We start from the raw sequence: 60,948 nt of genomic DNA, 5'->3' as shown, positions 1-60,948 counted from the left end.
AATCTTGGTCCATTTGAGCTTGTTTCAGCTCACATCAGTCTTCCTTTTGCCTTCGGGTCAACCTGCAGTGTATATATTGTGAGATGTTTTTTTCTAAAGAGTCTCTTTACATTTGCCACTTTCTCTTAAAGCTGTGACTGTGGTGGTAGATTTACAGCTAAGCCACACTAATTCCATTTGTGAATGATAGATTGAACTGGACTCCAATGGAAGTTCATTTACTTGGAAATGTTCTTGTAGCCATACAAACTTTTGCTTTTCAATCTACTTTCCAGAGCTGAAGATTGTCCCACAAGTTGGACTATCTGGATACGGCTCTATTTTTTACTACAGCCAATGAAACCCATTGATGACACACAGGTGATGTCCATTCAGCTAATGATGTAACTCCTAAAATCACAGGCTACACTAGACAGGATTCAGGTGTGTAACATTAAACGGGGTGAATACTCCAACACTTCCATAAGAATTGGATGTCTTTAGTCAAAATTGAGCTCTGGGACACTTCACAGTTCACAGTCTAAATCTCCTAATTCAGTTGTTTTCTCCACTTGTGTGCTTGTATCAGGATATTGAGGCTTTACATCTATATTCTGTGACTGAGAATACCTGAGCTTCTTCTTTTCACTATTTCTGATGCACTTGCATTGTAATACTAAACCACACTCACACAGGCTTGACCCAGACACTGCGACAAAGTCACTGAAGCCGACAGAACGTACTGTAAATAGCATAGACTGTTGCTGACCCAACACTGTATCTCCTACAGCAAATCAGAGTGAGCTGATATAAATGCAACAAATTGTAATCCTATGCTCCATATTGAAATCCATCTTTTTTTTTTCAAATTTAATCCTCTGCGATCTAACTATACACTCTAATAAACAGCAGGTGTGTATAAGCCTACTATACATGAGTAGAAAAAGTTTTCTCCATGGCTTTAAAAAGTTGAATCCTTTTATTTGAGTGTATTTCCTGTTTAGCATTGAGGCCAGAAGGCTGTGGTGTTTCTTCCTCCAGATGCTATGAACCCACCCATGACTCAGTGTCCCAGCAGAGAATACTTTGACACAGGTGCAGAGTTATGTAATATCAAAATAATACACAGTCATTTGCCATCTGCTCCGTGCATTTGTTAGATTAAGCTTGTTGTGCTCTGCTGATTCTGACCAAGTAGTATCATTTTACATTCTTGTGTACTCTGGGCTGCAGGATTCAAGCAGGAAGTGTTTTCTACTAACAGGGCCCACTCTCTATTTTTCTTGGCTATAGCAAAATGATTACGTAGAGTATTAGATATGTTTCTTTGATGATGGTAAACTGCTGTCTTCTTGTTGCCCTTATAGGGATTTCCAGCAATGATTAGAGATTAAATCAAATAATTGATACTGCTAAATCTTCGTCTACAATCATTCTGACGTTGAGTTTATTTCTCCCGCTTATCATGTTTTGTTTTCATCTCATATAACAAAAAATGCCTCGTCAGTCATACCGGCTTTTCTGCTATTTTTAGTCTAGATTTCATAGCTATCTTCTCTGTTGAACTCATGACAAAGGCACGAGCGAATATGATGACAGGGTTCAAATTGCAATTGAGTGAGAGGAGGATTAGCGGGTGAAATCCTCAGCCAACCACAACATGACGGGAGCTGACAAAAGAATGGTATTTAGATAAGGGAGAAGAAAAAGCAGGAATGGATAAAGGTAGGATGAAATATTTGAAATCTTATACAGATCACAATTAAACAACCAAGGTAATTCCACAGCACGTCTAATCCAACCTCATTTGAATCCTTACAGCAGCGGTGCAGGTAACAGCTGTGTTTGTGGTGATGTGTGAGACTTCAATGACGACTGATTTCTCTTTAAATTTGATCAGGAAACAACCATAGTAAAAAAACAACTTGGGATAAATTGAGTTATGCTGTGATTTTAATCCACAACTAGCATTCTGACATTTTTACAAAGCATCAATCAGTGCCACAAGTTCATGATTACACCTTTAAGCCATTGTTAAACAGAATAAAGCTTCATATTTATGAAGGATGTAAAAACAGCTCCTTACTTACACTTCATTCCACCTGAAGACATTTGGAATACTTTAAACTTATTTATCAAAGTCTTTGACTTCTGGTAAACCATGCAAACTTATGACATCATCATGATAGAGTCAGTACAGTGCTAGATGTTATCCCCATGTGACACCTGACAAACATAACTCAGAGGGGTCAGATAAGTACACAACTCAAAACAGCGACATCTGCATAACTGGATCCAATTTTAAATAACAACGCTTCACAGGCAATTCCAAACAAGTAGTGTTCATTAATACTTTGTTGTTTTTACATTTACAGTATTACTGTAGATCTGGATTATCTTCGTATACAGTGACACATCTGGAGCAGCAATTCTGAATCTTGACCAACTGTTGCTTCACTTCAGAAAAATAACCATTTAATAAATCTGACTTTGTCTATACATCCGGGAGTACTGAAAACCTGCTACGGTGTTGTGTGATTGAGAGTAGAAAAATAGCCCTCTTTAAAATTTAAAAAACTACACCTGGATTAATTAATTACAATCCACAAGTTTCTTTCAAAATAAAGCACTCGGAGAAAAACAAACATTCCAACGTCATTCAGATGACAGTTCGTAGTGATCATCTGAAAACTGCCGAGTTGACATGCGAGTTACATTTTTTTTTTGACTCCTGTTGGTCGGGAGCTGCGGTACATGAAGGGTTGGATCTATTTGCCCACAGTGAAGGATTGCAACCCAGTGATGGCTCTGCCCAGGATCAGGGCGTGGATATCATGAGTACCTGGAGGATGACACAACAGCAAAAACAGAATCAACAGGTGCAATTGGTGTATATGTGTGTGTGTGTGTGTGTGTGTGTGGGTGGAACACAGATGGCTGCTGCTGTTGTTGTTGTGAGAGATTAACAACCACTCTCGCAAAAATATGCAGCAGTTGTGCAATTTAGTTAAAAATGAACTTTAAATGAGTATCTGTGTAACTACAATGCACTCAAACACACTGGTATATATTAAGAACTCCCTCCTCCTCCTCTTCCTCCTCACCTTCGTATGTGTTGACAGCTTCCAGGTTCATGACGTGGCGGATGATGTGGTATTCGTCTGCGATGCCGTTTCCTCCCAGCATGTCTCTGGCCTGCCTGGCGATGTCCAGAGCTTTACCGCAGCTGTTCCTCTTCAGCATGGATATCATTTCTGGGGCCGCTCTGTTCACATAAGTGTGAATTATTAACACGTTCATGTCTCCATCTGAATTCACTGTCATAACTTTGGCCCACTGACATTTCATCTATCGCCTTTAATATATGACCAGATACCTGCAAGACTAATTTTGTGTAGTATTAATTAGCAAATGTTAATCATGAAAAATCTCATCTGATATTTGTTCTGGCTGGATCTTCTTTGAATGTACAACTAGACCTGTCACGATAACTACTTTTGTTGGACGATATATTGTCTCAGAAATAATCGCGATAATCAATTTTATTGTTATTTGAAGATCATTTTATATCACTTATATAATGATAATATAATAGCTTAATAATGCAAAGGAGGTGGGATTGGAGAGTGGGTGCTACACAGACTGCCTCTTAGTTGCTAATATGAAGTGTGGCACTATTGAGGTAAAAAAAGATCAAGATCATGTCCACGTATCATATAATAAGTCCATATATAGACATGATGATGTTGATAATTACGTTATTGTACAATAAGTCGATAATGAAATTATTGTGACAGGCCTATGCACAAGATTTATGACACTTACTTCTCTAAAGTTGAGTCCAATCACGCAACTAAAACCAATCTTTTGGTTACACAACTCAGAACCAGATGCCTTTTTGACCACACAGAAGGAGGTCAGAGTGAAGTCAGCTTCAGAACAGTGACTCAGGACTTTAACATAACTGATACACAGGCTTGGACCCATACAGAAGTGTTAATAACATGTCAAACCCATAGACTGTATATAAGAAAGGTCAAACCCCATCTAAATGCACTTCAGTTAGAGGGTAAAGTTGTCTTTACTTTTTCTCATCGATAAGTCTCCCCAGCTGCAGACAGGACTGTAAGCCGATGGTGATATCTGTCAGCATGTCCGCCATTTTCTTCTGCATCAGCTGATTTCTTGCCAGTGGAACACCAAACTGGATTCTGTGTTTTTTTAAGAGAACACAGACCAACACAAATAAATAATTAAATACATGCTGTGACATAAAAACATCCTATGCCTGTGCAAAGAGATTCAAATCTCATACTGAACATAGAAATGATACATGTGACATTAAAGAAACGCTCCTATGTGTGATATCTGACCTGTCGAGTGTGTACTGACGAGCCGCATGGAAACAGAACTCTGCAGCACCCAGAGCGCCCCAAGCAATGCCGTAACGAGCATTGTTCAAGCAGCCAAACGGACCCTGGAAGCAAAGAAGGCAAAGAGTCCAATGAGCAATTTCTACTGTGTCTAAAGCAGAATTTTAAGTGTTCACACAAAGCTAAATACCTAAAAGAAACTGTACTATACCAAAATAATTTAACAAAGACTACAATGATGTCTGACTACTATGTTCCAGAATGTTCATGGTTTCGCTTCACTCACCCCCAGGCCCGAGACATTAGGCAACAGGTTCTCCTCAGGAACCTCCACCTCGTCCATGAGGATCATACCGGTGGCGGACGCTCTCAAGGAGAACTTTCCCTCGATTTTTGGAGTAGAGAGGCCCTTCATGCCACGCTCCAAGATGAAGCCGCGGACCTTCCCGTCCTCACATTTGGCCCAGACTACAGCGATGTCTGCCTCTGGGGAGTTGGTGATCCTGGAGTTGGAAGATTTAAACTGTGACTGTGCAGTACAGTGTGATGGTGGGTACTTATCTTCTGTTCATATGTGAATGAAATATCAATATATAGACTTGTAGTGTACATGATTCAGTTATTTTTATTTGGAAAACACAAAAAAAATACTTTAAAAAACACAATTATTATAAATATTATTATTATAAAGTATTTAAAAAAACAATAAAAAATTTACAATGGGTGCATCTTTGACCCTAGAAAAAAAGCAACATCTGTGTGAGTTTCATAGTGTTTTAACTGTGAAGAGCTCCACCTTGTGGACATTTAGTAACATTGACTACTGTGGCCGCAAAAAAAACCAAAACTTTATGTTGGAAATGAAAATGTTTCACATAAATTCTGAAACAATACATTAAATGAAACTAATGTCAATAAAAGAAAGAATCAGTCCATAGAGAACTACCTGATATTAACATCAGATTATTGGTTTATGCAAACATGTCATTATTATTATCATTATTATTATTATTAATTTATATCATCATTGTTATTTAAGTAATTACAGCCATGCTGGCACATGATTCAGCTATTATAGAGTATAATAAAAGTGTGCTTTCAAGTATAAGTTCTCAACTATCCTCTAAATACACAACTGAAAAAAATAAGTTTTATGTTGCTTCCTTCAATTAGAGAACATTTAGATGCTGAGTCTGAGATTGAGAGCTATTGATGTAATGCAGTAAGTAAATTCCCAACCGGCAATGACAATTAATTCTCCTGAAATGATCTTGAGAGAATACAATGACATTTGATTGAGATACTGTTTATCATCTTTATTATCATAGAAATATCTGCTACTCACCAGGTCTTTGAGCCAGTGAGAGAGTAGGTGCGGCTGGATGGGTTGTATTTGGCTCTGGTTTCCATGCCGCCGGGGTCGCTGCCATGGTTTGGCTCTGTCAAGCCGAAGCAGCCCAGGATCTCTCCACGAGCTGGGGGGGGCAACAGAGGAGGGTGATTACAGTCTATGAATAACTCACTGAAAAAGAAACCAAGAGCTCTGTCTCTTTATTATCGGGTTTTTAGGGTTAAAACAGCCCCCTATATTGTACATTTATTCTTCATTTCCAGATTATTATAGAATGGTCAATAAAAGAAAGTAAATTTGTTGACCTCAGCTCACAAAAACTGTTAATAGATAACATATTGTTGCCGTTCCCTCTTACCCAGTTTGGGGAGGTACTTCTCTTTCTGCTCCTTTGTGCCGTACGCGTTAATGGGATGCATGACCAGTGATGACTGCACACTCATGACTGAGCGATAGCCGCTGTCCACTCTTTCTACTTCTCTAGCAATCAAACCATAGGCCACGTAACTAGTCCCAGCACAGCCATAACCTGTCAAATCAAACACAACAAGATATATAACTGTCAGTGTTATTACATGAACAGTATGTAAAGCATTAAATTCATTTAAGTTAATAAAGTCAAATTCATGGATTTGTCATAGGCACACTTTAGAGATTTTTCAAAAACAAACAACAAACAACACACACACACCACAGGTCCAGTGTACAGATGAACAAAGTCCATACCAAATAACATTTGGCTCTCTTACAAAAGATGTTGAAACTTTATAGCTCACAATAAACACAGCTCTGTGGTTTGTTCTGTATAGGTCGACAAAATGAGATTTATGGGTTCATACTGTGTGTGTGTGTGTATGTATTCCACTGAAACACACACATACCTTTAATGGTTGGGCCCAGGACACCCAGCTCCCCCATCTCTGACACAATTTCTCTGTGGAACACTGAAAGAAAAAATGACATATGTGGTTAGAGCTGCGACTAAAAATTATTTTCACCCACAATTCAACTGCAGATTACATTTTTAAAAATATATTTATTCATTATTTAGCCTATAAAATAGTCAGAAAATGACATCTTTAAATGTCTTGTTTTGTCTGACCCCAAATCCAAAACCCAAATATATTCAGCTTCCTATCACATATAACAAAGAGAAGCAGCAAATAATAACATTTGAGAAGCTGAAAACAGGGAGAATTTGCTATTTTTGCTGTATTTAAAAAACAACAAAGATTAACAGAGTATTAAAATAGTCTATTATTTGCAGATGTTCTCGATGGATTAATCAAATGATTGCTTCAGATCCACATGAGGTTAAGTTACAACAAACTGACACACTGACACATTACTGCAATCATGCATAGAATGAGCACTTGGAAACATAAGTAAAATGAAAAATCAAGTCATAAATTAGGGGCTCTAGCTTGTGAATGTAGGAAAACAAACCTTCATTTCTGTTTGCCATGATGATGCGAGGCATGAGTTTCTCTTGGCAGTAGGTTCTGAAGGAGTCTCTGATCATGATCTCCTCCTCCGTCAGCAGGCCCTCCAGGTTCAGGGCGTCCCGCCAGTCGAACTGGACCTTAGCTGTCAAATATTTAGAACCACAGTTAAAAATATATTTCGGTGAGAGCTTCAGTTTCAAAATATCTTCTCGTACTCTGATTTCATAATAATAATAATAATAATCTGTCGACACCTACGTGCTTTGGCCTTCTGCTCGGTCTTCTCTGCATCTGTGGAGAGACAGAAAAGAAAAATTATTAATATTATGCTGAAAGATACAAATCTGTACTCTTTTTGAAATAAAAATACACACTTCTTTGTTATTGATATGAAAGTGTCAAATATAGCTTCATTCTTCTCCCTGTGAATGTCAAGTGTCTTCAAGTCAAAAACTGAGAAATGACAATGAAGAAAGAGATGATGAACTTCAAACTCGGCCATTTGCATTTAGATGTAGTCCAATCAGTGAAGTCTCTTTTCCATTTAAACCCAGCAATTACAACAGATCACAGAGTTGCAGCTTCATACAAGACTTCAGCAGAATATACTTCTCACATCTTCAGCACATGGACGGCTATCTTATCACAGCACGCACCAATGCCACTGATTATACTGAAATGCTGGGAGCTGCAGCTGAATGCTCCCATCTTCAAGACCATCTTGATGAAAATATTATCTGTGACTAGCACGCAGTCGTAGTACTCACCCCTTCTGGCAGGCGCTGCAGTTCCCTGCGCTCTGCAGACTGATATCATGGCACATCTCTGAGGATTGACCATGAGACGGCACGCAGCTGTTCTCAATGCCATGATGGAGATTAGTCTGTAAAACAAAAACAGGAAAACATTTGACAAATTGACATCAGGTAAAATTGATGTGAAAATGGTTAATGGATCAGTGTATGGTTCTGTGACTCTGTGATTGTATCTTCTCCTAATCCCTCTTTAAAAATCTCTGAAAATGCAAATATATTCCAATTTAGAAGTCTAATGCTGGATGCAGGATGTTAAATATTTAACTAGGATTGGCTCCCAAAGTACAGATGGGTGACAAATTAAAGGAAAAACCAACATAAATATCTTTGGATGAATAGCTTCAGTGCTCCTTGGTATTGATTCTACAGTCTGAACTCTACTGGAGGGATGAACATTATTCATCCAAAGATATTCCCTCATTTGGTGTTTTTATGATGATGCTGGTGATGGTGGTAGAGAGCGCTGTCTAACACGTTGGCCCAAAGTCTCCCAAAGCTATTCAGTTGGGTTGAGATGTAGTGACTGTGAAGGCTACAGCATATGATTCATATCAATTTCATACTCATCCAAACATTCAATGACCCCTTGTGTCCTATGAATGGGGGCATTGTCATCCTGGAAGAGACCACCCCCATCAGGATAGAAATATTTCATCACTCAGAACAGATTTGTATTGATTTGCAGTGACAGAGCCACCAGATCCCCTCACTGTAGGGGTCAAGTATTCAGACTGTACCGGTTTTTCCATTAATTTGTCGCCAGTCTATAGTAGTGATGTCACAAATCACGTACAATCACATCAGATGATCAGCTGAATGTGAAAACATTAATCTAGTGTCAAACTCTGCACAGTGAAGCTCAAACATCCAACTTGAGTAACAGATTTTTGAGCGGAAGAGGACTTTAAACTCTACCTGACTATTTAACCTATGATCGAAAGCATGTCACTATTATCTGCCGTAGCTGTCAGACATTACAGTGTGTTGTTATTCATTTCTGTATCATACTTTACACATGAATACCTAACCAAGCAACCTGTCACTGTGTCAGACAGTAAGGTATGTAGCCAGGCTAGGCTAGGCTACCTCAGCTAACCTGTGTGGCCTTAAATAACACCTAACAGCTAACAGCGCTAGCTCACTATAGCTAGTTGATAACAACAGATAATATCCAAACGACCATAGCGACATGTGTTGTGTGTATAAAAACCACGGCGACAACTGTGTATAAAGAGTACTTACCTGTCCTTGTCCTGGCTCTGTCTGACTCCTGTTGACGCTACAGCGACTCTGAACGTCAAAACACAACTGACGTCATCACGTTAAGCACTCCCAAGCGGCGTGCGGCGTCATGATTGACTGAGCCATGTGCCAGTTGATAAACAGTGGTCAACTCTTCATGTACAAAATCAAACCTTTAGTCTATATTGAGGCAATACATGTAAAATATGTGATTAAGTGAGGTCTTTGTTTGTGTCCACCCATCATCACTGAACATGGCTGCCTTTAGAGGATACTCCAACTATTGCCAACCCAAACCAAACATTCTGATTGGCTCATTAGCAGGGGCGTGAGTCATGGAGGCATGGCTATATTCATGTTTCATTTCCCAGAATAAAGACAACCGTTTTTTTCAGGGAAGGATGATAGTTGCTGCCAACAGCTTCACAATAGCCTTCAGACCATAGACTGAATATAAGAAAGCTTCAGACACAGTAGACACATTTTTGTAGTTCAGTAGTTCTCATACCAGTGCTCCTGTCAGCTGGATGATGTGCCCTCCAAATTATGTCAATTTATCATTAACAGAGCCATCCAAGATTTTATATAGAGTTGTTGCTGACAATATTGCTTGCAGGAGACTAATAAGTATTTCACAGTATTGACTTTTTTTTTTTTTTTTTTTTTTGAAAAAAGGCAATATGGCATATAGTACCAGCAGGGTGCAGCATTCAATAAAGTACAATTCAGTTGTGGTTTTATTGTTGGAAGAATAATATCAGTTTTACTGCAGCCAGTTGTACCAGTGTGTTTTCTGAAAATGCTTTTATAAGTTATAAAAAGGATATTAAATTTAAAAAATGGAAATAAGGGTGAGGCCATTAAAAAAAAGAGAACTGGAGATTTGTTCGAATTAGTGGTGGAAAGAAACATTTGCTACAGTTCTACACAGCAGAATTCAATTGTATTTCCATTTTGTGCGACTTCTTTATTAGATTTCAGAGGGAAGAACTGCACTGTTCTGTCTCAAAGCTCAGTTAGGCTACTGTTCAATTTGCAGATTAAGATTCTGAAAAAATATTTGCCGGGGGCTGAGTGATTCTGTCGGAGTGTAAAGAGTTAACAATTCTGTCTGATATCAGGCAAGAAAAAACATAAAGTGAGTACATGAAATTTGATGTGTTGTTAAACTGGCCAGCAGTAATAAGAAGTTTGCTCCTTGGCAACTCATCCAGCTACATTGAAATGCTGCTCGACTTATGTGTTACTGCATCAGAAATAAAAATGCAACTTAATATATAATAATAATGTACCTCTGACAGAATATTTTGCATCAGCAGGTACTTTAACTTTTAAAAAAAACAGATTTTGATGATACTTCTACTTTAAAAAATCTAAATGTAAGATTTTTGCATGGTTATGTTAAAATGGCACTTTAGTGGCAGTTTAGTGTTTTAGTATTGCACTTCCATAAAGTTGTGGCACTTACAAAACAGATATTTTAAAAAAATGGCTAAATGAGTCTGTAAGGAGAACCCTCAAAAACAATGAATCCTACATTTGCAATAATGCAACCCGATGACATTATCAGGGTGTGCCTCTTTCTACAGGCTGAGAAGTATTCTCTGTAAACAGTAGCCTACGCTGCTCTTAATGTGATCAATCAGAGGAATGTCCCTTCAGTACAACAATATAACAGTACGCTCCATGCACCACAGTTATATACAGTTCATAATCAAAATCAGAATCATCTTTGTGGCCAAGTACCCTTAAAAGGAATTTGACACAGATTCACAGATTTATTGTCTGTCAATGTATTTACACAAAATAACAACTCAACCATCTTGACTATACAGGTGAATCAGTTTCTGTGAACTCTAAACAGGATACAAACAGTGCAAAGAAGTGAAGAGTGCACTGAGTGCTGAGATAAATATTAAATGGCAAAAAAAAAGACATGTTACTTTATACAGTATGGGGTTCTGTGCAGTACAGCTAGCCTCTAAAAGGGAACATTCTGCAAAGTGAAACTTGTAAAAAAAAGAAGAGAAAGAAAAGGCCATGCACCTGTGCTTGTTCCTGTCCCATATCTCCTCTGTCTGATCTTGTTGTTTTCTATATAAACATTTTAAACCCTAAACCAAGACTCCAAATCTCCATTTTTCCACACTCTCACCTGTACACAAAAATAGGTTCCTGCTCTGGCACCCTGTTGTGATTGCTGCCACATCCATACTTTTACTGGAGAAAATGACCTTAATACTTCTTCCACATCTGCAGCCTATAGCAGCTGCCATGACTCACACAGTGCAGAGTTAGACCAGGCAATGTTGGGCCTGTAGATTGAATTATGAATGAATAGATTGTGTGTATAATTAATGTTGTCTTGAATTTCATTGGCCTATAAAAGTTATGCTATGTCAGTGCTTTGCTGCAGCCTTGGTTGTTGAAACTGAATTTTGATTGTGAATCAGTTACGTTGGACGAACACAAATGATCTAGATGTTATCATCTGATTCTGTAAAAATCCATATGATTACCATATATTTATGCTTACTGTGTTGGTAACCCCTCATTGTGTAGGCTATTGCAAAAATCATTCAACCACATCTACACCAATCAAAATTACATTACATATTTGCTAGAAAATTGCTAATTCGCTATTAAATTGAGATTAATTAAATTCGGTGCTTTGTTCTTTCTTATAATACAGTCATGGCAACTCTCTTGACAGTTGCGTCTGTTTAGGTTAACGGTAAATCAGCCTTTAGACGTTTCCCTAGAAATATATATAGCTCCCGCCTTCCCGTCGCTGATTCGTCGAGCGCCCCGTCAATCAGAAAACTCTGCTCTCTTATTGGTTGGAACTCTTCTCCGAGGAATCTCCCTTTAAACGTTAGACGACAGTGAAGATTTTGGAGCGGACTTCTCCCAAGTATCCAAATGGACAGAAGCGCCACACGATAACCTCTGTCAAGCCTGGAAATATGCTGTAGTCGTCGCCTGTGAGAAGCTATTAGCCCCCCGGAAGAAAAGCTCCTGAATCATGGAACTGGAGGAGAGACAGAAATTTGGTAATTATTTATTGCTTCATTTTATTCGTCCCGGGATAGCTTGTTGTGTGTGTGTGTGTGTGTGTGTGTGTGTGTGTGTGTGTGTTACCACTGCGACTTTATATGAAGGGTTAGGCTTGCTCAATAACATTACTCTTGGTAAGAGCGCGAAAAGCTCTGCTATTTTCAGCATTTAAAATATAACGTCTCCTATTTTTAGCGCTTTATTGCAAGTTAACTTAATACAAATATAAACATTAGCTTATCAGTATGAGCAGCCGTTAGTTTACTGCGCTTACCAAATAGCAACGCTTACATGAATACAGTTTGTCATGTTTTTAAGAGGCAAGCTGCTGTTTTTTATTGTCAGGGTGTACAATGCCCCATTTTAACTGGTCCTTGTCCAGTTGCTGCCACATTCCTCAGACTGGTATGGCAGGCAGCTATGTATAGAGCAAAGCTTATTAGAAAATACCTCATACATGTGTTTCTATTTCTCAAGCTGCTGCCTTCAGTCTCTCCTGCTGCTGTTTCACATGAGAGACACAGACAAGCCTACATGTTCTTATAATTGAAGTGAAGTCTATCTGTGTAGTCTTTAAGAAAGTACCTCTATACTTACCCAGATTACCACCCTGGAGTCCAATGCTATGTGGTTGCAATTGTAATGTATACCCTCCTTACCACAAATACCCCTTATAATTGTGTATTCATGGTGACACACCCTGTTGGTATGCTGTGTCTGATGTGCAGATCTTTTCTTTTCTTTTCTTTCCTTTTTTGCGAAGAAGAAGACTTTCCATAAAGGAAGTGAACACAATAGAGAGAAATTAGACTATAAATAATTAAAAGAAAGAAAGCAAACATCAATGTAGGGAGGATGTTTACTCCTGAAAGGCCTTGATTTTTTTTTTTTTTTTTTGGGGGTCGATAACCTATGTCTTCTCTACACATGGACAAACTTAATGATCTGTTTCAGTTTTGTGTGATTATTCTAGTTCATATTGCGCGGGAAGAGAATATAAGGTATGTTTAGCTATTGCCAGATGTTGACAAGAAGGAATGGAAAACAACATTTCTCCTAAATTCGACATTCTTCTCCCCACACGCCCTTTCCCCTCCTCACGATGGATCCTTTGAATCACGTTACCACCCATCCTGAATGATGCTGTGTGCGCTTCGTAGTCAGAATAACTAAAAAGTAAAAAGAGTTTTTCACAGATACAGGCGGTTCGACACGGAGCAGGATGACAAATAAGGAGACACATAATTATATCTAGACCCATGGGAGACTTTGGTTGAGACTTGGCAGCGATGCAATCAAGAGATGACTGTGGTTTGAGATAAGAGCGTCTACAAACTTTCAGTATGACACGCACATTAATATTTCTCAGTGTCAGCCAAAAACAAGCAAAGACAGGAAATTATGGCCACAAATAAGGATTATTTTCTTTATTGATTAATCTGTTGATTATAGTTGATGAGTTGTTTGGTCTATTAAATGTCAGAACATGGTGAAGAAAGCCCTGAAATACCTTGTTTAGTCCTGAGCAACAGTCCACAACCCAAAGATATTCAGTTTACTGTCATAGAAGACCAGAGAAACTAGAAAATAAGCACATTTTAGACGCTTGAATCAGATAATTTGGACAACTGATGGGTTTTCAAGATAGGTGCCAATCAATTTCTTATCGATTAACTATTCAGTTTATTGGCCAATCATTGCAGCTCTAAAGATAAACATAACTGAAGTGAGCAGGTCTTCAGTGCTTTATGTCAGATATGTGAAATGAAACATGTGGTCAGTGGATTTAACCACTACGTCCAAACCAAAAGTGATACTATTAATCCCACATCTTCCTCTTGTTCTTCTAATTCTCAACTGGGAGTGGTTACCAGGCAACGTGCAGGGACTCCTTGAAGTTACCACTTCCCAGCCCAAAAGATAGAACGACACATAACCCTACTGTAAAAAATAAAATCATATTTTGGGGTTTTGTACAGATTAAATAAACACGATAGAATGAATTTTGTTTTCATTGGAGTCTTAAAGCTAAGCTAAGCTAACCGGCTGCTGGCTCCAGACCCTACATTTAAAAACAGACTGGAGAGCTGGTTCCAAGCAACTAAACACATTTCCCACAGTGTTTAACTTCTCTTTTTTAACTTTGCACAAGGGAAGAGCTTTTCAGAGGACGCTGTAGGATCGCCCACTGATCCACATGTTGGAGTAATTTCAGGCTGACATTATATATATATGTACATATATATATATATAAAGAAACCTCAATGACAGGATTTGAAGCAGCCATGCCCCGGTCCAGATTGTGTGTAATTACAAGCCATATTTAGGAGAGTACTTTGAAACGTGATCTCGGGCCTCTGTGACCTTTTCTTTCACGTCCTTGCACTTTATTAAAGCTTACTCAAGCTACATTTACAGACTTCGCCCTCTTTTATCAATATTTAACTCTAAAATTAAGCTAAAAACATGCCCACCCATTTCCACTTAAATGTGTTCGTCATACCCTAATAACAACCCAAACAGGGTCACGTGACTCTGCTAACAGTCTAGCACTTATGCCAACTTTCCGACAAAAGCATTTTCAGAGCAGGCCGAGACTGATTGGCTATTAAGGTCAGGGGGAAATTAGTGTGATGAGGAAGATACAAATACAGAGTAATTTGGATGTTGAAGCAGTGAATCTCCTCTTCCAGTCAGTACTGTGTCTGCTGATCTTGACCTGTCTCGCTGACCCTCCTTATTGATGAGGACAGTGTAATTTCCCCAAGAAACGCCTTTGTGTCCGAGAAGGGAACTCACACATTGCGAAAATGACGTGAAGTGTTTGCTTCCTCTTTGCACTCTATACCTTCTATTTCTGTCTAATTCTCAAAGCTCACTTGTATGAATTAGATCTTGGTTTCACTTTCTGTCGTCCGGGTTACAGAAATAGTAACCTGACAGAGGGAAAAAACAGAGACAACTGATATATATCAGCTCCTCAGAAGTAGAAGCGGAACCTAGACTGTCTGAGGTCAGGGGGGTCTCTAGAGAACTCACATTTAAAGGGTTAACTATGTGGGAGGATTATGTAGTGTGGTAGAGAAGGTTAAAGGTCATGTTTTGATAAACTACTGCAGCTGCTGCGTGAAAAAAATGCACGTCCAAACTTTTTTTTAGAGAATAGAAACGTGTTTTTTGTGTGTGTGTGTGTGTGTGTGTTGTTTCCTTTGCTAGATCTCAGCTTGGACTTAAACGCTCCCCACCCTGCTACTGTAATGACAGACGCAGGAAACAGGCAGAGTGGGCAGCAGCTGTAACCTTTACATGGAATTACAGTCTGCTTACTGTATTGTCAGCCTATGATATCACAGTGTTTTTCCACTACATGTGACCCTTGTATATCCAAACCTTTCTTAAGCCTTTACTTTAGCCATTCACTCTAGTTTTATTTTAGCAGCTTTTCAGACTCAGACCCAACAAGCTATAAAGCGCCAAATAATCCCCCAGAGTTGCTAAAATTAGAGTTGAAATGTTATATTGTTTTTTTGATATAATTGGAACATTATGTCTGGAGTTGAATCCACATTTGGACCGGTCAAACAGCTGGAACAGATCATCTTTTGGAGTCGCTGGGACAAAAGCTGTCATCGTTAGCGTTATAAGTTCCACCTGTGCTTCTGCAAACGCGCCAAGTCAGCAAATCTGCGGTGAAAAATAGCTCTTGTTAATGTTAGTTCATTAAAATTCAGCTGGGACACTCTATTCTATAAGCGTATCTAACATTGTTGCAGGTTGATAAAAATACAAGAATGCGTCTCGGCTCAGCTGGGCTCAGGGTGGGGGTGATATTTTAATTTGGCTTCTGGATACAGGGGGAGAAAGTGAAAAAAAAAAGCACATTAATGTTGCACGGTGCACAGTGGAAACAGATTTTTTTATATATAGTTTAATACGGGTGTGAAGGGTGGTGGTAAGGAAATGAAGCATGGAGGCACAGGAACGAGGCACTCAAGATAAAAGTAAATAAATACTGCACCATAAGAAGAAAGACTGGAGGAAGCTGATACAACACATAAAAAAAAATTGGTTGAGTTTTACTTCTAATTATAAACAGAAGCAGGAACTATTATAATCTAAGCAGCCATTAGACTGTTTGTGAGTTCCTATGAAGCATTTCTTTCAAGCACTGTTAAATAATAGATACATTAATACTGTGCTTCTGACGGAAAGACACAAATGCACTATAAAATGTACAATTGTTACTCTCAACTAATGGATGCTAATGCAGAGGCTATGGCTACATATAAAGTAAAGTATGAAAAATAATAAAGTAGTGAAAAATGCCCTTTATAATTTCCCAAAGTGCAAGTTGACATATTCAAATAGCTTCTTTGGTGTCACAGAGAGTCAGAGAGTTTTTTAGCTCTAATCCAGATAGTTTCTCTGTAAATTGGCACCCTTATGAAGACTAAACTGTTCAGCATGTGATGACTAAACCTAATCTCTTACACACATGAGTCGGTGACAAAATGTGGTTGGCTAGATGAGTAATTAAAAAATATCTCAATAACTAGTTTTAAAAGCAGCCTCAGGTTTTTTAGTAAAAGTAAGACTGAATGCTCCTGAAAATGTCAAATGGTGTAACCACAAAAGAATGATCAATATTAAACATTTGATCCACCTACAGTGTATTTAAGTGTACTTATACTAATAATTACTTAATTTAATATGAAAAAGTTATAATGTCAGATCATGCCAAACTAGCTGATCTGGTGTTTTATTGAGAATTTAGCATTTTTAAGCAAGTTGAATTATTTGGTAGAAAGTTTTTATGGTTACACCACTTAGACATTTTTGCCATACTCCTTATAATTGTGATGGGTCCAAAAAAAAAAGAATGTATGCAAGTTATTCATACGTTTATTTTCACATTTTAAGCCCTTTAAATTTGATTAAATCACATGGACACAACAAAACGTCATTGACCCGTATGGCGGATGCCTTTCTGTTGACAAAGCTCAGCCGGTTGCACAGTGGTGGCATTTAACACATTGCAGCAGTTTCTCATTGTCACCACCCTGATACCCTCTGACACAAGAACAATTTATTATTGTTAAAAAAGTTACTGAAAATCTATTTAGCCTTAACTTCACCTCCTTCCTGTCCAGGTCAGCTCAGGTTATCTCACCACATCAGTGTAAGCAACAATAGATGGAAGCAACATTGTATTAATTTGTCGTCTCTTGTGCATCACATCTTGTGTTATCATCTAAGAAATCTCCTCGAAACCAGCAGCCTTGTGTTTTGAGAGCCACTTCATGAACAAGTTGTTTTGTCTGGGGGGAAAATAGAGCGAAAAGCCAAGATGAGGAGTTTCCATGTGTAGTAACGCTGGGCTCCAAAATGGATGGAAACGCTCAGTCACTCTGGCTCCATTTTCAATTTTTCTGTCAGCATCTGCAAAACATACAGCATTTATGGCATTTGAGTCTGTCTGTGGAAAATTTACAATGCAGTAAAAGCAGAAAAAAAACAGGAGCTAGTAAAGCACAGCTGTTTGTGCAATACTGCGTAGTCTCCACAAGATGGGAGAAAACTGTGGATGTTTTTTAAACTGCCCATGAGGAGGTTTAACAGCAATTAGTCGACATCACAAAACTGACAGAAAGCTAATCATTCCTCCACTTCAGCAGCAGCTACACACACACACAAAAAGAAACACCACCGGAAGGCAAGAATTCTCCCCTCCTCATTTTTTTTAGCAAACACATGTTTCTGATAACATCTACACAACTTCTCCTTTTCTCTCTTTTATACAAGTAAGAGTCCACGCCTTCTCTGTGGATGAGGAACACAGAAAAAAAACCTGAGGGAAAGAGCTGATTTTGGTGGAGTGTGGGAGGAGATAGAAGGGAGGGGAGATGCACAGGTGGAGCACAGATTGGAAAAGAACTCCTTGTTTTCAGGATAAACAGGGAAGTCCGAAGGCGGGGTTGCCGGCTGTCTCACAGCTATTCTTGGGGGACAGGTTGAACTGGTTTCTCCTAACACAATACCTGCCTCTGCCTCCCGCTCTCATTCCCTTTTATACCAACTGAAAGAGAAGAAGGAGGGAGCGGCATAAACGGGGGGCTGAAGAAGGAGAGTAACAGAGTTTTTACATTGTAACATTTCACCCAGAAAGGAAATTACAAGATGCCTGAAGAAGAGGGAGAATTTTATGGAAAGCATGGTAACTACTCTACTCTTCTACTTACTTTTAAGTTATATTTTTCATTCTGAATTCAAGCGTGATAATAATAATAATAATTCTTAAGTTTTTATTGTTAAATCAGATTTTTTTAAAAGGTGACTCTGAGATAAAATGTATCAAACAGAAACCGGAGCGTCAGTATCAGCATGTCAACATTGTGGAGAAAAGTATGGGTGTGTGTGTGTGTGTTTGTGTTGAACCTGCTGCTGGCAACCTCTACTGATTACACAGGTGTGTGTGTGTGTGTGTGTGTGAGAGCAGGCAGTTCTTTTATCAGTGTTTTCTGCTCCTGTGCTGTATGTGTGTGTGTGTTTAAGGAGCAGTAAACACAGTCAGTTGCTACAGCTACGTGTTTCTGTTCAAGTCTCAATTTTCTCAGTCTTATATTTACATGTTTATATTCAAAAGAGAAGAATGTACCAGCATCCTTTCATGTTTATTAAATACATGCACCTATAGTCAGTCTAACAGGAAGCTGTGACTTCTCTAAGAGCTCGTCTAGTAAATGCTTGCAGCAGCATCGTCCCTCCTGACTGTATACATAATTAATATGCAAAGACGCCACAGATAATATCATCCTCCCTCCGTCTAGACTCAGGATTTAATGCTACATGCTATACATGTACATATATATAAGCATGCTGCGGTCGGAGAGGATTGAAACCTGATGAATCCGGCGTGACGTCAATATGTTAATTAATTTGAATATGAGTCCATCATTTGTGTGTTTCTGAGCTGCGGGCTTTTTAAAAATGTGTTTATTTTCTTTGCTCTTCAACAATAATATGGTACACTGCTTTTCTTATTTCCATCCTGGAGAGCGCCACCAGCCAGCTTAGTGAAACCTTTATCAATTAAAGTTCCCTGATGAGTTTTATGTAGGAGCTGCAGGATGAATTTGCTTAGATAAGAACATAAGAGATGCTCTGTTTTGTGTTTCTGACACGCTGACCTCAAATAACCTTAAGCAATAACCACCTTTTCTTTTTCCTTTTTTGTTTTGAATAATTCAAATCTTTGTTTACTTTTTGGAGCATATCACAGAGCAGATACAGTACAGGATATTTATACATAACATAAAATAAATATGGGTATTAATGAACATATTTAGTCTATTGGAAGTTCAGTAAAGTTGAACCCATGTCTCTGTTGTTCCCTCCTCCCTCACATACCAGTAACTCTTCCCAACATGTGATGAAATACCCTACACAAGAATCACAAGAACTGTCAAATGACATAATCCTTTACCAAAAAAAGTGTATTCTGAGTGCTTTTTTTAGCTTGAGGAAGAGCTTGAGTCCACAATTTTAACATAAGTCAGTTTTGACATAAATTTACTTTCAGCATGACATTATTGCCTCAACTAAATGCACAACACTAAATGATTTAGGCCCTTCTAGTGGTTGTGTTGTGTTTGCCTCTGCTTAGTCAGCAGGGAGGAATCTGTCATGTTACCTGAAGGGAAAAGTCATCTGACAGAAGTGTGGGTGGATGACCTCGGCCGCACTGTTTCTTAACCTTTTATAAATCAACTCCATTTTTTATATAAGGGCTGCTCCTTCATGACTCAGTAGTGAGTGCAAGGTGTATGAGCAGCTAACACACACAGGGGCTCAGAGGTGTCGTGTTTCAGTTGCATGGGATCTCTCGCTAAGCAACGCTGTCAGAACTCTGAGTGCTGACTTTTTTTCTTTCTTTTTTTAACAGGCGAGCCGAGGAAGTATGACCCGACCTTCAAGGGCCCGATCCAGAACAGGTGAGACAGTGGTGTGATTTTACCAAAACAAACAAGAGTCCATAGAGTTTATTTCAACCCTCTAACCTTTTGCTGTCTTCATTCCAGGGGCTGCACGGACATTGTGTGCTGCATCCTCTTCATCCTCGCCATACTGGGTTATATTGCAGTGGGAATACTTGGTAAGAAAACAGCACTACAATTTGGTTTACTTGTAAAAACACAACCCAAAATCTACCTATAAAAAGACAACTTTATGTACTCTTTACCTCTTACCTCTTACCTCTTACCTTAACTCTTTTACCTTTTTTTGTGCTTGAAGCCTGGTCCCAGGGTGACCCCAGGAAGGTGATCTACCCCACAGACAGTCGAGGCCACTTCTGTGGGCAGGCCGGCACCCCACTTGAGTGAGTTGCTTTCCAAATATATATCTGATTGTTACTCTGCTGGACATGAGCTTCTTCTTCCTTTGATAATATGCACACACACACACACACACACACACACACACACATACACATACACATACACACAGAGCTTCCATGGAAATCAAAATGCATTACACAACTATTTTGCAGTACTGGATGCTTTATTGTGCTTTATCCGCTATCTGTCCTTGTTATCAGGGTGGTGTCTTAGGCTGTTCCCAGTTTCCTCCAACAGATAAATCATCACAGATACCAAGTATAAAAAAGTTCATCAGAACAACCACAATATCATCACTCTTGCATACAAAAATTGCACACATATACGTATAATATTACAACCATCTTTTTAGAACATTCTCTAGGTAATAAAATCCCTCATCTTACTCCATCAATTGGTTCCAAAAAAAAAAAAAAAATTCAAATGTTTTTTTCAAATTCTGAATTCTCACAACTTTTTTTAAAAAGCACAATCTTCTCATTTATGAAAGTCAGTCTGTGGTTAAACCTATCACATCCATCAGAAAACAAGTGCATTGACACATTTATAATCCAGCAGACTCGCTAAAATCTAGTTTCTCATTTCTAACACTCTCGCTGGTTTAAATGATCAAATATATAAATCCAGAACTGGAGTAAGTCCCCTCTCTTCTTGACAACCATGCCTTGTCAGCTCTTATATATCCATGGAAATAGACTGCATCATTAATTTACATATAAAAAGCTGCAACTGGATGGATGTTTCTTTTTTGCATCTTGTAATTATCACACCAGAAACTTTGTGTCCATTTGGAGGACATCTATCACAATCAAAATGATATAATTCTTTATAGAAAAGATGAAGTGACTGTTTTACCTAAGAGTAACAGGTTCCTACTTCAACACTTCTCTCAGCCTCATTTTCAGTGTTTGCTTCCTCTGACTCTTTTGTATTGTAAAGTTCTGATGCGCTTTTTTCCTGCATTCAACAGGAAGAAGCGGCTGTTGTTCTACTTCAACATCATGAAGTGTGCCAGCCCCATGGTGCTGCTGGAGTTCCAGTGTCCGACCTCACAGGTGAGAACATCACTCTTCTCTTTTCTCGTGTTGCCGGGGGTTACTTTTGTTTCTGCTTTTTTTATATATATATAGCTGGTCTCGACTTTAAATCTTCCTGCTGTGCCATTTTTTTTATCCAAATACTGACCATTTCATGTTTTTTCTTCCCTATCTGCTGGATTTGTTGTTTTGTCCTTTTTTTTTAGATGTGTGTGGAGAAGTGCCCTGACAAGTTCATGACGCTGGTCAAAGCCTACTCCAACAAAAATGACTTTGACTACTACAAGAACTTCTGCAAGGAGGGTGTGACTAATACAATGGTAGGTTTTAAATGATAAAGTCATGCTGGTAGTCTTTTTGGTGATGGATTAGATATATATAGATTGTCAAAAGCTTTTCACACACACCTTTTCATCTGTGGATATTCTGTGTTTCAGAGTATACCACAAATCCTGAAGTTGGGTCTGTGTCCTGCCATGCTGATCCCCAGCAAACCCTGTGAGTTGAATCTCTGTTCATCATGTATCATGTATGCATCAAATAACCTACTTTCTTCTCCGCTTTGCTCTGTCTGTCTTGCATTTTACACTTATTATCTCATCCAGTGTAGATCTGTAAAGAGTAAAAGTGTATTCTGTGAGATTTTGCCTTTTCAATTGTTTTTTTGTCTTTTATTTTTTTAGATTGGCCAGCTTTTTAAATGTTTGTCTTTCATTCTGCTGTCCACCAGTCACCCGCAGGTGCTTCCCAGCTTTGGGCCTGAAAGGAGGGACGATAACTGTGGGTAACGACACTCATTTTGAAGATGAAACTGGAAAAATAAGAGATGCCAAAGATCTTGTGGATGGAGTCAAGTGAGTACCTCATTAGAATTATTGTGATACAGAAGTAGTAGTACATAGCTGCTTGAAATAGCTGTGATAGGATTTGTGATTTGTCCCGACCTGCCACATTCAACCACATATTATCTGAATAAGGAGCTCCAGAGTGCTTTAACAGATAAACACACAGTAATCCTTCCACAGGAATGCCACTGTGGTTGTTGAAGCTCGCCAGACAGTTATGAAAATCTTTGAGGATTACACGCAGTCCTGGTACTGGATCCTCATGTAAGTCTCCAACCCAGCATTTACAAATCTGCTTCCCGCTTCTCGTTCACTTTAATGTAGTTTGTCTTTCGAAGAATGAAACATCAGCTGGTTTCACTGCTCACTTTCTTCTCACACCGTCCACTGTCCCCCCTTCTCTTTAGAGGCTTGGTTATTGCTATGCTAACCAGTCTGCTCTTCATCGTCCTCCTGCGCTTCCTGGCAGGGATCATGGTCTGGGTGATGATTGTCATGGTGATATTGGTCATAGGATATGGTAAGGCTCGAAAAAACACCTAAGACTTTTGTCATTATCTTCACTATCATACTCAATTCAGAATGGCTCAGCACTACAGGGCCCTGGTCCAGAAAGCAAACTCTGAACCTCAACTCAACTCTTAGATGGTGTTTGGTTCCAAAACAAGTGATCAAAGTGAAATCAGTTCTAATCTATTCTGAGTTAGTTAATTCTGATGTCATGTCCCAATTATGTACAAGATACTAATAATATACATCATATACTATAAACAATCTTTATAGCATACAGTTCTTAGGAAATTACAACAGGAAATGCTGCAACACCTGAGTTGTCAGACTTGAAACCATTGATACATAATTGATTACAGCGTCAGGGTGGGGCTCCATTAATTCCTATGAAAGTTGCTCTGTAATGCAAGTCACAAAAGCCACTTCCTGCTGTAAAGAAACTACTAAGATGGAAACATCCTGCATGCATTTTATAGGCTCGATGCACTCAAAGAGCATGCTCACCAGAGACTCCTGCTGGCCAAGTAACTCCCAGTTAATTTAAATGGAAATAAAACAAGTCCAACGTTCCAGAAGTTATCAGACTGAATGGATCATATTCAGATAGTGAAACTAGCCATTTTGCAGGGTTTGTGACGCTTTTTTTCTTTCAAGTGTCATTTTATAGCTGTATGATTATGTGGGGTAAAATGCTTTGTGGTCCCCTGTTGGACTTAGAAGTTGCAATTACACAGTTTGGCCACTATGTCAAATTGGCTCAAAGTCTGGCGCACTTCCTGTCCTGGGGGCTTCAAACTGCAACCCAAAGAATGCCACGATCAATTAAATTTCACAAAGTTTGTTGTCTGTTTTTTTTCTTTCTGAGATGTTTCTAGGGCTTTTTCACCACATTACATGATTAGTTTAAATGTTTTTCAGCTGCAAGCAGCTCGTCTATTTCCTTTGGGCACTGCATTGTGGGAGGATAGCGTGCTGCTTTGACTGAGTGTGTAGTGTGATTTTTGGACACAGCTTGAGTTAAATGCTTGCATGGTGAATGGAAAAACAGCATCATCCATGGAGCTCAAAGGGAAGGGCTTCCAGTGTAATCTAGTGCTATAGATATTTGTGTGTGTAGGCCGATTGTGTGCATATAATAGGCCAACCAAGTAGTAATTTTGACTTGCAGTTAAAAAGGTGTTAAAACTATGAATAGGTTTTAGTTTAGATGTCTATTTAACATTAACAGCCATGTTTAATGGCTATATTTCACTGAATGTTGTTAAAAACGGTCCTTTTTCAACCACATTTAGCTTTAACTCCAACAAAATCCTGTTCCCAGGAATATTCACATTTAATGTCCAATAGGATATGATAATTATGGATAACTATAAGATAACTATGATAAACCTGCTTTCTGGAACAGACCCCAGTGTTCTTTCAGGCTTTGAAGAAGCTTCTCTGATGTTTGCTGTCCAAAGTTGTATTTTCTCATACATAGTCATGGAAAGGGGAGCTGTTGAACATGGCTTCCCTTTTTCTATTTAAACAATGAAGTTGCTAACCACTGCCTTTTTAATAAATGTAATTTCTTTCTGTTCTAATGTGTTTATTATTGCTGGTCAGGTATCTTCCACTGCTACATGGAGTATGCTGCCCTGAAGGGAACCGCGGGCTCTAATGTGACTCTACAACAACTGGGCTTCCAGGCAGACTTTACAGTCTACCTGCAGATTAGACAGACCTGGCTGGCCTTCAGTAAGTACACAGTACACACTCTACATGTTTATAGTTGTTGCTCTATATTTGGGACACCAACATGACCACTCCACCCTTCTCCTTTCAGTGATTATCCTCGCCATCGTGGAGGTCATCATCATCCTCCTGCTCATCTTCCTCAGAAAGAGGCTCCTCATTGCTGTTGCTCTCATCAAAGAAGCCAGCAGGTCAGACATGACATTAGAGCTGAGAGGATGGGTTAAGAGTGCAAAAACAGATCAATAAATGTTTAGATGTTAAATTATTAAAAACAACCTTTTAGAGTGACTCGTAGTAATGGACTAAAATGTGCTGCTGCTGTTGTGTTCACAGAGCTATCGGACATGTGATGTGCTCCCTTTTCTACCCGCTGTTCACATTTGTTCTCCTGGCCATGGTCATCGCCTACTGGGCAGTCACTGCTGTGTATCCTTTCCACTCACTTACTAAATGTTACAATTAATCAGGGTTTACTGGTGCACCTTTTGGTATGCCCTGTCACTGTCATGGGGATAGCAGGCAGAGAACATGAAGACTCAGGTAGAGAAAGTGCAACACATGGGGCTCTGTTACTCAAGCAATTAACCACCATCTGGCAGCTCAGTGAGAGTATGTGTTGAAAAACCATCCAGTTCATTATGAAGGTCGGTTCAGACAGCAAGGTGCGACATGGTGCTCTATGGAGAATTCATTTTGTGTGTGCAACTGTATGAAGCAGAAATTAGCTTGGCAGTAAGGTTCAAACACATCGACATGGACCTGAGGAGAGGAGTGTCAGCTGAATTTGATATAATGTAAGGTATCATCATGGTTCTTTTTAAGTTGTTCTGATTGTAGTCCTTGACAAATAGTGATCAGTTTCTTGTCTACCTCGAATGAACCCATCTACAAAGTCTTCAATGAGTCGGTATGCGAGTACTCAAGACAAACTTGTGAACCAGCAGTAAGTTTTCTCTTTTTATATCTCTTTTTTTTAATCAGGCAGTTCTTTATCTCCCTGCACTTCCTGAACAATCTTTGTTTTAGACCTGTTGAACCCTGATTCTTCACTTTAGCTTTGAGAATGTATTTTTCGAATCGTCACAGATTCAACATTTCCTTAAAGCTATTTGGTGGCCAGGTTACATGAACATTTATGTTTGCATCGTCCCATTAAATAGAAATATTCTGGATATCCACTGTGTGCATACAGTCTCTCACTATAACCTGTATCCGTGCTCAGAACTACACGACCAGTTCTATGAAAAAAGAGTGCCCTGACTCCGAGTGCCTTTTTGCCTTCTACGGTGGAGAGACCGTTTACCACAAATACCTGATCGGTCTGCAGTTCTACAACGTCTTCCTCTTCTTCTGGTGTGCCAACTTCGTCACAGCTCTAGGACAGATGACATTGGCTGGGGCCTTTGCCTCATACTACTGGGCCTTTGTCAAACCAGATGACATGCCCGCCTTCCCATTGTTCTCTGCCCTAGGGAGATCTCTCAGGTGTGTATGACTTACGTGGTACGTCCAACATCCATGCTACATGTTTGTTTTCTTCATTATTCCACATGAGATTTGTACCTTGTTTTAGGTATCATACAGGAACTTTGGCGTTTGGCTCCCTCATCCTCTCAATTGTTCAAATCATCAGGGTTCTCCTGGAGTATCTAGACCACAAGCTGAAAGGTTTGCTACTTTTGTGGAGTACAATATCATGTAGATGTTTGGATAACATAGAGACCTGGAAAAAAAGCATTAACCTTTGATAGAGCTGGTAGGGTTTACTCTTATTGAGACAATTCACTTTGTTTAAAAAATGTCAGCAGTGTAAAACAGAATTTGTTAGGTGGCACAGTGTTTCTTTCTGAGTTTTAATTAATGAACCAAATTGCAACTAACCTGTCAATGTCTAATGCTTCTTTGGGGATAACGGCTCACTTAACCTGTCAATTATATCATTCACAGGAGCCCAAAATAAGTTTGCCAAGTTCCTGTTGTGCTGTCTGAAGTGCTGCTTCTGGTGTCTAGAGAAATTCATCAAGTTCATAAACAGAAATGCCTACATTATGGTGAGTTCCCCATTTACTCCCTGACATTATTCAAACAGAAACACCATGTATCATTTGAAATGTTTGTTTGGTTTTAATGTAATGAGTGCATTTGGCCTCTAGGTGGCAATATATGGCAAAAACTTCTGCACATCTGCTAGAGATGCCTTCTTCCTACTCATGAGGAACATGGTCAGGTAAATTTAAAAGCTGTTTGCTACTGTATAAATTGTCCATAAATATATATTTTTATTTATTTATCATTTTTTGTCTCTCCTTTTTTTGTGTGCAAAGGATAAATGATTGTTTTTAATCCTCCAGGGTGGCAGTCTTGGACAAAGTGACTGATTTCCTGTTGTTTTTGGGAAAACTGCTCATTGTTGGGCTTGTGGGTGAGTCTGTCATTCTGTTCATATTACACATTACTGTCATACTAAGACTCAACACTTACTATGAAATAAGGCTTCAAAGACTCATTAGACTGTGTATTTAACTATTTAACTGTACAGGTTATCATAATGAGCTTATACTTAGTCTGTCACTGTGCAAAATAGAACATTTTGAAGTCTACATGGAGTTTAGACAATATACTAGTAGTGTGTAATAATTACACTGACTGAAAAAGGTCTTGATATACAAATGACACATTTTCTTAATGATCTTAACTGCAGTTGACAAATGTGCAATATTGAGCATTTTGACATTGGAATACATTGTATGTAATGGCTGCGATATGAATACAGTGGATGTCTGAGATTTTAATATTTAAGTAAAATCCACATAAAGTGAAAAGTAAGAAAAGTCACAGCAACTATCTACTAAGAATAATGCTAAAACTTTTGTCTTTGCTGTTCTTTCCACAGGTATCTTTTCTTTCTTCTTCTTCTCTGGGAGAGTGAAGGCCTTTGAGAATACAGCTCCCAATCTCCACTACTACTGGGTGCCTATCCTGGTGAGTGTGCTGCTGCTTCTGTTTAGGAAAAACTATTTTAATGTTAACAAAAACAGAACAGACTTAGGGTGTAATTTAGTTGTTTGTGCTGATCCATTATGTGGCTCTATGTGCCTTGTGTGTTTATGGTTCTTGTGTCCTCATCAGACTGTGGTGGTTGGCTCCTACCTCATCGCCCATGGATTCTTCAGTGTTTACTCCATGTGTGTGGACACCCTGTTCCTCTGTTTCTGTAAGTCCGACATCCATGTGTAACTTTTTAGATTGTGTCAGATGGACTCCACAGAAAAGAAACAAACATTGACGACATGTTGCAACAGATCGGATGTAAATTGCAAATCTTGAATCAAAACTTTCCTCACACTCCTGAATTCTCACTTTGCTTTTCGGTGTTGGGCTGTCACTAATTGTAAACTGCATGAACATGGTGTTCCACACCTTAAACTCTAACCATTCCAAAGTAACAGTGTGTGGCTTACAGTGTGTTAATCTGAAAATTGCTGCTGCTTGGAGTTAAACTATAACTTTGATAATAAGAAATGGTTGTGGGTGCCTTTGCTTGCTTGCAATTTGACTTTCTTTCTCTTTTTGTCTCTCCCTTCCTTTTTATCACTTCCCACAATCCACCACCTCTCTTTCTCATTCCTGCTGGCCCTATAACACCTTTTTAAAAAACCTTGTTTCAACACTGATTTTCTTTTCCATACATTAACACGCACAAATACAAATACAAACACACATACAATAAGGCGAAGACCTGGAGCGCAATGACGGTTCAGTCGAAAGGCCTTTTTACATGCCCTCAACTCTCCATGAGATTCTGTGGGAGAACAAGGCTGAGGATCCATCTTCATCCTCTGCTCAGCAACATGGCGATGAAGACGTCCAGGCGAGGGAGCAGCAGACTCAGGAGGAGGATGCAGCTTAGAGAGGAAGAGTTTTTTTTAACAAAGACTCTCACATTGGTTACTTAATTAAAGGCACAACAAAATCCATGCCAAGACTTTTTTTTTTAAATAACTAAGTTTCTTAATTTTAAAAAAGGACTGAGCTGATACTTTGTTTTTGCCCATTTGGGACATTCTCCTTTTGCACTAAACTATGTCACATCCTGTCACAGAAGCAGATGGTAGTTTCAACTACTGAACTCAATGCCTGAAGGTGGCAGCAAAGCTCCTTTACTCACAACTGAGTGGTGCATAATATTATCTGTCTTTCAACATGAGGAAACATGGGAGAGCATTTGTTTTCTTAATTGAACTTGAAGCATGTCTCAAATAGTGAGCTCTGACTAATGTGCACAGAAATACCGTATGTGGGTAATTAGTTGCATGATTAATGACGAGTTGATGATACTTCGATAGTTTAGAAAGTTTCTCAGTTGTGCGTTTGCCTTTTTTTTATCCTCCCTCTCCTCTCACTGCCACTGACCAATAGAAACTTGAAGCCATTCATGTGCCTAATTTACAGTGCTAATGTTGGATTGTAAGTTTTGACTTAAAAAATGTAAGGGTACTTAATTGTTTACAGTTTTATGCAATCAGAAACACACGGTGATCAGAGCTACTTCTTTTAGTATGCTGTACTTTGAATGCACTTTAATTTATGTTCACACTAAGCCATAACTGATTAGTGTTTGTATTAATTAAAACTGGTGTTTCTTAAAAAACTATACAGCAGTATAGTTTTACATTCAGTACCTCTTAACAAAAGAATGTGTGTAGCTGCTTTAATAAACAGTATTTGATATCATAGTGAGTCTCCACTGTATATAATGAAGGAATTTAAAGTATTTAAATGATGGCTCTGGTGGTGTTTTTTGCATGTTGGTGGTGAGTGAACTATGTACAGTATGTTTGTTAAATGCAAATAGATACCTGGAAACAAGCCTAGTTATCTTTGCTTCTCCAGATATGAACATTTGTTTGAAAAGAAAGCGGTGATTCCAGTTGCCTCAGTTTAATGTCATTTTTATTTCATCTCCTTTCAGTGGAGGATCTTGAGAGGAACGATGGCAGTGCAGAGAGGCCCTACCTGATGCCCGAGAGCCTCCGCAAAATCCTGAACAAGAAGAATAAGGCTCAGCCAGCTGAGTAGAACACTTCACTAACAGTGTAAGCAGTAGAGATGCAAAGACTTTTTTTTTTTTTGCTGACAGGTGATGAGCACTTGTGTCATTCTTTGTATTTTGTTAAAACCAAATGTTTTATAAGCCCAGTCCAACATGTGTTGTTCCCTCAGGTCTAAAAAAGGGCTTCACATTCACACACCTCTGTTTCTCTGTAGAGACGCTTTCTAATGATGTCATATTCAGTTTAGAATTTTGTGGATTTTTAAATTTGAGATTATTGATTCGTATTCAGTCAAAATCCAAACAAGCTTTTTAGAGTGTTGTAAATTTTTTGTTTTATCATTTCTAATTCTAGCATGTATTATTATTTTTTATATTTGACTGTTATATGAAGGTAAGCTTAACGGCTATCAACGTCTCAAAAATCTTTGTGCTTTTATCGCTGTTTTTATTTTCAAATGTGTAATCATGTAATATATGAATATGAATGAAGTATTTAACCTTATTGATACCAAAGCCGTTGCACTGTTAATTATGCATATTTGAGGCCTTATCTTCATTTACAGGCTTTTACATAATACATCTTTAATGATTATATTTCAGTGCTTATTCAATGTTTCAATGAGGATGTTTTTGAAATAAAACATAGTTTTGTACATCACTGTGTTAAACTGTCTCTCCCTTAACCCTTCAGTCTATTCCATCTATAAGCTTACAACAAAGTGTGTGTGTGTGTGTGTGTTCAGGTCACTGACGAACGAACATATGCATGCAATATTCAAATTCCAAAACAGCTGTTAACATATTTCATTTAATCTGATCCAGTAGTAGAACAAATTCCTTTGTGGATGAAAAGATAATATTTGTTTTAGTCCTGCGCTACCGTGACTACAAAAATCTAATCAAATATGACATATGGGGGTGTATTATGAATAACTATTGTACTGTAGCTCAAGGTCATAATACTGGACATCAATTGTAGAAGAATTACATGTGGTTCAGTTATTCATTGTGTGACGCAAGCATTTAATCTAATGAAAAGTTCTCAACCTGGAAATCACCAGCTGACAAAACAATCTCCCCTCAAGATCCATTTACAAGCTGTTTTAGAGCCTTCAGTCATATATGATCTTCATCAGCTGATAGAATTTAATTATTGTTGTTGAATTGCAGATGTTTAAGTTTACTTTCCCCAAGTTTTCAGTAAGAAGGCATGTGAGCATTCCTTGAGTTAAAGCTTCCTTCCACTGTTGCAGAAACAAACCCAAAATACTACAATTAGATTTGATCTTGTACAAAGTTGCTCTGCTATAAAATGAACAGAAAACACACATGAATAGATGGAAGTGAAACACAATATTACAAAGGGAGCTGCATTGCCTCACATACACAGGTGCATACTTCATAAACGGGTATCCACACCTGCAACATGACTTGCTGACCAGCAGCATTCTTTTAGCGTGCATGATCCCAATTGTTCATCTGCTGTACTACCTTTGACCATGAGATGGAGGTAGTGTGCTCAGTTAGTCCATTCTCAGTGCAGTTCATTCAGGACAGCAGAGGAAGCTCTTATCTCCTGCAGACTTAAGTGCTGGTTTTATGTAAGATCCACCTGATGCTTGCAAGAAAGCTCTGCTCTGCTTAGATTACAATCACCTCTAGCTCATCTCTTTAAGAGTCATATCACTACTTCATCAACAAGTAGCACATCGCTTGTGATGGCGCAGCGATACCACTGTCACTACTGACACTTCGATCAGGTGTATTGGAGCCTATAAATTAGTGTTTTTCTCAAAGCGGGGTCCACTTCATGGAGTTTCAGGGGCTTCCCAGCAAAAAAGGGGAATCAGGTTTCATACACTTGCTGTTATAACATCTAAAAGCAAAACTCTTATCAGATAGGGGACCCTGGGACAAAATCTTTGGGTTCGTCGTCTAATTTATGTCAAGTCCTTGATGTGAAAAAGTTTGAGTACCACTGCTGGCAGGTGGTTAAGGTCCTGGATTCTGCACAGGGTTAAAACACCCATTGGTGTACTGGGTTGGGCTGTGGTCTGTCTTTGTTATGTACTGATGACCTGACCAGGATGTTTCTCTGTTTAAGTCCCATTCTTCTGTGAGCCTGAATAGGACTAAGTGGATATAGACTATAAAAATGGGAAAAAAACACACAAAAGAAGCAGTCTCACAGCCACAACCTTATTATAAATGACCAGGCATGTCAAGAAGAACTGACTCAAGCATCTTCACAATTGATGAAATGAATCACAAAGAACAGTATTTGGTGGTATGAGCCGAAGGTGAGTCATAAAGCTGTTATAATGCCAAGAATGCCACCTAAAAACACACAAAGGAATACTGTTTCTGTTCATGTTGTCTAGTGGGATGTGTTTTTTTTTTTTAAACTGTCCTCGGTCTTAAGGTCTGAGTATGTAGGACATGCATTCAGAGGGGTAAGTGCAAGTTTCAAGAGCAACTGCAATCATTCCTCTCATGCCATTATTTGAATGTTTGGAGATCCTTACTACAAGTAGTTATTCACATTGTTTTAGTGTGCCGTCACCATAAACTGTTTTGGTCTGCATCGATTGGTCTTTCCTCTCAAATCAGTTTTTTGCTTTCAATTTATTTTTTTATTTTTTTATTGCAGTGCTCTCAAACATGTTATATTTGACTGCACTATAAAGACACAATGTTAAGCCCATGTTGCATATGCTGTTGCTTTTTTAAAGACAAGAACACAAGAACATGGTGCCAGTTAAGGATATTAAGGTGATCAATGTGGCTGACCCAAGCTCTAACACAGGAAACATTTTATATTACAGGTACGATTTAGACTGATTTTGTTTATTTTTTTAAATAAACATCATGTTTGCTGTTCACACATTACTTGGAAAATTATCTTATCTTGATCCTGCAAAGAAATTATAAGCTTAAGTGGCTCTAAAGCTCAACAAAAACAGTGACGTCATTTATATTATAAGAAATATCAGTATTAACTGATATGAGTGATATCAGCTGATATATCTGTAGCTTTAGCCTGGAATCAATCACTTTGTGGTTTAAAACGAGATAGCTTTCAAAAGGTGTGGTTGTTTTTTTCTCCCAAAGGTTAATGCATGCTTATTCAGCACAGACAGTTTTTGACCTTTACACAACTAACTGCATCAACACAGTAAACACACTGAGGGTTTCAGGCCATTCATTAGCATCATCAGTGTAGCCTGCAGTGGATATGACTTCATGTCATTTTGTTTGCAGTCAAACACAGAGCAATAATTCAGGAGTCCAATCACAAAAGATGCTGTTTTCTTAGCAGGTTTGCGTCACATGTCTCGAGTGGCTAACAAGGCTTGAGAGGCAGTAGTGGTAGATTTAGATATGTGTGGTATGGGCAGCTGCCCAGGGCACACCTAATTAATATGGTAACCTAATGATGCAAAAAATTCAAATCAGTTACACTATGAAATAAACCACAATCCATAGTGTGAATATGTAGTTTCATCAGGGTGAATGGTTTACTTTAGGTTGACACTGCTGGAGGATGGCTAATATTGATTCATAAGTGGATTGTTCTATTTGTGTATGTGTGTGATATTGAATTTGTGCAGTCTACTTTTATTTTATTAGCAATATGTTATATTTCATAATAATTACAATAACTTGGGATCTATCTATCTATCTATCTGTCTATCTGTCTGTCTATCTGTCGTCTGTTGTCTGTCTGTGTGTGTGTGTGTGTGTGTGTGTGTGTGTGTGTGTGTGTGTGTGTGTGTGTGTGTGTGTGGTTGGGTGTGTGTGTTCATTCCTGTCTCCATGGAGAACACCTGAAAAGCCCAAGTGGCTGAGTCATTAGCAGGAGTGGTGGAATACTTAAGACCCACTGATACGCACTTGATATGTGCCTCTGTGGCCCTGGTAACTCTAAGAAACTCTAAGTGAAACAACTTTTTGATAATAATACCTCAGTGGAATATACTTCCATTTCAAATATTTTTTATAATCAATAAATGTTGTTTATTGATTATTTTCCCCTTTTGCTGCCATCTGGAGTGGTTTACATTAGGAGAAAGCCATAGATTACCTTCAACCTGCAACATTTTACATCAAATTGTTAAATTTCAGTCATCAATCCAAAGAGGACAGAAAATATTGTAAAAGCAAATACTTAGTCCTGTTCTGTATTGGGGTTTTTCTTGTTTTGTCCACTTTCCTTGTTAAGCGTACACACAGCAGGATATGTATTTCCAGACTTTGAACTGTTAAAAGCTGAAATAAAAAGTGTTGGACATACTTTCAGGCCTTAAATGAATGACTACACCAATCTATGAATGAGAATGTTGTTCTTTCTGTCCTAACTTGCCCTTCTTTGACTCACATGGGATTTGGTTCATCTTGTTTACTCAGTGGACAGATGCACTGAGCTGAGAGGAAATACCCTACATACTCTATTCTCTTCTCACATATATGAATTATTGAGGCTCCATTTTAATTTATTTGCCTAAATTAACATCACCTGATTTATTGGCCACTTTGGAGCAGCACAACAAGTTGTAAACAGAACGCTGACATATTTATAAAGCTGATTTTGTGAACGTGTTAGCTAAAATCAGACACGGAACAACATTAGCATTCATTTGAAGTTTTGTCTTTGGCCATGTGGTGAATGCAAGCCTTTTAGCATGGGTTTGGACTCCACCATGTATTTATTAAGAAAACAGTATACGGCATTAGGCCTGTCACAACCATTACGTAATTATCAACATCATCATGTCCACTTATCATATGATACATGAACATAACCATGATCTTTTTTTTACCTCAATATTGCTACACTTCACATTAGCAGCTAAGAGGCTATTCATGTCACATTGGCTAAGCAAGTCTCCATTCCTGCCGTTTATATGGAATTAAAGGTAAATACCTCTGTCCCGGCCCATAATGGCAGTCTGTGTTTTTCCAGAAGTAAATGCACTCCTTGCATTACTATGCTATTATATTATAATTATATCAGTGGTATATTAGATCTTCAAATGACAATAATATTGTTTATCGCAATTATTTCTGAGACAATATATCGTCCAACAAAAGCAGTTATGGTGACAGGTCCATACAGCACCCTGCTGGCAAGTCTTCCTAGTGGCTACTCATGGTATTGCAACATAAAAAGTCCTGCTGCCCTATAAGCATTTTCCCCTATAAAATAGTTTGCAGGACACCTCAAACTGTATTACAAGTATCATGTTACAAGTAACAAGTATTAAGAGATTTGTGAGTGACATCATCCTTATGTAAAGTCTATGAGTTTAACCTGAACATAGAAAGAAAACCTGGAATGTAGAAAACTGTTTTGGCTTATGTGCTAGGCTAGCAATATTCATTTGACTGAGTAGGTGCCATCTTTGAGTCTAGTATCCAGTTCTTATAACACATCCATGGTCGCCACCAACTCCTAAGAAAAATATCTGCCCCTTTAGTTGCTAAATGCTCCACTGGAATAACAGCATCTGCCACTTTTTACTTCTACTTCATAATGAATTCAAACATGCTTAAGTGATGTACATACTGTTGATGCACATGCTACTTCTTCATTGCAATAAAGGCCTGCCACTGTCATAAGATTCATCAATGCTCAGACCTTTCAAAAGGCATTTGTCTCTTGTGGTGTGATGATAAAGAACTGTCTGTCTACATTCCTCGTAGCTACTGTAACCATTGTGCGTCAGCCCTCCTTGGAAGTCTTTGAATTCTTGAATCCGGAGGGCAAATTTCTGAATTCTATGAATTATCCCAGATTTGTAGCTTGTCTTTCTTTTTGTTGCTTGGAGGGAAGCTCTCTGGCTAACAAGAGCGGAGACTGTAAAGCCTTCAATAGCAGAATGCAGACATGAACATATTGAGCGGATGTCAGCTCAAGAGCCTCGTTAGATAGTATACAGACATGAGGTGTGTTCAACAATGGAATACCAACACATTGTGCAGTCTGTGGCTTATTTATTATGCCAAACACAAAAGAGATACCCAAGTTTGCCTCCAACTCAATTGAAAAAATGTTGCATTGACTGCTCTTTAAATACAAAAGCTTTACATGAAACACTAGAATCAAAAGAGGCTCAGGCCTTTAGAAATGCCTGGCTGGTGAACTTTTCAGTACAATATATTAAGAGATGGCATGTTAATAGCAGGTGTAGGTGGGGTCCATCCTTTACAGTGACACATTTGTATTAACAACGTAGGCTGATATACGACACAGCCACTATCAACAATAAAGACCCGGGGGGAAGAACCACACCTAAAAGCGTCAGAAGCTTCATATTAGCGTTGGAATTGTTCTGACTGGAAAATAAAAGCTAAACCTGTGCCAAGTTTGTAGATGAAGAGGAAACTTGGGCGTCACTTCTTATTGTGATGAAGAAATATAGAAACACAAGCTGTAGGGTGTATTAAGAGTATTCTATACTTCACTTGTAGCCCAAATCTCCACATTTAGACGTAGTTAGTCGCACGAATGCCATATGAGTCGTGTAAAAGTTTAACAAATAAAGATGATGTGATATTTGTGTTGTTGTTTGGTTTGGAAGCAAAGAAGAAGTTCTTTTACATCAGCTGTGAAGATGACGCAGGGGCAAAATGTCACACGCAGGGAAGAACAGCCATATTTCATAGAAAAGTTGAGCCTCTCTACACATTCCATGAAGGTCAGACTGGTTGCCTCAAACATAAACACATAAACACACACCGGTGAGCTGTGTCAGAGTATTATAAAATTGTGACTTTTATGGCTTTACATATAAATTTTGGATTTTTATTATAGATCATTTAGAGGGCACTTAAAACAGGATCATTGTAAATGTTTCAAAAACTGCTGTATAGTCAGTCGACAGAAGCTGGAAGCGTCACAAAGCTGACAGAGAGGCAGACGAAGATGGACAGGCCAATGACAATGGGAGAGATGGTGAGTGTAAAAATGCTCTTCCTCATTATTAAATCAAACATAATCCCAAATAATGAGTTTCAGTTTCAATTCAGTTTATTACTTTTCTTCACTTGCTTCTGCAGTTATGATGAGGACAAACAAATAGGCTTAAAACATGATTTCCACCATGACATGACAGATTTGGTTCACTGTAAAATACATGTTTGAATATGATTATTTTAATAGAACTGTATTTTTCTCTTGCACAAGAGACACAACAATCACACATATGATGCACAAATGATTTAAAAAGTATGATATAGTCAGTACTTTGGATGAGTGTGTGCCTTTAAGTGGTGTTAAGGTGCAGTTACGGGTTATGGGGTCCTTAAAAAACACCATCACCCCTTTTTACACTAGCATCACAACTGTAGGCAAATCCTAACCATGCATGTATGTGTGATCTGGTTTGTAAAAACTACTCTCAAAGGCTAAAAGAGTGTGTTTTATCTGTAGTCAACACACAGCTGATAACAGATTAATATAAGCAGTATTGAGCAGAAAACATCCAAATATGTCACATTTGTATGTAGATGATTTTGGTTGCAACTGCAACACATCATATGACTGTAAATTGTGCATGCAAGAGAAAGAATTCTTATGTCACTCATGTACTGCTGTCATCTTATCAGTGTTATAGATCATTATAGGGGAAGAATCATATGATCCTGACAGCGTTTTGCCACTTTGAACTTTACCAAATGCTCTGCACCACAGAACTCTGCAGCCGAGCTCACACACAGCAGGAGACAACTTTTAGACTTTTAGCTTCATGCTTTCACCTAAAACAACTTTAAATATTCCTTCCAGATGTGTTTTATGGAAAATGACCTCATGTGTCTGGGTTTTTTTTCCACACATTTTTTTTTAGAATTATGTAGATAAAATAAATTGTGCTTTCTCCCTCATGGAAAAGCCATAATCTAGAATCTAGTTTCAGGTTGTGTAAGTTAACTACTGGACCTTGAATGACTTGCAACTTCCAACTAGTTGTGACACGCTCTATGTCTCAGATTTAAAGGTGCCTTGTAGTTGTTTTTTAATGTAAACAAACAAAAGTTATGTTTACATTCAGCATATTGCAACAAAAAGCACTGTGCACTTAATGTATTTCTGTCCTCCTGAAACATTAGAAAAGCCCATTTTTTAAAATATTTTGTGTGCATACAAGTTTTACATTTATGTTTGTTATTCCTTAACATAACTACTATCTGGATTATAACAGAGCAATCACGGCTGTTACACTGATGGCATGTCATTTAGGACCAAATTAAGGAAGTTTAAACAGTCTGCTCAACTAAATTCATAAAAAAAAACAAGACAAGACAAATTCGACACATGCCGCATTCAGGTGCTCACCCGATGATCCGTTTTCACAAGTTGAAAAACTGTTCTTCCGACTTTGGTGTGTTCATGAGCCTTTAAACACAATATGGAAACAATATGAGCGCTACAAAGAAGATATGTTGAATCTATTTAGAATAAGTTATACATTTTAATAACCTTTCTAATTTATTTAGGTCACTTTATGTGGACAGCAACTAACGATTTCAACATAATACCGTATGAAAAATTAGATTTGAGCAACAAAGTTGATATGCAAAACATTAATAAGTTTTTTTTTTCTCTCCTTTAATAAAAAAAAAATGTTGTCCTACTTTCTGAGTTGTTTCGACTCAAAGGTGCGGTTCTATGAATTTTCCCAGTCGAGAATTCATTTTTCCGAGTATTCCGACACCACTTGAATGCCACATTACTGTACTAGACACCAAACCGGCGCACACACACAAAACTCCCCACCTCCTCGCCCTCCAGTCAATTCTTGCAGCTGTCCCTCCCCCACTATAAAGCGCTGAGAGTTTCAGTGAGTGTGTCCAGTGTGGAGGGAACTTGTCAGCTGGTATCGGTGGATTCAAATCACTTCAGCCCAAAGACACAAAACAAGTTAGAACAGTTTGGATCTCATCAGAGCGCCACTTTGTTATGGAGCCATAAAATGTAGCGATTATTCTGCGGTCAAAGACTTGATTAATTAATACTGGCGTGTTAATGTAGTTCCGAAACAAAGTTTTTAATAAAGTTTATTTATTAAATAAAAATGCAGCCTTAAAGTTAAGAGTTTCGCAACGTTGGAGTTAAATTTCAGTCAAGCAATTCCTGTCAAGATGGAAAGCAACGCTCCATAGAAGACCGGACGAAATGGGAAAATGGGAGTTGACTATGGTAAGAAAAACTTTTGATTTGATCCAACAATAAAGTCAGATGGAAAATTGAAAACTAGGAGGGTAAGAGTTAAATGTTTGTGGTGCACACTGAGACATGCAGGGTTGGATTACACTCTGTAGAAGTGGATTCACACCCAAAAATCTAAACTTATCTAATGAATAAATGCTGCTTTTCTTTAGATGAACATGTAAATATATATATCTAGGTCTACCTGCTTGATGTTGACTCTTCATCTCTATAACTTCCTCTGTAAAGGACATCTGCAGTCACAGTAACTGTATGTGAGAGCCTGCTGTCCCTGTTTGTTTCTCACATCATTAGTCACACAGCTAAGCATCCAGTTTCGCAAAAAGGATAAATACCAAGCAACACCCTGAGGGTCATTTAACAAAAAGTCTCACCTGATCTGAAGGTATTGCCTAAATTCTCAGAGACTCTTCTCACAGTATGGATTAAAAATACTCTGATTGCTGCAGGATAAAAAAAGATTGTGAACCTTTCTCTCAACTTGCAAAATATTGACTTTTATTTTGTAAAAAATAAAAATCAATTCACATCAATATAACTGATCATACAATATGTTGTTTGATGCACATGTACAAATTGAGCAAGGACACATGTCATTTCTGTGTACTTTAATAGGAAGTTCAGCTGCAACTTGAAAAACAGGTTTAAAATCTTTGAAATCAACACACAGCATATTTTTTCATCTTGATCTAGTCTGAAGAACTTTCAGCTGTAAGTTTTAAGTGAACATGTTGATGTGGTGTTGGTTTTTTTTTTTGGAAAATTAGATGCTTAGCTCTGTGCTTTGACTGTAATGGGAGGCATAACCTGGAGCTTCAAAAGGTCAAGGGTATGACTGTCTCCCCTGTGTTTAAGTGAGACGAGCCCTCGTGCTGTAGAAGCCTGTCATTGGACAGCTGACCCACGTTATCACACAATCCAAAAACCTCACGAGGAAGTCTTAAATATATTTTTTCTCTTATTTCAACCAGGCTGTCTGTCAGTAGTGCTTAGTACCGCCAGTGCACAGCTGACGATGAGCAACACTGGGACACTGCACAGTTTCCTGTCTGTGTGTCGCTAACAAACCACTGTAGTTTCTATGAGGGACAAAGAGGTTTGTGTGGAACTGGATAGCACTAGAAGACACAGCAGTTACACATTTGCCTTCACATGGACACATTTCAATAATAATTCACACTAGAAAACGAGCCTTCATGTGTCAATAATTGATTTTAAATACGTATTATGACGTAGCATTGTTAGTGTTTAGTTCATATTGTCCAGAAGTGATTTTAACATAATCTTCATTTTAACCCTACTGTTGTCTTCCTGTTGTCCCCCTGAAAAAAATTGACCTGGTCTGGTTTGACTGTTTATAAAGCATAAGGTATACATTATCACCCAATTCTGCCAACTTCATTCCAATTTAATACAAGTTTTACACATATTTTTGGAAATTATGGTTAATGGGCCTCATTTAAATTAAAGTATACCTCAATTTTGAATTAACATGCAATATGTGAGGTTGTACAGTGACAAACTAAATAACTTAATTGAATGATACAAGTCTAAAAGGTCATTTTTTTATATTGATGAGATCACCACATAGGACATTATATGGTGTGGCAACTGGCTCCAGTGCTGCTGTATAGATTTTTGCATAGATTTGCATATAAAAGCAGATAGATTACCACATGAGTTGTTATGTAACATGGTTTTAATTTAAAGGGACACTCCCCTGCTTAAATACATAAAGTTTAGTTTATTTATGACTTCTGTCGCTCTGGAGGAACATTTTGTCTGAAGGAATAACCTAGCATTTACTTGCTAGGATATGCTATTACAGTGAGTTGCATTATGGGAAACGTAGGATCCAACATTTTTAGAGCTTTACCCATAACAGTTAGAATTGTTGAGACTTGAGATGCATCTGTTCTGTTCTATATGAAGGTTATATGTCTCTGTCAGGTCTATTAACTCAGTGGAAGTGTGTTAATAAATCACCTGAGTGTCCCTTTAATGGAGGCTAAAGTAGCAGCTATGTGTCTTTTTTAAATTTCAAATAGCAAACGTTTTATTTTTGCTACCTTGTCTCTAAACAAATGACCCTCACACTGCTGCTGTTCAGTCTTCATTTTTAAATTATGCAACGCAGCTGCTGTCCCTTTATACAGCAGATGATCTCGTCCTTAAACCACAGCGTGCTCAGCATTCATATCATTCGAGGGAACCCTGTTCATTTGTCTGTGTGTGTGTGTGTGTGTGTGTGTGTGTGTGTGTGTGTGTGTGTGTGTGTGTGTCAAGAGCTGTCGAGTGCTCTGGAGGAGCTATCTCTAAAACAATGATCGCTCTTATGAGATCAAACAAGTGCACACAAAATGATGACACTCTGCTCTGAAGAAGCAGCCGGCAGCGCTCAAGGCCTTTTTCTTTATTGCTCTTCGGAGAATCATAAAACTAAGAACTCTTTGACATTTAAGGCAGTGTTTTTGCATTTGTTTTGCTGTTTTGCGTTCATGTACTACTAGCTTAGTATTAACCTTTTCTATAATCCCTTATTTGTCCATAAACAGTCGTGTCAACCTATAAAAGTCTGGGAAAATTCCGGTTGCAGTGTAGCTGGAAAATGCTAAAAATCAAAAGTAAGCATCGTGACGCGTTGTTTGTGCTGCTGTTGGAGCCCCAAATGATGGCGTGTGTATGAAGTAAATATTGCGTAGTGTTTGTGGCTCACATGAGATCAGTTTAAGTGGGATCAGATCTCACTTGTTTGCGTGTTTGCCTGTGTGTGTGTGTGTGTGTGTGTGTGTGTGTGTGTGTGTGTGGCGGTCCACCTCACTTGTTTGGCCATGCAGGCTTGCTGCTATTTTAACCACCTCACAGCTCAGACCTCTGACCCTAATGTTGTGACAAGTAACATCACTAGATATATATTTGTGTATCCCACCTGCACCTTTTTGTATTTTTGCTACGTAAGCAGCGAAATGATTGACAGCCGCTCTCTTAGTAAAAGTGTGGGTGGTTTTTTAAAAAAGTAACATTTGTCCTCTATTCTCAGAACCCAGTGCAGGAATGGGGTGAGGAGTCGGAGGAAGGCGCGGTATACGGGGTGACTCTACGTCGGGTGTCCATCCCTAACGCCCTTAGCCCCAGTGAGACCAATCAATGCTGCGCTTTTGTCCACTATCGAACCAGCAAGGTGCGGCGACTGAAGGCCGCTAACCTGGGCCTGCTGGTGAATCACCTCCTCGATCCTGGCTGCCAAGAACAGGACTACAGCAGGATCTTCCTCTCCACATACAGGACCTTCACCAGCACCACAGACCTCATAGAGATGCTCTTCCAAAGGTACATATCACTTTTATTTTGGTACCACTATATGTCTGACTTTTTGGACTTAATGGAATGCTTTTGGGAAATCTGCTTATTTGCTTTCTTAAAGTTAGATGAGAAGATTGATATCAGTTGCATGTCTGTGCAGTAGATATGAAACCACACCAACTAATACCACCATCTCCAACTCTCAGCTTGTAAGCGTATTTTCTCATAGTGCGGAGAAAAGGATTTCTTATTAAAAGTCACATCCATTTACAAAACACTTCCTCAAACACTTCATCATAGTTTGCCTTCTTTCTGTGCTTATCATCCCTCTGATCTGAAAACATGGTGTGTGGAGCCGTCCCTGTTGTGCTTGATTTTCGAGGAAAACAACTTTTGTTTGCTGTACATGCAAAGTCACCATGTCGAGTCAGGTTTTTTTTATATTGTTCCCCTGACAAAGCAACCATGCCCTGCCAGCTTTGATGTAATAATAAGTACCCAGCAGGTGGTCATTATCTGGAGGCTCCCAACAACAATTATACGCAGAGTGGTTTTAGAATGTGGTTGGCATGACTCGAGGTCAGGTTAAGGACGGTTGCGGGGCGGAGACAAATAGTAATTAAAGATGTTTAAAGAAAAACAGGGTGAAGGGTACGGTAGAGTGCACTTTTGAAACCTTTTTAATCCTTTCTTTTCATGATTTTGTCTGTTTTCATTCCTGTAGAGACAGCGCTCTCTCCGATCTGGACAACAGTGAAAGCTACAGGAGGTGAGTGGATGACTTTTCTCTTGGTCAATACAAAATCAAATATAATTAAAGCTACAAGCAGCAGTGAACAGGCCCTCGCCCCCCCATGCATGTCGGTTTACAGATACAATAGGGCTTTGCGCTGGTCAGTGCTCGGGCCCTAAATATTGATAAAATGACACAACTGAAAACATTCAGTGTGCTTGTAACACCGCCCGGTTCGTTTCATAGAAGTGACTCTGATCCTAAAGCAACATGTGAAATAGTTACCATGTAATGATTTTTCCACTGCCTCTCCAGCCCTCTGTTGGCCTTTGTTCAGACATGGTTGGATGACTACAGCGAGGACTTCAGAGATCCTCCCCTGCACACGGCGCTCAGGCTGCTGCTGGATCACCTGAGGATCAGCTCTGCAGTGCACGACAACATGCGCAGCCAGCCCAACTACTGCTCTCTAGCAGGGCAAGCTGAAACACTGCTCAAGAGGATCCAGAAAGAAGGTGATCCTCCACCACATAGCATATAACCTAAAGTGATAAAACCTAACCCTAACCCATTTTTTTAATTTATACTGCCCTGAAAATCCTAATAAAAAATCTATTTCCTGTCTGTTTCTTCACCAGCTGAGACAAATGTCAGTTCTAAACAGGCAGCTCTGGAGCAAGATGAGGACGGTTCAGGTGATGAAGATTCAGGGTATGAAAACTCTCTGGATCAAGGTGACATCATGGATTTCTCAGTTGAAGCCATCGCTGAGCAGCTCACCCGTATGGACTCGGTATGTGAGAGGAGAGGCGTTTACATACAGTCTATCAAATGTTCCATATTTGCACACGCCCGCTGCGTTACAGTGATTTATAAAAGGTTGATTCATGGTGTTTCAGGCTCTGTTCGTCAAAGTGGTGCCGTACCAGTGTCTGGGCTGCGTGTGGTCGCAAAGAGACAAGAAGGAAAACATGTCTCCCACCATCCGTGCCACCATCGCACAGTTCAATGCCATTACCAACCAGGTTATCATGTCACTGCTGTGCCGGCCTGCAGACGCCACCTCCAGTCCCACGTCCTCCCGCCGGTCTCCCACTACGCCGGCGCAAAGGGCCCGGATCATAGAGAAGTGGATCAGAGTAGCACAGGTCAGTGACTCAACGTCTAACTCCAGGTTTCAGCAACAAATGTGTTTCTATGATCTGATTCAGCTGTTTAGAATCAGTGTGTAAATTTGAGCAATTCTCATTTGGTGCATTAAACACATGTGCATGATTGTTTGTATCGAGCTTCACTGCATACATTTGCCTGCTGTCATGCTGTTAGACATCATCAGAGCTTAATTAGGAGTATAATCATCATCAAAAAATAGAATTAGTAGAATATTTGATTTGAAATGAAGTCAGTCCACTGAATGCATGTCGTTTCTTCTGCAGGTTTGTCGTGTGTTGAAGAACTTCTCCTCTCTGAGGGCGATCCTGTCTGCTCTTCAGTCTAACGCGGTTTACAGGCTGAGAAAGACCTGGGCTGCTGTTAGCAGGTAGAGTTGGATTATTGCCATTTCAAAGTCTGTGATTTTTGCCCGTCTCCATGGTTGTGTTACATTGTATTTTACATAATTGTGCTTTAATGAGGGCGTTGAACCCTCATCAAGCGCAATTAAGTGATACCTACAGTGCAAGTTAGCACATTCCTGGCTTTGGGGTGACCTATATTCTACCTCAGGTCATGAACGTTGCAGTGAGCTTTTATAATGTCAAAGATAACAAAAGCATAACTTCATGCATGTTCTCTCTGTGACCTAAAAACCTCGTCAGGAACCAAGTAGTGAAATTTTAACACCAGTCATTGTGCACAATACTGTTGTTAATTATTAAATTATATATCTGATGTTGGACTGAATAGCTGCATATTCAATCCATGTTGACTATGTTCTTTTTGTAGGGAAAGCAATGCCACGTTTGATAACCTCTGGGAAACCTTTCCTGATGAGAACTGTGTTCTAACCAACAGAGAGCTCCTGGTGGAGGTGAGAAAGAAACCACTTATTGCTCAAAAGCAAACTCCATTTATTTCAGTGTTTAACCTGTATATAAACATGACATTGGAACATACATATACTTTTGTAAGTGGATCAAAAGTGAGCTGTATTAGAATAGTTTTTGTCACTTCAGTCATAATTTTGCTTAAATTTAGTTATATAAATTATAATAATTCCTCACTGGCACAATTCAACATTTGTAATGATCATTTGTAATTTGTATCATGAAATCAACAAACATCTATCACTTTAAGTTAGCCACTAAGCTAATGCTAGCTGATTAATTTATTTAGTATGGCAGATTTTGTTTCATGTAATTGTAATCAGTGTGTCAATGTTACGTCAAACGACTATCACTTTAGTGATAGCACTTTAAAATAATGTAGGTTAGAGGTGGTGATAGCTGAGACGTGGCTCAGTCAGTGCTGTTTGAAGACAGAAATAGCTGATAAGTAGAACTCCTTTTACATTTCCATAGGAAATGTTTATGGTTCATTTTGACCTACCAGTGCTTCTAAGGGTTAATGTTTATCAGTGCAAGTAAGTCAACCCAGTGAGCTGTCACATACTTTCAGTATATGACAGCTCACAAGTTCGTGCAAAGCAGCTTGCACTGATCTGAACTGAAGGCTAGTTAAAGGATTAATAAAAGCAGGACTGGTGCAGGTTTCAGCAGAGAATATCATACTGGAAGTACTCAATGGTTTCTTAATATCTAAACGTTTGTGACCGTAAACACACAAGATATGAACTATAGATTAAGAACACAGTACAAAGAATGTTTGACTTATTGGAACCAGTACTCACAATGGACATGGATTTTTTTTCTTTTAATTATTTAAAGATTCATTTTTGAGTTAATATTTACAGAAATGTTTAACAGAGTCTTAATGGAAAACTAGAGGGCTGAAGCACAATATGTTCCCTTTTTTTCTTTTTTTTTCCTTTTATGCTGCCTCCTTTAGGCGACTGCGTCACAGGCATCTTGTGTTAAGTAACAGTGAAAAGACTCTAAAGTCAATAGATCACCAGCGGTTTTCTGTTCACAACCACCATGCCGCCTCACAAAGAGATTCTTCGAAGAGAATCATTTCAAATGTCTAAGTTTTAGAGACTTTTTGTGTTCTCGTCCTTCTCACTTTACATTGTAGTTGTATTCAGGTGGTGCCTTTTGTTGAGGAAGCTATATATCGCTGTACTTTTCTACAAATACAAAGAGACTTGGAAGTGGCCTCCCACCCTTTCACAGGATAACTATTAAACAGGATATCCAAGTTAATATATAATAGAAGTTATTGTACTGTCTTGTATTGAAAACAAGGTTGGTTAGCTTTTGCTCTGTAAGTTAGTGTGCAGTTTGCTTACATGCTTCATTTAAAGCCCTTTTGTACACGTTTGTGTGCCTGAGTATACTTGAATGTTTAGACACATAAAGAAGCACAAAGATACAGATGAGAAAGTAGATTTTTAAAAGGATTTTAATCACTCTGTGTCTATAACCTTCAACTGAATATAGCTCTATCTGACCTACTTTAACAGGAGGGTGGCCAAGCAACCATGGATAACATTTCTCCAAAGATATCCAAGCGGTGTCCAGTACCCAGACAGATGGTAAGTCAAGAGATCTAGATCAACCTAAACACTAAGCAGCAACCTTCCTCTTCTGCCACAAAAAATGTCCTGTTTTACATTTGCTGCAAAAATAAGATTCAGCTGGCGAGTGAGGAAGGCAAAGCTTTATCATGGGATGTTGCCTTGGAGTAATGTCACATCAGGGAGGTTTTTGTTTTCAAGAAGACTCATGCAAAACCTCTATCATATTATACAACTCTGAAAGCCCCAAGAGAGCTGATTTCTCTCAGTGTGGGTGGAGTATCTCTGCTATGGCAGAGTTCCAAACCTATCTTTAGCCTTGCTCGGTGCTGAACAAGTTTCAAATGGCCTCAGATCGCCAGGATTATAGGACAGTAATAATAGACTAGACCGGGGTGTTTTATGAGTCATATGCACAGTCTCTTGGCTGTAACATGAACCCACAGTGCTGCTAACTGGGACGCGCCTTATGTGAAAGTATACTGACGCAAAGTCGACTGACCTCAAAGAGATATAGTATTAAAAAAAATTGAATGACGACGGTGTTTCAAAAGACACAAATAACTAGATACAGTAACATGGGATAAAATGACTGTAACCTAATAGGTGGTGTTCTTACATGTTGTCTCTCTGCAGAGCACCTCCAGTGGAGTGGTTCCTTACCTGGGTACCTACCTGACTGTCCTCACCATGCTAGACACCGCCCTGCCAGACACTGTGGAGGTACTATCCGTGATATTTAACATGTATTTTATTCCAGGACCCCCCTATTTAACATTCATCAGCAGTGTATATATATTTTTTATATATTAATATCTGACTATAATGTAGGTAGATACCCAACAAATGAATTGGCATAGAGCAGATACAAAACACAAAAATCAAAATGACTTATAATTCTAGTGTATAGGAATTAAATGTATGTAGGTGTCTGTCTACTATTAACATTTATATTAAAACCACTATAATAATGAACAATTTAAAACATTTAAATGTGTTTTAAAGATTGACCACACCATATTGTATGAATTCCAATAAAGTGAAGCTGTGTAAAAGAACAAAATATATTGTTTATGTTAATGTACAGTTTTAAATGTTTATGTACGGTGTTTGATTATTTTCCTTATCTGATTAATCATTGATCCATCCAATAAATAAGCATTAACAATGTTCTCTTTTTACAGGGTGGGCTCATAAACTTTGAGAAGAGAAGGAGGGTAAGTGCTTCCTCTTTGTGTAGCCTTTTTATTTATTCTCCTTTTTTTAAACACACTGTTCATGCGAAGGTGTCCACATGACAGTCTGTCAGTGCTTCATGCTTGTGTGGTTTGGTGTGTTCAGTACATTTGTGTTGTCCAAGTAAACAGAGTGAGAGGAAATTTCATAACATGTTTTGAGTACACAAGAACTTTTTTCCTCCTTTTTAAACATTTACATATCTACTAAAGGACTATTTTATTACAGCTGTGTCAGTGTTCATTGTGTTGTTATCACCTAGTTGCTGCAGGCAGGTTATGTAACCACACAGATGACAGAAGTCTGGACACTTCATCATAAATGTCACTCTGGTTAATCTCCGCTGACGTTTCTTTACCTACAGGAGTTTGAGGTTCTCTCACAGATCCGTGTGCTGCAGGCGTCATGTTCCCAGTACAACCTGCCCCATCACCCTAGAATTGCAGCATGGCTTCAGGGACACAAGCTGCTCACTGATCAGGAGAGGTGAGCTGGAGGATGTGTTATTTTTTCCTCCTTTCCCTAACATAACTTTGATTAGATAATAAGTAATGAGTTGCAGTTACATAATCTGAAATATGAGTTGTAAAAAAAATACTTCCTCTCTCATGTGTATAAATAAAGGTGTGTTACTCTCTAGTAATTTCCTATTCAAATATACATCTGTGGGTGCGGTATCAACTTTAATTTATTAAAATGTCACCTCATGCCGAGATTATGCCATCTGGTCAATGAATCACTTGTTATCAGATAGACATGGGTGCGGTTACATCGGAAACCTGAACATAAAGAACAACTTGTTTGATATTTATGAGGTAGTAATTAATCTATTCACAATGAAACTGTTAATGATGCATCCTTTGGCATGGACAGTCCTGCAAATATATGAAATTTGCCAGATTCACCAGATTTTAGGGAGATTAACGGCAAAAAACTTCACACATAAGTGATGCAACAGAGGTGTAATGAGCTAGCTAACAATATAGCTAACGGGACTGAACAGATAAAAAGTTTGCGATGCACCAAAAATATAACAAATTAACATAAAATAAAAAAGACTACAATAGCAGTTTGTGTTTCAAACACTCATACTCGCGTCTGTACACTAAATGTGCTTCTACAAAGACTGTTACAAGAAGCTAGCCTAGCTCTTTCTGCGCCTGACAAAAAAATTATGCAGCACATAACCCCGCTGGAAAACCATGTGTCATTTTTATGTTCTGGTACTATTTTAAATTAATTAGATATAACATGTTAATTAGTGAGTTATAGAAGTGCTAGCCGGTGTTTTTTGTTACCTTAGTAGAGAGCAAAACTAGCTGCTCCCGCCTGTTTACGGTTTTTATGCTAGGCTAGGCTATCTGGCTGCTTCTGGTAGCTTCATACTAATTGTACAAACATGAGAGTGATTTCAACTCTTGGCAAGAAAGTGAATAAGAGGATATCTCAAATTGGCATGAAAGTATTCTTTCAAGTACCTCTAGAGACAGTAGAAAGTACAAAGTTTTCCTTGGGATAGGAAAAAACTTAGAAGATGGCAGTGTTCATATTCCATTACATATATATATTCTTTGTGTTTTATTGCAGCTATGAACTGTCGAGACAGCTGGAGCCTCCAGTGGACTTGTGTTCACCAACTCCCTGGAGCCACCGAACACTCACAAAGAAACTCTCTTTGTGAGTATCATGTTATTGTCTATTTGCATATTCAAACACTGTACAGTACATATTATACTATGCACACAGACCTGAGCACAGCAATTTACAAACATTAAAGTCACAGTTGGTAGCAAGGGGAATAGTTTTTTGAGACATTTTGAAAGTAATCTAATATTTGCAGTGTTTGTGTGCAATAAGAAAAACAATCATTCAATATTGTATAGTTATGTTTAAAACATCAGTATTATGATGATAACATTTGTTTTGTGTGGTGATATGATACAAACTCAAGTTAAATCTCTGTGTTTAGTTTCCTGACGGTGAGCGAAGGATCGAAAAAAGTACCAGCTGACCAGATCAGCGTTTCATCTTCTGGATCCAGTGGATCTGAGATGGAAGACATATCCTCTCCAAACTCAGCCTGTTCCATCAGACTGCAGGTAAACAGCTGTGTGTGAGTTTATGTATCTGCCTCACTGGACCTCATGCAAGAACCACTTGTACAAAAGATTCATTGATTCGTTGGAGAGTGGGACTTTTGTCACCCCCTTCTGGCAGTGAGAATAAAGGGGGGTGCTCGGCTATGATTGCCTGCAGCTCGTGCTAATGCGCCCCCTCGAAAGACAGGCATACAGACAGGACTGGTAAAAACGAAATGTTTTGACAGTCCGCTGGCCCCAAACCGAATATTTTGACCAGGATTTGTCCCCTTATGCCCGATGACCAGTTCACTACTGGCTGTAAACTTGTGGATAAATAGTTTTGAGCGACACCCCCTCACACACCCCCCTTACAAAATGACTCTTTCACTATCAGAATTTGATCCATTCGATCCGATAACATTTGGAAAGTCTAGAAGAGCCGTTCAATTAACAGCCAGTACGGGAATGTCACACCCAACATGAGATTTAAAAACTCTGCATACTGTGAAACACAGACACATTTATCTGGCAGTGATGAGCTCAAACAGCAGTGTGTGAACTCATTTGGCATGGAGCTTGAATGTAACGGACAGTTCCTTTTTTATATGTGAAAGTTTTAGGAGTTTAAATATGATACCAAATTTAATTTAAAAAGATAAATATATAACTAAAACAAACTTAATGCAACATTTATATTCTATTACCTATATTATCATCATCATGGCTGCCAATTTACTGAAAGGTTTTTTTAATGTTATGATTGTTTTTGACATATTTTAGCATCAGAACATCTACATTTCAGTCATTGCTATGAAACTTCTATCACTCTGACAGCTGCCTCTGTCTCTCTGCATGACCGCCTCCAATCATGGACTACTTTCCTTTTTAGAAAGACGTTTTATTTTATCATCTAACTCCATGTCAAAGCATTCCCTCTTTATCTCTGTCACAGTGCAGAGCTGCTCCGATGACACGTCAGCTGGAGTCATAGCTTTTTCCGATTGTTTTGGGTCTTTGACAGCTGACACTCCTATGTGTTAGTCTGCTGATGTTTCGTCTTTTTTTTATTAATGAAACTTGCCTACAAATTGAGAGGAATATGGAGCTTTCTATCACAATTTTAGGGACGTGGATTATGTGAATGGTCAAATTTTATGAATGCACTCCTCATGAAAAGGTGACAAGTTCAGGCGAGAGTGACTCAGAGCACTGGTACGAGCAAACCTCACGGAAAAAATTAAGCGATTTTAAGGATAAAAATACAAACATGTTCTTGCACGAGGCCCATTGTGTCACATCCTTGTTTTCTGTCCTTTCTTTGTCCTCACTTGTGCAATCAGTGGTTTCTTTGTTGAAAGCTTTTTTTTTTCATGCTGTGCCTTCATCTAATGGGCCCTCTGTGTTCAGCACAACATCCACTATTTACACTTCACAAACAATCATCCCCTTTTTTAAGTTGTCAAACAAACCCCCCCGAAGCATTTTCTAATAAGAGGTGGAATACACTGAATGGCCTTTTTTAAAAAAACAGGAAACTTACATAATCTCGCATCACAAAAGATCCTCTTTGATGCGACTGTGAGCCCTCAACAAGTGGAATTTCAATTGAGCAGATCTTGAGTTGAGCTAGAGTAGGGTTTGTGTAGATCTCACTGCTGCTCAATAGCTTAGTTGTTGCAGCACAATCAATTTCCAAACCACTCCAAATGCTATCCAGTGCCACTCATCTGTATTGTTTCTGTCTCCCTCTCTTCTCCACTCTGGCTCCTCTCGCTACAGTCCTTTCACAGCTCTTGCAACAACGTGTCCGAGGCCTCCTCTTCCTCCTCGTCCTCCCTCTGCTCCTCGGCTGCTGCCTCCTCTCCAGACTCACCATCTCCTTCCAGTTCCTCCCCTGAATGCCAGGCGGACCTCTGCTCTTCAGCCGTATCCTGCGGCGGCGCTCGGCCCAAACCGTCTTCGGCCACCGCAGGCAGCTCCCACAAACGCTCGGTGTCCATGACCTCACTGCCTGTCTATAACCATCAAGGGGAAGACTCGTGCATAGTAAGGGTGAGCGTGGACCTGGGCCAGAACAACGGCAACCTATATAAAAGCATACTGGTGAGTTTATCATCGAGCACAGATCTAAATATTATAAACTGGGTGTGTATAAAAATATAAGATTAAAGTACCACTTTAAGATTTCTTATTCTATCTTACTTAGTTTTTCTACTACATTAATTTGACCACTGTAGATTAAGATTATACATACAAAACATGTGAGTTTATACAATATAATGAATTGCTCTAGATTAAACTACCCAACAGTGTATTATGTAGTTCAGACTACCTCAACCTTGACCAAATGCAGCAGATAAAATGATATATACATATTAGTGCATCAGTAGTAATAATATAATCATAAATGTTTCTGCATTTTTACTGTGCGGATACTTTTTGTAGTATTGCTGCTTTTATTTAAAGACACATCCTCCAGACATGTTTTAAGACATATAAGATTCATTATGATATAGATTTTTGTGTCTAATGTGTTTTTTCCATTAAAAAGTTAAGTCAACTTTTAATAAATTCTTAAAATTACAAAACGTCTCTGAACACATCGTCATATCACGAGCACTGGATGCCTTAACTTTCCACATCATACTTGTGTAAGATGCATACTGGACTGTAATTGGCCTTTTAAGCTAGTTGTGATGTCACAAATCATGCTCATAGGTTCATGTTTTAAACTCCGATTTAAGGCACGCACAGAGAAACTTCTTCTAGTGTCAAACTTTGACTTGAAGTACAAGACTTTAATATCGCTGCTGAGCATTTAGACTGTGTTAAATAGATTAAGCAGCTTTATTTTGATGTGTTTGATAAAAGGTATGTTTCTTTGTCTTTCACAGTTGACCAGCCAGGACAAAACAGCACAGGTGATTCAGAGGGCGCTGGAGAAGCATCACCTGGAGCACATGAACTACCGGGACTTCACCCTGACACAAGTCATCTCCTCCGAAAGAGGTCAGAACAGATTAACTATATTAGACTATACTATTAGAGAAAAAGCTAATATAGTACTCAAATAACTTACATATCCTGTTTTTTCTGTTTTCAGAGTTGCTCATACCAGACAAGGCAAACGTCTTCTACGCCATGTCCACAACGGCAAACTTTGACTTTATTCTACGTCAGTTCCACAAAGGCCAGAAGAAACCACTGAGAGCCACGTCTAGTCTGGGACGATTCACCAAGTAGCACCTCTAGTCTATGAGATGTGCACCTGCAAGATGAACTCATGAGACTTTCCTGGGAAAAAAAACAGTCCTGTTTTTAATAATTGTTTTATATAAGAAGCCTATGTTCTTTGAGGTAGGTCATCCATATTATTTGGATACCAAATAGGTGAAAATGTGATGTTTTTATGGTAACTGACAAGATGATGCAAAAGCACTTTATGAAGAAGAATGCTCTGTGATGGAGCTTAAAACACCTGGATGACACATAGATAGATTTGATTCCTCTTGGATTAAACTGGGTACTACTGTTAAACCAAAACAAACTGATAAAAATGAAAAAAGAGAACCCATTCCTCGACTTTTTCCAACAGGTGTGTTGGTAACGGTCACATGATTTTTAAGTGCGTGGATGCATGTGCAAATCCTCATTGATTTTTAGATCTCGAGACTGCTGCTAGATGTCACTTCCAATAACTCTGTAGACATAAAGACACACAAAGAAAGGAGAGAGCAACGTGCACCAACATCTATGACCTATTTATACATGAACATTGACAAATGACCGGCCACTTCCCTGTGCAGCTGAGTCCCATTAATAACCTATGTGTTTAAAAAAAGGGAATGCGGGTCAGATGCCGAGTGAAGGGCGAATACTCTGTAATGAGCTCCTGGGGGCCCCTGCAGCAGGTTGTCAGCCACTGGAGATGAGATTAGCCGGCTGTGCTCATGCGTTGCCGTGCCAGTGCCATCTGAAGAGTGGGTGTGGACGTTCTCGCCAGGGATCACTGTGTTCCTGGAGAATTTCACCTACGGCGTTGCTGTGATACTCATCGTGCGCGGGCCTGCTGCACCGACTGGAAGGATGGCATTCCTGAGCGTGAGCCTGAGCCTGGGTAACCATGGCAGCGGTAGAGACTTTGACGGACGGCACGAGGATGGGATCCACACATGCGGAATGGTTACTGTATGTAAATGAGATAACGATGAGGGACAGATGTTCATGTGTGTTTTCCAGTGTTATAACTAAGAAAGTGAGGTTGATTTTTAGAGTTTAGATTCGTAATGGTTTGTATTTATTTCCACTCTGGTACCACTGTTGATTGCACCTTTATTTGATTAACACATGTGATGACTTTATTGTATTGTCTCTTGACTGGTAGGCGGATATTTAAAAAAAAAAAAAAGTTTATTCTGACACATGTGATTATAATTTTAGAGATGTCTTATTTTATGATGAATACTGAGCATATTTAAAATGTTAACATTGAAAGTTGTTTTTACTTAATTTCTTTAAAAATTGTATGTGACACAATGTGGTTCAGACTTGTGAAGCCTGGATGTAAACTGGTGCTTAAATGGCTCGACCAAAGCCTTAAGAGGAGTTTAAGATGTAATCATTTCAATGACGGCAATGGACGTCACCATTAGATCTCTGCTGAGATAAGTCGATAAGGATCATAGTTTTCTATGACACACTTTGGAAAATCAGAGGATCAGATCATGTCAGGGTGAAGAGTCTTGCTTAAGTGTATGGATGACTGTCAGGGAAAGAAACCGATGTCTCCATTACATACACTGACCCTGCAGATGTGAAGCTCTGAAATAGGAAACACTGAAAGCCTACTTCTCCTGAAACTGTGGTATCCCCTCTCTTGTTGACAGTTGAGATCTGTATAAATAGTATTTCTTAGCTTATAAAAAACTGCTTTTTTCCACTCGTGTGATTAATGAAGAGAATGTCACCGCTATAAAACAAAACAGAAATAAAACATTTTTTAAAATCCAAGATGTCCTGTGTGTGTTCGACTTTCTTTTTCAGTCCTGTTTGACTATTAAGCTTAATGTAGCCAAGTTGTGAGGAAAGTATTTTCTTTATAAATTAATTATAAAGTTACTTTTCAAAGCCTAGAATCCAACATAAGGGCATGAAAAAGCTTTTTCATCAGCTTTTCATACTCTTGTCATGTTGAGGGTTTTTTCTTCAGTCACTTATCATAATAAGAGCTCTTTGAATCTCTTTATGCAAGCCAGTGTAGGCTTTAACAGGCTTGATAATACACTAACACACTTAATTATTCTAACACAAACTGCATATAGTGTTCTGCTTCAGTAAATGAAAGCTATATGTTCTTTTCTGAAGCATTTATTTTTCTTAAATTAATATGAAACATAATACAACATATGGAAAATAATATAAATTGATTGTGCTATTACACCAATGGTCTCTGCTAATTAGAATAAAAATACAATTATAGTTGTGATCTCAGGGTTAATTCACTTGCTTTTCCTAACCATTAATGTGAAGCTGCATGCATCAACTGACTGTCTCATTTTTCTTAGGATGTTTTCTTTTTTTTGGTCATGGAGCACTGTTGGGTTCGCCTGAGATCAGACAGACGCTTTAAGTCTTAATGTAAACACTTTGGTGTTATTGGATGAATGTCAGAGGTTGTATTTCTGCTTGTGGATGCATTTTTTGAAGAGCTGCAAGCAGGCGAGTTGCTTTTTTTTCTACAACGTTGCACAAAATAACAGAGTGCTCAGTAGATTTGACTTCTTCCTTCAGTCTGTCATTACACAGCCTCTCTTTACAGAGCCGGGACACAGGAGGGGACGTGGTGGGAACAGGACTGGGAAGGACAGTGAGTGACCAGGGATACAAGAAGAAAAAAGGGGCCATTTACTAGTCAGCTTCATGTTTTATAAATTGATGTCAAGTATTTAAAAAGCTATATATGATGTCTGTGGTAAAATGTAGTTGTACTGTAAATTGTAATACTTTAGATGATTTATTTTGTACTTGAATAAAGATTTTAGAGACACTCAAAACCATTAAACAATGACTTCTTGGCAGCTTGGCAGTTTTAACAAGTCATTAAACAATTTCCTTTTGACATCAATGACCCCAGTTTTTTTGGGCGGGCGGGGGTTGCCTTTATTTTCATAGTAGGTGGCATAGAAGCCAACAGAGAACAGGCAGAGACAGAGGAATGACCGGCAGCATAGGTCTTTAGCTGGAATTGAACAAGGAAGCTGTCTTTGTGTGGCATGTAGTGTAACCTGTAGCTACCAAGGTGCTCTGCTGACTCTAGTTTTCCTTTTTGTTTCAAACATTAAATATGTATTTTCTAACCCAGTGTCAGGGATCAAGCAGTAAGGCAACGAGGGGACAGGGATCTAAATTCCAAAGAACAGGGGATTATTTACCCAAAAATGAAATCTTTTACAAAAACCAAGGCATCTATAAAAGAGGTCAACAAAAGATAACTATACTCAATATAACGACAAAGAAGTGAGGTATGAACAGAACAGACCTGACAAATAACATGAAGGAGCACATATATAGTGGCTTAGCCAAACCAAATAATACACAAGAGGAACGCCAACTACAACTAAATACAAAGCAAGCTAACTAAACCCAAACCCCCCCCCATGGCACAGCAGGAAGTGGTCCAGCCTGAAGAGATTGGCCCAAGATTTAAGAGCGCTCCACCCTTAGCCTCACCTTTTGGTCCACCAGGAAGAGGCCTCCCACAACCATGGTGACTCAAACAAAGAAATACAACAGAAATTATACAGAATACAAGGTTCAAAGTAAACCTCTAAATCAAACAAACTGTGATATGACATTGTGTAAAGTTAATTGTTTGGTGTGGCTGGCTGCAGATTAAATGAGCCTGTGTAGAAATTCAAAGTAAAGTGGAGAGTGAGTGGGTTAGATTCTAACCTGTGTGAGTGGCCATCACACCCAGCCTGGTGGACGCTGTTTAATGCAAAATGTTAAATGCTGTTAAAACATGTTGGCCCCATAATACACCTGTGGGTGAGAGTTTCTTTTCAGATCTTTCAGTGTCCACCTTCAGCTTTGTGTTAATTCATTCCAGAAAGCTTTATTTGTTTAAACTGAATAACAAGTGATGAGTCTATTTTTTAAGTGAATTTCTCATTGTATGTTATTTACTTAATGTTTCCAGTATCTTTTCTTTCGTTGACCATACAAGTCCACCAGTTACTCCATCAACCAGAATTTTTTGATCCGTTTTTATCTTTCTAACATTCTTTTTCTTTGTTGACATTCAGCTGTTAGATATGCAATAGACACTGTTGTCCAATTCAATATTCCAATGTGTGTTAAAGAGTATATCAATCAAATGAAGTAACAAAAAGTAAACATAATAAATAAACAACAATAATATCAATAAAAGTCAATATACCTTAATAAGGGGCCACTGTAATTATATTTATGTGAAATATAACCTATTATTTTATGTGTTCATCATAAAGGTTCATGTATGTATGGAGCAGAACAAGTAAAAAATGGAGTCTTGGGAAGAACTTGGAGTCAATCTTGCTTTATAAATGTGAAATCTATGGTTTGGGAGTGTCCAGGGGTTGGGGATTTCTGGAAGAAAGTTTGTAGGGTGCTGTCCATAATACTCTCTAAGCAGATACCTTTTTCACCTACCATTTTACTAGGCTATTTAACATTTCCTCCAGTTTGGACCTACCTGTTATACATAGACGTCTTTTTCTGGCAGGCCTCACTGCTGCCAAAAGACTAATAGCATGCAGATGGAAACCTCCCCATTTGTTATCTCTAAAGAAATGGTTGTTAGACTATATATATATAGCCATCATGGAACGCTGGGCCGCTGCCCATTAAGTTACATCAATGCAAACCTGAAAACATTTCTTGCTGGGATGATTCTATCACCACTTTAAAATCATTATTATAGTCATCTTTGGTTCCGATTTTGGGTCCTGGGGGTGGGTGGGTTGGGGTTGTGGTACTATTTTATTCATATGGCCCGACCTCCTTTCAAAGGAGGAATGGGCAGTGGATTCTGAGGTCAATGTTAGTAGCAGCTTGATTAAGTGCTTTGGGTTGCTGTCCAAGCAATAATACACACTTATTTCTTCTCAATGTCTGACTGATATATGCCACATTTTATATCTGTCCATTCTTTATATGTTTTTTCTTATTATTCTTTATTTCATTGTTATTATTATTGTTGAAAAATCAATAAAAAATTGATCAAAATAAATAAATAAATGTGAAATCTACCAATTTATGTATTTGTCATTTTACTCAAAGGTTTATTGTTTATTTTTATTTAGTAATATTGCATTTAGGCATAATGTGTATCGTGCACTGTCCAATCATATTATAGAAAAAATATTATTTTAACTCCCCAAAACACAGATGAGGAGGGACAGTGCATTTATTTATTTATTTTCAACGGGGGTTTTTTTTTTCGGGGTTTTTAAAAAAACTTTTTGTCCTACTTCCCCCCATTCATGTGACGTCACTGACCCCTGGAGACGCTCGAGCGCGGTACAATCAACATACTACCGCGATTGTGTCTTTTTCTTCGACGGTTTAACTCCGGTAAACACTTAAAAAAGGCAACAACGCCTACATTTTTTAATAAATTAGACTTCATTTTACCGTAAAATTGTTGCTGCAGCGTGCCGTGTGTTACCCTGAGAAGAAGTAACGACTTAATAACATCTACCTCTACCTGCCTGTCAAAGGTAAGACCACGCCAGAGTAAATAAACAATATTTAGTTCAGCTGTAGTTTCACAGGTAAACTCATATAAATACTGTCGCTAGATGGCGCCAGATAGCTTCCCGCTCATTAAAGCTCATTTACTAGAAAGCTGTGTTTACATCTAGACGCCAAGTGGGTGCAGTAGCATCTTGGCAGCAGTAACTACAGTCTGAGTCTGAGCCCGTTTTTTATTCTTTGATACATTTTGGCAGTAAAATGCTGTAGCGGCTGTGAACACTGCAGAGGTATTCTGTGTGTAGATGTTTTTGATGTGCAGCGACGTTTGTTACATCACCTGCAGGGCATCGTCTGCTCCATCTCTGCACTCCGTCTAACCTCAGTGTAAAGTTGGCTAGTGATATAATAATGATAATCCATAACAGTGCATTTCATTTGTACCCCCACTGTTCATTCATAGTGAAACTCAAAGTGCTACAGTATTAATACAATGGAAAACACAACTTAAAGAAAATAATAGTTTAAAAAAAAGGTCTTCTGAATATGAGTAACAAACAATAATAGTATTTTCATGGAGTGTGCAGCAGATGTGCTTTGGAGGGTTTCTCTCAGGCCAGACCTGAAAAGAGTGTGTGCTCTGCTGGCCCATCTACCCACTCAGTGCACTTGGCTGCAGCAGATGCAAAGTCAGCAGAGGGATACGGGTTTGGATTCAGTAGATGAGGACTAGCCTCACAATTTGTGTGCGTGTGTGTGTGTGTGTGTGTGTGTGTGTAGGCATGCACAGGTCAGCACTTCTGGAGGAGAAAGAGGACACTGGCCCTCATCTCATACTTTCTCATGTATTATGTATGCCTATGATGTCCGGCTGTGAGCTCGCCTGTGTGTGTGTGTGTGTGTGTGTGTGTGTGTGTGTGTGCGTGTGTGTGTGTGCGTGTGTGCGTGTGTGCGTGTGTGCGTGTGTGCGTGTGTGTGTGTGTGTGTGTGTGTGCTGCATGTAGCCAGGGACGTGCACATGGTGTATCAATGCCGACCTTGGCCCAGAGAGATCCAAAATTGTATTTATCCACCTTCGGAGCCGTGCTCTGCAGGTCAGATGAGACATTCAAGGTCTTATCTGGATTTGCCCGGGAAATCGGTATTGAGGGTCTCTAATGAGGATTGATGAGACGTGGAGTTTAGCCGTCCATATAATCAATGGTCTTCACCTCCGTTGACCCAAGAGTACTCGAGGAAGTGAGAGACGTTTTAGTTCACGTCAGCCTGCCTCCTTTGTGTGTAACTCAAGCCATTTTTACACAATTTCAACATTCGCTTTCCTCGTAAATGTAACATTTTGATCTCCATATGCTCATAAAATTATGCCGTCAGTTTGCCAAATCTAAAAATAACAGCTGAGCGTATTCCCTGTAGATTTTACACTCAGCTTTGAGCTCCAAGCGATGACATCATATCCTGTTTACTGTGTGTGTTTATGTAGTAATTAAGTCTGCGATTTAACTGCAGCGGTAGTCATTTCCCTGTTAGGGTTTATGATCCAGACTTTGAACTTCAGCATGTGAACTCAGCAGAGTCGTCCTCACCTATTGTAAACAACCCTCTTGTTTTGTCATTTGGCTGTTTCGTAACTGCACTGATTGCAGGCACATGTGAGAGTGTGGAGGTCATGAAAAATTGTTAGGCAACACGCTCTGCTCTGATCTCAGCTTGAACCGAACTTGTAAAGCTGACAACAGACAGCTGTCCTCCGTCTCACCTGGCCACCCCCCCACCCCCACGGAGGAGAAAGCTCCTTTTATAGGTCAGAACCAAAGGAAAAGGAGGCATGTGTCGGAAACTGGTACGTTGAGGTCATGGTCTTATTACCTTGTTTTCAGCATACGTAGATGTTACACATGCCAGCAGCTGTAAAAGCTGTAACGAAACCAAGCCGGAGCCAGGTTTGCATGGCTCTGCAGACTGTTGATGAACACAACCTTGTTCCCCATTCTCAGAAGAGGAAGCTGGGGGGTTGGGGTGGAGTGAGAATAGCCCACATTTTTACCCCATGCACACAAACACACACACAGAGACAACCTCACACAGACCGACCATGTATACAAACACTGAATCAATATGAGTGACAGTCATGCCTGTTTGCACTCATGCACCCC

General features: G+C 38.9%; 3 protein-coding genes across 4 annotated transcripts; 2 read left to right on the top strand and 1 right to left on the bottom strand.

Moving 5' to 3' along the window:
* Positions 1 to 2,468: 2,468 nt before the first annotated feature.
* On the bottom strand, positions 2,469 to 9,351 carry LOC128378760 (glutaryl-CoA dehydrogenase, mitochondrial-like). Its single transcript, XM_053338346.1, has 12 exons — positions 9,206 to 9,351; positions 7,916 to 8,031; positions 7,407 to 7,439; positions 7,150 to 7,290; positions 6,585 to 6,647; positions 6,062 to 6,232; positions 5,698 to 5,827; positions 4,639 to 4,855; positions 4,353 to 4,456; positions 4,065 to 4,190; positions 3,084 to 3,244; positions 2,469 to 2,821 (listed from the first exon to the last, which is right to left on the bottom strand). Exons 2-12 carry the CDS (start codon positions 8,016 to 8,018, stop codon positions 2,748 to 2,750), a joined length of 1,323 nt encoding a protein of 440 aa, XP_053194321.1. The 5' UTR covers positions 8,019 to 8,031; positions 9,206 to 9,351; the 3' UTR covers positions 2,469 to 2,747.
* A 2,752-nt stretch (positions 9,352 to 12,103) lies between these two features.
* LOC128378660 (choline transporter-like protein 2) lies at positions 12,104 to 30,495 on the top strand. 2 transcript variants are annotated; one of them, XM_053338224.1, is made up of 22 exons: positions 12,104 to 12,258; positions 20,205 to 20,253; positions 20,341 to 20,414; positions 20,555 to 20,639; positions 21,629 to 21,713; positions 21,902 to 22,015; positions 22,133 to 22,193; positions 22,426 to 22,549; positions 22,721 to 22,804; positions 22,948 to 23,060; positions 24,656 to 24,787; positions 24,876 to 24,975; positions 25,121 to 25,213; positions 25,646 to 25,730; positions 26,010 to 26,272; positions 26,361 to 26,455; positions 26,735 to 26,838; positions 26,941 to 27,014; positions 27,139 to 27,209; positions 27,681 to 27,769; positions 27,917 to 28,001; positions 29,760 to 30,495. In XM_053338224.1, the coding sequence occupies exons 1-22, from the start codon at positions 12,231 to 12,233 to the stop codon at positions 29,864 to 29,866; spliced, it is 2,115 nt and encodes a 704-aa protein (XP_053194199.1). In that variant the 5' UTR covers positions 12,104 to 12,230; the 3' UTR covers positions 29,867 to 30,495. The 2 variants fall into 2 exon arrangements, with proteins under 2 accessions (XP_053194199.1, XP_053194200.1); XM_053338225.1 differs by lacking the exon at positions 29,760 to 30,495 and adding an exon at positions 28,519 to 29,564.
* Positions 30,496 to 38,975: 8,480 nt separating this feature from the next.
* Positions 38,976 to 53,302, top strand: LOC128378770 (ral guanine nucleotide dissociation stimulator-like 1). Its single transcript, XM_053338359.1, has 17 exons — positions 38,976 to 39,042; positions 42,113 to 42,402; positions 43,100 to 43,144; positions 43,424 to 43,623; positions 43,747 to 43,901; positions 44,008 to 44,256; positions 44,545 to 44,648; positions 45,053 to 45,137; positions 46,689 to 46,760; positions 47,379 to 47,465; positions 47,927 to 47,959; positions 48,343 to 48,464; positions 49,566 to 49,655; positions 49,948 to 50,077; positions 51,839 to 52,162; positions 52,954 to 53,068; positions 53,163 to 53,302. The coding sequence occupies exons 1-17, from the start codon at positions 39,019 to 39,021 to the stop codon at positions 53,300 to 53,302; spliced, it is 2,265 nt and encodes a 754-aa protein (XP_053194334.1). The 5' UTR covers positions 38,976 to 39,018.
* Positions 53,303 to 60,948: the final 7,646 nt, after the last annotated feature.

This window comes from Scomber japonicus, chromosome 18 (genome assembly GCF_027409825.1).
Source record: "Scomber japonicus isolate fScoJap1 chromosome 18, fScoJap1.pri, whole genome shotgun sequence".
Lineage (NCBI taxonomy): Eukaryota > Metazoa > Chordata > Actinopteri > Scombriformes > Scombridae > Scomber > Scomber japonicus.
Note: the sequence above shows the minus strand (reverse complement) of the source record. Positions and strands in the feature narration are given on the sequence as shown.

Coding starts and splice junctions, on each gene's coding strand:
- LOC128378760 (XM_053338346.1), bottom strand. CDS start 8,018: ATGGCATTGAGAACAGCTGCGTGCCGTCTCATGGTCAATCCTCAGAGA. Junction 7,440..7,915: donor TGCAGCGCCTGCCAGAAGGG/GTGAGTACTACG, acceptor GTCTCTCCACAG/ATGCAGAGAAGACCGAGCAG. Junction 6,648..7,149: donor CATGGCAAACAGAAATGAAG/GTTTGTTTTCCT, acceptor TTTTTCTTTCAG/TGTTCCACAGAGAAATTGTG.
- LOC128378660 (XM_053338225.1), top strand. CDS start 12,231: ATGGAACTGGAGGAGAGACAGAAATTTG. Junction 27,210..27,680: donor GCTCATTGTTGGGCTTGTGG/GTGAGTCTGTCA, acceptor TTCTTTCCACAG/GTATCTTTTCTTTCTTCTTC. Junction 28,002..28,518: donor CACCCTGTTCCTCTGTTTCT/GTAAGTCCGACA, acceptor ACATACAATAAG/GCGAAGACCTGGAGCGCAAT.
- LOC128378770 (XM_053338359.1), top strand. CDS start 39,019: ATGGGAAAATGGGAGTTGACTATG. Junction 43,624..43,746: donor CAAGAGGATCCAGAAAGAAG/GTGATCCTCCAC, acceptor TTTCTTCACCAG/CTGAGACAAATGTCAGTTCT. Junction 44,649..45,052: donor ACCTGGGCTGCTGTTAGCAG/GTAGAGTTGGAT, acceptor TTCTTTTTGTAG/GGAAAGCAATGCCACGTTTG.